The sequence below is a fragment of the Thalia democratica genome, chromosome 9 (assembly GCF_965202585.1).
Source record: "Thalia democratica chromosome 9, ktThaDemo2.hap1.1, whole genome shotgun sequence".
Taxonomy (NCBI): domain Eukaryota; kingdom Metazoa; phylum Chordata; class Thaliacea; order Salpida; family Salpidae; genus Thalia; species Thalia democratica.
In genome coordinates, this window is record NC_139173.1 from 39,631,242 (window position 1) to 39,703,330 (window position 72,089).

General features: G+C 24.2%; 2 protein-coding genes and 1 long non-coding RNA gene across 3 annotated transcripts; 2 read left to right on the forward strand and 1 right to left on the reverse strand.

Annotated features, from left to right (window-relative positions):
- The first annotated feature begins 11,512 nt into the window (after window positions 1–11,512).
- LOC145843886 (uncharacterized) lies at window positions 11,513–35,388 on the forward strand. The gene is made up of 15 exons (XM_082951149.1): window positions 11,513–11,675; window positions 13,457–13,536; window positions 15,386–15,563; window positions 18,071–18,254; window positions 22,377–22,568; window positions 26,158–26,320; window positions 27,445–27,606; window positions 28,164–28,322; window positions 28,711–28,815; window positions 32,369–32,521; window positions 32,906–33,021; window positions 33,361–33,501; window positions 33,814–34,042; window positions 34,278–34,406; window positions 34,738–35,388. The coding sequence occupies exons 1-15, from the start codon at window positions 11,530–11,532 to the stop codon at window positions 34,899–34,901; spliced, it is 2,301 nt and encodes a 766-aa protein (XP_082807275.1). The 5' UTR covers window positions 11,513–11,529; the 3' UTR covers window positions 34,902–35,388.
- A 14,895-nt stretch (window positions 35,389–50,283) lies between these two features.
- LOC145844537 (uncharacterized) lies at window positions 50,284–51,958 on the reverse strand. The gene is made up of 3 exons (XR_014370288.1): window positions 51,740–51,958; window positions 51,434–51,502; window positions 50,284–50,655 (listed from the first exon to the last, which is right to left on the reverse strand). It is a non-coding gene; the product is annotated as an uncharacterized LOC145844537 (long non-coding RNA).
- Window positions 51,959–65,932: 13,974 nt separating this feature from the next.
- Window positions 65,933–70,526, forward strand: LOC145845253 (kelch-like protein 36). The gene is made up of 3 exons (XM_082952678.1): window positions 65,933–66,059; window positions 66,136–67,190; window positions 70,359–70,526. The coding sequence occupies exons 1-3, from the start codon at window positions 65,933–65,935 to the stop codon at window positions 70,524–70,526; spliced, it is 1,350 nt and encodes a 449-aa protein (XP_082808804.1).
- The last annotated feature ends 1,563 nt before the right edge of the window (window positions 70,527–72,089 follow it).

The following is a 72,089-nucleotide window of genomic DNA, read 5'->3' on the forward strand; positions in this document are numbered from 1 at the left end:
ATACTTCTTATTCTAACTAAATGTTAGACAAACACATTTGTCAGAAAATATATTTAAGAAACAATTCTAAGCTGTTTTTTTACCACGAAATTATTAACCACAAGCGAAAATTAATTATTAAGATAAAAGTTTAAAATAACTACTTTCTATTGAAAAAGCATGCAAAATTTATTAAAGTAGCTAAAAGGTCACTAAAACTATAGTTAAAAAACGTTTCCGGATAAACAACTTTCTTAAAAACAGTGGTACTTAAAAAACAATTTAATTAAGGTTTTAAAAATAGCAGTTTATGTGAAACATTATATCCTGTTTTTGCATGGTTATTTTTAAACTACATTCAACTATTTTTCACTAACTTAAGATTCCAAAGATTGTCAATTCAAAACTAGGTTTTATAATAATAAAATATTATTTACTGAAGATGTACTTTTGAATAGATCAGTGACATTTAGTTTTTGCTGATCTTTTTTGATAAAATTAGCAATGAAACTTTATGTTTTGAAACTTTGTAATAAAAAATCTTTATAACGTATTAGGTTATTAAAAAAAAAAAGATGACTGTTTGTTATTGAACAAATTAAAACCAGTATTTTGTGTTTAAAAAGATTATTTATAACTTGGGTATGAACCAAGAATAGACAGACTTATTGAAAAATGTAGTATTTTCTTTTACTGCATACACTAAATTTCAACAAGCTTGAAGTATTTTGATTATTACAAAACAATTAGTCATAAATAAGGAATATTAAGTAAGATGTAAATAAAACAAGCTTTTTTCAATGAAAAAATTGTACAACCTTCATTAAAATAACAAAGGCCCGCTATCAGCCGAGATCGGCTATGCGTGTTGTGCACAGAGAAGAAAAAAAAAAAAAAAAACATACACAGTGATGCAATAAACAAAACACAAACACAAAAAAAAACAATTAAATTCATTCTTCTCTGCTTCTTATTTCTTCATCTTCTTCTTCGTTTTTCTAAAATATTCCTTTTCTCTTTCTTGCAGTCTTTTGTGTATAGTTGATCTCCATTTGGCACGGTCATTTGCAAGCAACTCCCAATCATCAGTTCCGATGTTCAAGCTTTTTAGGTCGCGCTTGCATACATCCTTAAAACGTAATTTTGGACGTCCTCGGTTTCGTTTGCCAACGACCAACTCGCCATACAATAGAAACTTTGGGATCCGCTCAGTATTCATTCTCAGGATATGACCGAGCCAGCGAAGCCTGCGCTGACTGAGGGTAAAGTACATAGTGGTAAGACCAGTACGTCTCAATACTTCCTCATTGGTGATCTTTTGCTGCCATGTAATTCCAAGGATGCGACGAAGGCATCGTAGGTGGAAGGTATTGATTTTCTTCTCCTGTACGCTAGGTAACGTCCATGTCTCGCTACCGTAAAGCAGAGTACTGCAGACACAGGAACGGTAAACGTTAGCCTTTGTTCGAATGCTTAGCTTTTGGTTATCCCAAACTCTTGCAGTCAAGCGAGCGAAAGTGCCTGATGCTTTGCCAATGCGACTATTTATTTCTTTGTCCAATGATGCGTTTGACGCAACATTTGAGCCAAGGTATACAAAGTTATCTACATTCTCGATATCCTTACAATTGATCTTGATTGATGGTAAAATATTTGTTCTTTGACTTAGAATTTTAGTCTTCTTAAGGCTTATAGTAAGGCCGAAATCCGAGCATGCCGAAGAAAACTGGTTCAGCAGTGTCTGCAGGTCTTGGGCAGAGTGAACCACGAGTGCAGCATCGTCAGCAAATAAAAGATCACGTATGGTGACTTTCTTCAGATTTCGCTTAGCTCTTAGATTTGAAGGGTTGAAAAGCTGTCCGTCAGTTCTTGTATGAAGCTTGATTTCAGTGGTTAATGAATTAAAAGCATGCTTTAATAGCATCGAAAAGAAGATTCCAAACAAAGTTGGAGCAAGTACGCAGCCTTGCTTTACCCCACTTTTGATTTCAAATGAATCAGATACACTACCATCATATTGAATGGTTGCCCTTGTGTTTGTATGAAAAGACTTCACAATATTGAATAATTTTGGAGGACATCCAATTTTCAGCAGTATAGCATATAGTCCTTCTCTACTTACCAAGTCAAAGGCTTTAGTGATGTCAATGAAAGCGATGTACAAAGGCATGTTCTGCTCATTACATTTCTCTTGTAACTGACGTACAGAAAAAATCATGTCGGTGGTAGATCTTTTAGACCTAAATCCACATTGAGACTCAGGATATACTCTTTCAGCCAGCTTCTGAATACGAGGAAGAACCACTCTTGCAAAAACTTTACCAGCAATCGCAAGAAGAGAAATTCCCCTGTAACTATTGCAGTCCGATCTGGAACCCTTGGTATTAAAATAAATTAATAGTATATTTATAAAAAGCTAGTTAAACTCTTAAAAATATTAAATTATACATCTTACAATTAAAATTATAATCTGATACTATGTGATTATTCAAACTGACATTTAGTTAATTACAACAACTTAAGACTTAGAACCGATTTCAATATAAAGCAGTTAAAAAATAGAAAACTAGCATATTGAAACACAAAATAAATTAAAATAACGCTTTGTTTCTGGTATTAAACTAAATTCTGTTGATGACATTAGTAATGAAACTTTTAAGCAAATATCTTTATGACGTAATGTAGTAGTAAAAATAATAGATGACTGCTTATTATCTAATAAATAACAATCAGTTTTTAACATCGTTAGCGAGTCTTTCTTGGTTCGTAATTTTGAACCAAGAATCAGACTGATCAAGAAGCAATAAATCTATTTGGTAGTCTAACTACATATAAATTAGTTTTGGCAGCAAAATACTTTGTATATATCTTCTATTATAAACCAAGAAACTTGAATGAAATATAATGAGAGGATTTAAACCGATGATAAGGAGTCTGATCTCGTGACCAGGATCATTTTACAAATTATTTAACCACCCCCTCCCACCCTATATGTCTCAATTTGAATTGTATTTTTCTTACAAGCTTGCTGTTGTTGTGTATTACTGTTTACGTCATAAAGCAATCATTATTAGTTCAAACAATGAAAAGTAGTTCATGAGTAAAATATGACCATTTTAAGTGAAAAGTCTGGAGTTTCAACCTTACAGAACTTTAGGGTGTAACTTGATACATAGACCAGTTATGCCCATGTTAAGCGCCATTTTGATAAATCAGAACAGCAGCTTCTATTAAATAATAATCAAGCTATTTCTTATACTACACTGAGAAAACATTGTTTGTTTTTGTTATATGGTTACGTCACATAGATAGAAGTATTTTATTTATCATTTATTCAATTTTTTTTTTAAATTGTAAATTTTTAATTGTAAATATGCTTATAATATACATACAGAATACTGTATAACTAAACCTAGTTTATAATAAAAAGTATACAAAATGTTTATAACCTTAACTTATTTCTTTTATTAAAAAAAATGGTAGAGGAAATTTTTTTGTTGTTATTATTATTCATTGTTATCGTGTTTTTTTCTCATTAAGTGCCCAATGTATAAATTCTACAGTACATATTTTTATATTATTATCGATAAAAGTTAAAATATATTTTATGGTTAAATTCACTTCTTTGATACTTATATGATACTTTTATTTATTCATTTAAATATAAATTTCTTTAAGTGTTCCAATCAATTATTAAAAATAAAGTTGACTTTGAGCATACAATACTGATAAAATTCAACGTAAAAGTATTTTAGCTATTACAATTTTACTTTATTTAAAAAGTTGTGACCTGTTTTTCAAGTATTTTCATGACTGCTATTAGTATTTTTTATCTTGTTTTACAAATTAAGTTAAAGTTAATTTTATAAGTCAAAAATATTCTCTACTTCTATGTTTATTATTTTAAGTTTTAGGGTTAGACTGTATATTCATTTTTATGTTATTAGATAAGTTTTAAAGTAAATCATGTATAAAACTTTCTTAAGTAAACACAAAACTTAGCTGATTTTTGTTTAAATTTCCTTTCTATTCTTTTATTGACTGTTTTATTTCTTAAGTTTTAAATGTTTAGATTAAATTATTTAACTTTTAGCTCGTAAGAAATTGTAAAAGTATGTGGTGTGTAGTGTGTACATCTCGAAAAGCGGAAGGTTTTTTTTTACACCAGGTCCTTAGACCAAACTTTCCAAGAGCCTTTTTTATCGTTCAATAAACAACACATATGTTTTTGATTTTTTAATAAGTAAACACATCTTTGTTAACCAATTGTTTCTGTTAACTTTATAAGTCTACAATAAAGTATGAATTTATCAAGTTATTGTATATTAAAAGACATAAATTCTAAGAATAAACTATAATTTTGTAATATTCTCTAGCACATAACTATTTGAGATTGTCTAGATTTATTTCGTATTCTTTCAAATGCATTGTATATTTAAATCATTATGTTTAATATTATAATAATAATGAACAAAACATTCAGACTACAGTTTATGAATTAAGTGCAAAAATGTACAAAATACAGTAAATTTAAGGATTTTTTTTTTAAACAAATTTAACTTTTGGCAACAAAATTTATGCCAAAAATGCTAACTAAACTATGAGAATGCTTCATCTATGAAAAGTATGTTTTAAAACATAGTTGCCATAAATAGAATCTTATAAATTAGCTGTTTAAATGATATAGTTTCTACGCTTAGGTCGACATTATATTTCGAAAATTACAAAATGAATATTTAGGAAGTTTTATGGTATCCATTACATTTGTTTTATTTTAAGCTGTCTAAAAACAGAACTTGTCTTCAAGACTTTATAAAAGTTAAATGTTTAGTTTGCTTTTTTTTTAATATTATGGTGGTTACTCTTGCGAGCTTACTCTTATAATACTAATAATTCTACTGTTACAATTTAATAAGCCATAAAAAAATTAAATAATAGGGTATTATAAAACTTTTTTTTTTTATAATTAGTAATTTTATAACATTATTTCAGCAAAATTTTGATTATAAAAGTTGTACAGTAAATTACTAAGCTAAGTAATGAAATTTTTAATTTATTTTTACTCCTAAAACAAGTTGTAAAATAGATGTATTTGAAAAAACATAATTGTACAACTACATTTTTTTAGATAAAAAACACTTAACAAAAAACTTAAATAATTGTAGCGTAAACTCTATGTAATTGCTTTTTTCCATTAATTTATATTTTTTACCTCTTTTTATGTTCAGTTAACTTATAGAATGCATTTTGAAAACAAATAACTAAATATTTAAATGTATATTTTTGGGTAATATGTAAATGGAACTTAAACCTATGTATTTTATTACAATATACAAAAAAAAAAACTATGTTAAAAAACATCACAAGAAAACTTATACTAAATGACTTAGTTTTACTTCATTTTTTTTGTATAAGAAAAATACTGTTTAGTTACAACAATAACTTTTTTTATAAGCTACTTTATTTTTACAAAACTTGAACTTCTAAATTTACAAAGTTTAACAATTATTTAAAAAATCTAAAAAGTAGCTTAATTGGTTGAAAAGTTAAATCGTAACATCATAAAAATAAGAAAAATACACCAATTGTAAAATTTGAGGATTAATGTTTAAAGCAGTTAAAAGCTAAAAATAAAAATACAGAAAAAAAAGTAAAAAATTGCAGATAAAGTTAATAATAAAACACAGAATGTTATCAAAAGCAGTAAAGTAAAAGTTCATAATACGTATTTAACTTTTAATACAAAATAAATCATTAGCAGAAAATACTTTTGATAAAAATACATAAATGAAATCACAATCTCAAAACATTAAATTAAAAATTATTGAATTTTAAAATAGATTAACTTCTGCAAAGCTGTTATTTAAAGTTTTAAAGAAAAAATACATACTATTAGTTAAAATGATTTTAACTCATAAAGTTTTGAAGCTTTTATTGATTTTATTTTAATATTAAGCAGCATTTTAAGTACACATAAAAATAAAGTACATTTTTATTAATAATGCATAGAGTTTCTTCTATGGAAAGTTGATTAAAAACAAAGAAAAACCTCATTTGAAACTTGATTCAAAAAAAAAATTGTTTTTAATTTTCATTGTACAAAGCGTAATGTTAAAATAATATCTGACAAGATTTTTTATAATGACAAGTGTATTCAAAAAAATAAAAAGTAATTTAAAACACCACAACAAAATTATTACATAATAGTACAAAAATTATGTACTTATTAGTTAAAACAACATAGTTTGAATTTAAAAAATAATTTTTTTCTATTAAAAAATGTGGATATAATATTTGTTGTAAATTTTAATTCTTTTGTTTTACTTATTTTTTTTATAATTTGTCTAATTTAAAAAACTTTAGTTCCTATGATAAATTTTCATGTACAAAATTGAATGTAGACAAAATAAAAGTTGATGTTTCTGCTCACATGTAAATACCTGGAAAAAAATTAAATTCTTATAAAAATATTGTCACAAATTATGACTTTGAATACCATAAAAATAATGTTAACAGTTTAACTATCAACTCAAATTTTAATCAATTTTTTAAATTGATTTAGTAAAAAGGTTTAAATTAGTAATAGATAAACTAATATGCTTTGAAAAAAAAAAAAAAAAAATTCGTTTAGACTTACTTGCAAAATGTAATTAATTTTGCTTTAATTTTAAACTAATATTATTAATATTTGACTATACTGTTTGAAAATTGATTTAAAAATTACAAATAAGAACAAGTAAACACTGCTGATTTTTTTTTAATTTGTAAAAAATAGTTTTTTTGTAATAACTATATATTACATGTATATACAAAAAGTTTGATCAATAATAAAACCTTTTGTAGTATTTTTCCATTTTCACAGTTAAAATCAAATTTAATTAAATTTCCATCATCAAATGAATTTGCTAATTGGTTGAAACTAAAACTCCATAACTGTTTTAAGTTTTATTAATATAATACAAGTTTGTTTTTATGAAAATAAATTAAACAAACTAAAATATATTATATTAGGTATTTTCATTAAAAATGATTTAGTAAAAATCTCTTTAAAAAAAATTCTAAGTTGATAAAACTTTATATAACTAAACTTGTAATAAATAAAGTCTGTATTTATGAAATAAGAAAAACGTTACATATGTTTTAGAGCTAGTCTGTTTTAGAGCTAGTCTTTTAATGCTTAAAACTTTATAGTTGAGAGATATTCTGAAAAGTTACTTAAATTTCACAAAAAGGTTTAAAAAAATGGAATGAAATTTTTCTGAAGTTAGATAGTTTTATAAATTAAAAGCTTAAACGTATCCAATACTTGCGCAAAATAATATAAAGCATGTTTTACAAAACTTGGGCTTCGCATAAACAAAAACAAAAGTATTTTTTTTAAATTCTACAAAACAAGTTGTTTACATAACAAACAAAATGTTGTTTTATAAAACGGAAAACTTTTACAAACCTGTTTATTTTGAATTTTGTTTTTCATAGATATTCCATTTTTATCGTCTAATATTAAAATTAGATCTTCGCCATTCGATTTACAGGCGTAAGTAAAAACCTGAAAATAATTTTGAATTTTTATATTGTTATAGCAATAATTAATTTCTATAAACAGCAAAAATAAGTTGTAGTTACTTATTAAAAGAATACTTGATGTACTAATTTGAAAAACTTAAATAAACATACGTCAAACAAAAATTCTACTAGTAAAATTTTTTAGTTGTAAGTATCAGACAAACTATGTCATTACAATTATCAAATAGCTGGAATAAATATGTAATTTATTCGTATTACAAGTTGAAAAGAGAAAATTTACAACAAAACAGTTACTAAATGAAATTTCCACTATTTTTTTCAACATCTTTTTCAAAACACCAGAATATAAAGATTTTTAAAATTAAAACTAAAGAATAATGAAAATAGAAAAAAAGTAAAAAAAAATGCAAACAGGGCTATGCCAACACTAGACGTAAACATTTTTTCGGATAAATAACTTTGAAGATAAAATATCAGATTCACTTATATTGTTACGTCATAGTAATTGCAGTATTAAGTAAATTTTTATGAATGCAGTTTCTGTTTAGGTTTTGGGAAAAGTAAGCAATTTACTTTGAAGTTAAAAAAAATATTTCAACAAACTTTCAATTTAATAAAAACTTATACTATTTTTGATGTATTTTTTGTTTTGTGTAAAAAAATAAAAAAATATTAACGCAAAACTATTCATACAATGTATTTAAAAATAACTATAATAAATTTTTTTTCTAAATTCACTATAGTTTTACTAAAGACTAATACAAACAATTTTTTAATTAAACCACAGATAAATAAAAGTGTAGAGGTATATTTAGTGATACTACCATAAAAGTTTTTAAAAGTTGTTAGCAACGCAATAATAATCATTGAATTTAAACATTCGTAAAACATCAATTAGTAAACTACTACTAAGTCTAGTGCAAAAACTTTCACAAAATATTTTACGACAAAATTTCACAAAAAATAGTTTGTTTATTTATTTATTAAGACGATTAAACATCAAAGATATTTTGCCGGGCGCCGTAAATAAAATAAAAGCCAATTATTTTATTTACTATAAAATATTACCATCATTTTGAAAAACATTTACTCACAATTACTAAACCCACCCTTATTTTATCACAAATATAAACATGGTATGCTAATCTTTATTTTCAAGTCAAAAATATTAAACAACTAAAAATTGTAAACAAGCTTTAAGACAACCATTAAACTTACATCAATTAAACAATCAATTAAAACTATTTCCAAAAAATAAATAATAAATAAAAAACTTTTAAATATAAACTAAATATAAAAAAAAAAGAGTAGAATAAGAATTAAAGTCTTTTTTTTTCTTAGCGTTTACAACTATCCACATTTTTGACAAAAACAACTTAAATTTCCAAAAACAAGTTTGTTTTTAAAAACGTATTATACTCCAATACTTATGAAGAAATTTCTAGATTAACATCAAAAAATTTAAATGGGTTACAAAAGTTGTTATTTTGATTAAATTTTGACATTCATTTACAAAATTACTTTGAAAAAACAACTACATATATTTCAGAGTAAAATACTTGTTATTTGTCAATTGAAATGTCACTTTAACAAATTTTTTCGAACAAAAATAAACTTAACGCACATTAGTTTGACAATTTGAAACGTTTTATATTTTTTAATACAGTTTTTAAATACCAACAATTTTAATTAAAATACCAAAAATAATTAATAGTTTGAAAGTGAAATTTTTAGAAATTAAATTAAAAGCATAAAAAACTAAGCTGTAAATTTAAGAAAAATAATTTTCAGTTACTAAAAACCTATTTTTAATAAGTGTTTGTCATTCAACTACTTTAGAAAAAGTTTTTATTTAAAATATTTTAAAATTATATTTAAAAAGTAGGCTTTAAAAACAAAATAATTAAGCAATACAACATACTTACGCAGGCAAATCAGAAAAGCGTAAGAATACTGTCATACTAGTACAAGAAATAGTAATACTTTTCAAAAATGTTCTTATAAGTGAGGTACATAATAGATTTTACATTTTTTAAAATAATTATTTTTTAAAAGTATTTTGAATAAGCTCATAAATAACTAGTTTATAGAGCTCTTAAAAAATTAGAAAGTTGTCAGTAAAAAGTACTAACATAAAGGAAATTAGTCACAAAATCAAAGCATTTAATTTGTTCAAGAATTTACTAACTTTTCGACAAATAAATACTTCCACGATTTTTCCCATATTAGTTATAAATGGTTACAAATGGTTTTGCGAGCATTTTGCTAAGTTAGATATCGAATTTCATCAGTTTTTATCAGCCAAACACGTGAATTCAATATGACGTGTTCTATTTAGCCTAAGGGTTTAGTAATACTACATTTTGTAAAATTTATTTCATTTGTCATTTTACAGTAGTTCACTTTTGTTTAGCGATTTTTTATAAGCTAGTTGTGTATTTTTAAAGTTTTTAGAGTAATGATTTTAAAAACTTGTTTTTATTTCTAATACATTTTGTGAGATTTAACTAATTTTTTGTTATAAGGAATTTTACTTTTTGTGTTTCCTAAAATTTATGTTATGAGTTTTGTTAATTGTTTTATAATATTTTGATATTTCATTTGTTATAAGCAGCTTTGCAGTAGTTCATTTTTGTGTTTTCAAATTTTCTGTTTTGAAATTTATAATTGTTTTTAATTTATTTATTGATAGCTCAATTTTGCTTGGTAAATTTGTGTACTGCAGTAGCTTTAAACAGTAGCACATCTTTTTACTTTTAAAATTAACATTTTTCTATTTCAAATATTACTGTGTTTTACTTTAATTAATTTAGTAGTTGTTTAAAATTAAGAACTTTATTAACATAAACAAAATGGTTGCTAATAAGACTCTTTAAAACGGTCGGTTTCTAATGGTTTCTAAACAGAATACTATCAGAATCTAAAAACATGAATACAATTTAGAAAAACATTATGATCGTGTTGATTTCTAAGTTTATCTTAAAACTTTTATTCAAAAACATTCTTTGAACTCTCAGATTAGAAAGTTTAAGAGTTTTTAAAACTCAACAGTTTTATTTTTTTAACAACTTAAAGTTTTTACACTTTTAGGAACTATTTAGTTTTTGTCGAATTAATTTCAGAAATATGAAAAGTAATATTAACAAACTTTAATCTTTCTGATTTAAAAATATGTTTAAACACTTTTGAAGAAATTAAATAACTTACAGTTTTTAAAACTTTACCACTAATACTAAAATTTAACACTAGTATCAAAAACATATATTTATACCTTAAATTAACTCATTAAATTGATATATTTTAAACATTATGTTTAGCTCAAATAAAAAATATAAGTAGTTTCAGTTCTTAAAAGTTGAGTTCAATAATTAATCAAATACTTAACGTTTGCATCACTACATTAAGACTTTAATCTTTACATTAGTATCTTAATCTGATTTAGGTCAATTAATTAATTAAAAATCTGACATAAATATTTAAAAATCTAATTTGAATATATTATAAATTATCAATGTTGCTGTAATTTTTTTTTAGTTTTTAAACAGGTTTTAAAATGTAAATAACTATATATTATTTTTCCTATTTGTATCTATCGCAATAAGGACCCAACTCAATTACTAACTTCATCAAATATATTATTGTAAATGAAATATCAAGTTTTAAGATAATGTTTTAATTGCATTAACACAGCAAGATATTTTCATTCAATGAATCTTTTAAACGGTATAAAACTTAACGTTTTTTATTTATCAAAATATAAACTTAAATTTTTTTTAAAGAAATAATTGTAGACTTAAAAAGTATAAAACACAAACAAGTAATTAAACTGTTGTTAGAAATCTGAGTTGTTTTGAACCATTGTATAGAGATAATACTCTCCAAAAGGATAACTAAAAATAAACGTATTTAAGTGCAAAAAAAAAAAAGAATATTTAAACTAAATACTCAATATATTAAATTTTTAACCAATATAGAACATACTTATAAAGATAATTATTTCAGGGTTTTATACTCAATATAACTATGAAATCTCGAAACAAAACGATATTTTTGTTATTAATTAATTTATTAATTATTAACACAAACCAACAAAGTACTTCTAATGTACCACCTGGGTATTGTGCTAATTATTTGAACAGATATACGAAAGAAAATCAGTGTATTTACAGGTAAGTTCATATTAATAAATATTATATTTCAATTATCAAGTATAAACATACTGACAAATTATAAAATAAACTTTATATGTAATTACTTTAAACATGTTCATGAAAACTGTTAGTTTAATGTTATAAACTAAAACAATGTTTCACTTTTATGAACTTTTTTTTAATAATTTTTATTAAATAATTTAATGTGTATTAAAACTATTTAAAGAGAAAGAAACTAAATTAGGAATAATTTAAAAATATAACACCATTTTTTCTACAACTATCAATGCAAAGCTTTTTGATCTTTACCTATATATAAAAAAGACAAGTATTTAAATATACGGTATTTATAAAAAACCCACTACAAAATATTGAAAACGAGTATTAATACATTAAAAATGTTATATGTTTACTTAATAAACTAGACAAGTTTTTATAATGTTTTTTTTTGCTTGTAAACTATAAAAGCGTATAATTTTTGTGTAGCAAAAACAAAAACAATCATGTTTTACATAAATCTATATTGATATTAAAATTTATAAGCAAAACGTTAAAAGAATTGTAAATCAAAATAATTATAAGCAAAAATTTTAAAACATTTTAGTTTATTGATAGTAAACCATATAACAATATAAAAAACTTACACAAGTTAATATCAGTTGAAAAAAAGTGTCTTAGTTGCATAAAAAAAACCACAATAAATGGAAAATCATTTATTTAGTTTATAATTACTAAATGCTTTTAAGAAAAATATACATTATTATCATTTTTTATCTGTGTGTTAACTAATTAGTGTAAACCACAATATAATTACTTCTTAAACTTAAACAACTTTATTTCCAAAACTTAAAAAGTAGTAAAACCAGAATAGAATAAATCAGGAAATACCACAAACAGATTTGAGGATTAGAATAAATGTAAACAAATTCAAGTTTGGGAAAATTTACAGTAAACTTATACGCGTTTGTTTATGATAAGCAATACTTAATCCCATAAATCCGTACTAAACTATTTCGGTATCTATAAGGTCAAGTTTAAAAATAAATTTGAAGTTTTTGTACTTGAAAAAAACTACACATAAAACGTAAATTTCATTTTATTCTGGTTTTTTGATTAATAGTCATTTACCCCAGAAAATTAATTTAAGTTATACTTTTTAACATAGTATTAAATTGATCTTATCTTTTTAAAGGTAAAACAAGATTTTATCTGCAAATTTAATTGAGTATTAACAATAAAACACGACTTTTACGATTTTTATTGTAATTTGGAAATGTAAATATTCCCACAAATTGATACTTGAATTAATTTAAATACGTTTTATATCATTTAAAATATTATCATACATAATTACAAACACATAAATAACTATAATATTTAATATGGAACTGTCATTAAGTTAAACAAAATAAATTTAAATTATATTAAATGAGTCAATGTAGAACAAATATTTCTAAACAGTATTAAAACAAAATAGTCCTTTTTTGTAGTTAAACTGTTAAGTTTAATTTTATTCTACTCTTGGTAAAGTATTTTTTAAATACTTTTATCTATGTATTTATTATATATTTTATCACAACATTATTTCTATTCAAAAGATAAACACAAGCTCAAGGTATCTTACTAATTTAAATTTACTTTTATTATAAACTACAGTGTGCTATTTACATTTGTAAAATAGCTTACTCTAAAAAACTATAACTAATGTATTTTAATAACAAACATTTTTAAAATAAAAATATTATAATATTCATTTTAATAACTTTATTCTATATTAATTGTAAAAAACATTAAAACAGTTTCATTGTTCCAAAAGTGGACAGAAATGAATGCCCAAGTATGAAAACTGATATTGAAGATTTGAAAAAATTAGTGCTAGGTTAGCATGTTTGTAACATGTATTATAAAATAATTAATTAGTTTCAGTAGTACTTTTAATAAAAATCATGAAAACTTATTTTGAAAAAAATATACAAACAATATAATTTAAGTGCAACTAATCTAATGAGTGTCAAAAAAAAAAACCTCAAAATATCCAAAAAATTGGGTTGTTTTAATAAATTTGATTTAAACAAATTTACCAAAATTTTCAACGAAAAAGATTACAGAAGTATACCTAACTCTTCACTAAGTATAATTGAAATTTTCTTTAAAAAAAATTAAAAATAAAAATTAAAACCCAGCTGTAGGCAGTAAAAAAAAAATAAAATAAAATTTTTTTGACCACAATGTTAGAACGGATTAAAAAGTCAAAAAAAAAGATTAATTTCATAGATAATTATAAAAACTTTTTCAATGTAAACTTTTATAAATATTCTGTTTACAATAAATGTTATCTAGTTTATTTTCGCATGCTTGTTAAGAATATATCTCTTTGAAAAAAAAAATTCAAGTAAATATTATGGTATAAACAAAAATTGTTTTCTTATTAAAACTAAACGGAATTTAATGCATAACTCCATACTAAAAAAATCAATATGATTTTAGTTTAAAGTGCTTAAAAAGACAATTCTACTTTCTTAAAAGTACAAAATTTAACAAAAAATTTAATAGACAAAATATGATTACTACAATCTATATAAGTTTAAAATTAAATTATGTTTGTTTTATTTTTGTTTTCCAATATTTTTTGTGGTGTAGCGTGAAATTATTAAGGTGTGCTGAAAAACTTGTTAATTTAAAAACCATGAATATTTACATAAAAAAAAATACTATAAGTTCTCAAAAACAGCAGATTTTTCTATTAAATCTTGGATAAAAGAACAATTTACAAAATAAGTTCTTATCTGCTTAAAACTTTTTACAATTTGGTTTAAAACTAAAAATTAAATTTTTTGTACTATCTTACTTGACAAGCAAAAAAAAAAGCAAAGGTAAAACTTTAAAATATATTAGTTTTATGTCATAAATAAAAATCAAAAATTTTACATCGAACATTAAAAAACTTCAACTTTTTCTCAATTATTTTTTTTTAATAATTTTTATAAAAAATGTTAACAAAAAAAAAAAACAGAAACTAAAATGTAAGCAAAACTTGACAGTGATCTGTATACATAAAACTAAAACTTCATTAACTTGTATATTCAGTTTCCTTAACATTTTTTTGAAAGTTTATTGTGGTTATTTGTCATATTTTTTAAGGTGTGCCACATATTAGCAAAACCATAATTTCACACATCAATACAAAATTACCTGTATTTTAGGAAGCATAAAAACTTAATTTTATCAAACTTTTACTGATGTATTTTTGAAAGGCAGCTAGCTTTTTACTTCAATTTAGAGTAGAAAGTTCTTGCGTTAAAAAGAACCATCTACAATGTTAAGTAGTTGTTGTATTTTTGTATTAAAATTCATTAAAGCAGTTAGGACAATTCGAACAATAAAGGTCAACTGTGCTAATAATAACTATATTTCAACTTTTATTTTCACTGAACTTCAAGCACGTTTAAGAGGCCTAACTACTAAGTTCTGCTTGTATTACAATGCTTGTTTAGTTTTTTAAGACAACTTCAAGCAATTCAATACATTTTATGACTACTTTGTATCAATTACACAGTGCTACTTTTGTTTTTAATTAGGCCATGCAGAAGAAAATTTCCATCATACTTGTATTTACCATTTTTAATATCTTCTTACGGATTAAGAGGCAAACCAGTAGCTAGTAGAAGAAGACATATTCTATTATAGGACTATTCTTATTTCATTGTAATTGTTTAAGTTTCTAACAGAACTCCAGGCACGTCAAGATTCAGCAGAGGAAGACAGACACGAACTGAAGGAGAAGATGACAAATCAGCAGCAGTATGGAAGATGCCAGGCAGAGAAGGAGGCTTGTCAGACTCAAAAGAACTGGTTGCAATCGGAGAATGAGAGATTGAAAGCTGAGAATATTAGGAAAGATGAAGAGTTAGTATATAGTTGTATTGCATATTGATAGTAGATGTATAATCATGGTTTTTAACTAAAAGCGTGATATAATTTTGTCTTCTTTTATATTTTTATAACTAGTATTGAACTTAAAGCTTGTAGTTGAAAATCCAGTTAGTATTGTTAAAAACCTAATTCATTATAGACATATTTTTAAAATAAAATCATGTATTTAAGACAAGTGTACATACAACATTGTCTAAATGAATTTGTAAGTTTTGAGACATAAATATATTGGTCTTGTCACGAAGCAAGAATGATTTTGATGTAAGAAGTATAAAAAACAAAAAAAAAGTAAGAAACTTGAGTATCCTATACCATTAAAACAAAATCTAGTTTGTTTACTTTTTACAATAATTTTAAATTGTATAATAATACTTGTTGTAGATTTTTTAAATCTCTATTTTGTATTTATATCATATATTTTAATAATTAGTAACTGTTGCTAATAAAAATTTTTTTTGAAAAGTAATTTTTTTGCTAAATAAGAGATAAAATAACTTTATATCGATGTATAAAAAAAACTTCCTTTATTGGTAGTCTTTTAAATTAGCAGAAAAGCTCTAATAAACAAACTATAACATCAGTAAATATAAAGCTATAAAAATAGTATAAAAGTGAAAATTTAAAAATATTTGAGTGCATAAAACCAAGACAAAATCAATATTTTCTGACAAAAACCTATTTTAAAATAAACAGTTTTATTTTTTTAACTAATCATTTATACATTATAACGAAATAGGAGAAACAAATTCATTTTTATTTCTACCTGAGGCTATTTGTTATATTTTTGATTCGTATCAATTCAAATACAAGTTCAATGTTAAGTGTCCATTAGGTTCATATTTGGCAGATATGTTGTGTATTGATATTATTATTTATTATGATATATTGCCGACATTTGTTGAAAAGTTATTGAAAAAAAATGAGAAGTTTAGATTGTTAGTTACCTAGTTTAAAGTAGATATACTAGAAGATTCAACAGAATAAAACTAGTTTGAACCTAAATACACTTAATATTTATGTCAAATAAACTTTATTTAATTGAGATGGTTAAGTGATATCTAAAACTTAAGTGAAAAAGTCAATTAGAAACTTATTTGAGTTAAATAGTGCAACAGTTTAAAACTCGTATTTATATTCAAAACACTTTTAACGCTCTATACTTCAAAGTTTATCAAATGATTTTTACATTGTTATTAGTAAACAAAATATGGTGTGAAGCTTAAGTAATTAATAGACAGTCTAATTATCATTTTTAAATAAAAGCATGAAAATTAAGACACATAAACGTTGTATTTGAAACTAAAAAGGTACGAGTTTACACAATAATATTTATACACAACAAAAAACTAGTTTCTAGATATGTACCAAAAATATGTTTATTATCAAAACACTAATGTAAAACTTTTTTTAATAAAGTTTTTAAACAAAACTTCATAATGTTTGTCTAAAATGAATGTAAAACTTAAAAATAAAGCAAAACACATTTATAACTTTAAAAATTTTAGTACATAATTCCTGTTTTAAATATATTAATTTGTTATTACAAAGTCATTAAAGCAAAGGTTATAGCACTGATTTGAGATAATTGTTTAGATATTTTTATACAAATTATAGCGTTAAATTGAGAATAAACTTGATATTTTTATTTACCATGAGTCAAATAATGTGGCAACTTTGCATTAAATTGTTTATATGAAACACAACAGTATTATAAACATTAAACTAATCGTACCATTTTGCCAAAAATTATCTCTAAATTGTTTATTTTAACTCAATGTTTCCTTAATTGTCATATTAGTAAAGTAATTACAGTTTATGAAATTAAATATATTATTAATATTTCTAAGTTAAAAATACTAACTCATTTATTTTTACCGAAGATCTAAAATGCTTTAGTTGGAATTGTGATAATAAAAAAGGTTTGAGTACAGATTTAATTTAAAGCATGTAGTTGGTACAAAACTATTTATGTACAACTAAATGTTGTTTATAATAACATGAAAAACATATAAATAACTTGTATATAATGTTTATTATAAAATTTTATTTTATTGACATAATTTACAGCTTAATTAATTTATTCAAGAGTATTTTTAAAGTATTGTTGAGTTTTTTTTTTGTTTTTTAATTGAAAGAAAATTTGGAAAATATTTAAACTGTCTCTGTTTGAAATTGTATTATTAAAAACTGTTTATATTATATGTTTAAATAAATTATAAGTAAAGCTAATAAGAAAACAACATCTAAATTTTTACACACTTTATTCAATGTTAAACTGTAACAGTTAAAGGTTTAAGTTTATAAAAAGTTTTAAGCTTTAAAATTCAAAGCTTATTATAAAGTTCTAAATCTATTTTTACAAATGAAACAGAGCATATAATTTTACAACCTAACAAATGCTTCATAAATATATTTTTACAGTTTAAGCTGAACAATATTATAGTTAAAAAAAAAATTAAAGTATTGTTTATTTTTTACAGTTTAAGCCGAACAATATTAGAACTGGAAACAAAAACCAGAGATTTCGATGAGTTGTCAGTCTTACACGAACCCACCAAGAGAAATTACACCAAGTTATCACAAGAATACAATCAGCTGGTCACTGAGATGAATAACTTGAAAGAAGCTCATAAGAAAGTACAAGAAGATTTCAAACAACTTAAGGTTGGTTCACTTACATTATATATTCTTTTTATTTAATTTTATCTAAAAAATTGAAACAAGACTTCAAACAACTTAATATTTGTTGAGTTTTAAGTAATATCTATTTAACTATATCTTACAAAGTTATCATAATAAGTCTTCATAAAAAAGTTCAAAGTGTTTATGAGCAACTTAAGAATATGTAAAATATTTTTGAAAAAATAAAGTTGTTTATGACTAAACAGAACTAAGTATTAGATGTATATAAGTTGCTTGAAATATTAAATGCATTTAACAACATTCACATTAACACAACAAAACAAAGTAAGTTAAATTAGGAATTCTTTTATGTATACTGTCTGTAAAACTTAAAAAAGCTGCTAAATTATTTCACTTGAATAAGAATTTTATTATAACTGAGGATCTAATTAATCTCATTGATTAAATGAGTAAATATTGTTTTATAAATAAATTAGTAAACCTTTAAGTAAACCTTTAGTAAAGTATACTTTTAAAAATCATAAAAACAGTATAATTAACAATTTCATCAAAAATTTTCAATAAATTTATATTAATATAAAACTACTTGACTTTTCACACCTTAAATTTAAAACACAAAATGTATATCAAGAAACACAATCAAAAAATAAACTCTATAAAATTGGTGTAATAATTACAAAAAATTATAAACCACAATAATTCATTTTATTAAAAATACCCAGGAATAACAAATTAATCTTTACAGAACTAAATCACGTTTTTGAAAAAATTACGTAAAAATTATTAGTTATTACAAATGCTTTAGACTCAAAAGTTTAAATATTTTATTTTACGAAATTGTAATGATAGTTTGTAAGTATAATGACTTCAATTAGCTCATACATGTAATAAAAGTTAACCTTTTTAACATAAAAAACATCAATTAGGTATCAAACTATAACGGACACGTAAAAATTACTTATTTTATCACAAAAAATATCTTGCAATTTAGAGATTACAATAATTGATAGTAAATATTCGCAAACTCGCTTAAAGTTTAGATAAAAGTACTGAATGTCATACTAAAAAGCACAACATAATATTTTAGACAAGACTTTAAGTCTTATTTAAGCTGATTAGATGACCACAACACATTTAAAAACAAATTTTGTTGATAAAGTATTACTTTTAACTTAAATAAACCAAGATTTTTTGTTTTATCAACAAGATTTGATTTTATATTTCGTGCTTGGCGAATTATAAGTGGATTTAGTTTATAAGTAAAAGTTTTATAAACTAACCGCTAATTTACAACTTTCTGAAATATAAGTCGAGTTTAAACCTACGAGGACTAATTAAATGCTTAAATTTAAAAATAATTTTTCATTAGATAAAATATCTATTTTCTAAATAGTTTAAAAGCACTTGAAATGTGTTGAAGTCATTTAATTTAGATTACTTTTATAATTTAACCTTTAATTACTTCTTGTCTCAATTCAAACCAAAACATAAATTAAAATACTTCACTAAAATATTACTGTTTAAAACTATCAGATCTAAATTAGACAACTAAATTAAAAATTCTAAATAACAATGATTCAGATTGTTAAAAAAATAAAAAGTATTTTCAACATCAATCATAAAATAATAAGACAATAAACACAAAAAACAGAAATAATTTATAGAAATTGTGAAATTATACCTCTAGGCCATATTTATTACTTGTAAGTTTATACAAAAAACATACGTAAAACTATTTCTTAATTGTTTATTGAATATATATTTCAAGCGCCTGGTACAGATACATCAGTAACTTACTTTTATCTAATAAAAAACGCTATAAAAAAAACATCAAAACTTTTTATTAATCATGAAATGATTTTAGTAAAACATTAAGACATACTTTCTTAAAGTACTTCTTGTTTAAGGAATGTTTATTGAGTTTTTTCCATGTAGTAGCAACTAGTATGAAAATAATTTATCAACTAGTTTGAATTTTACTTTTTATATTTTCAATTACAAGCATTATTCATCAAGTAAAACTTTTAATGAATAAAATTTTCTTATTTTTTGATTATTATACTAGTACAATTAAATTAATTACTAAAATAGTTTAAAAATTTGAGATTGTTATGAAAAATTAATACTCCCTCAACAGTACTTTAACTAATATTTCAAAAAAAATTAACTTTACATATACATTATACATATAAAGTAACTGAAAATCTTTGTGTAGTTAAACCACTTTATGTAATTTACATTTGATTATGTGTATTTCTACTTTAAGATAAAAATACTTTTTGAAACAGCTGTCAGTTTTTACACGCTTTAAAATAGTAACAATCAAAAAAACATTTAAACTCAAAAGTGACAAAAATAATTTTCAGATACTGAATTGACTAGCAAAAAACAAGTAATTTTGTCATAAAAAAGTAATTTTCACAAAAAAAAAAGCTTTTAAAAAGCACTTGTATATTCGAACACCATAAAATGGTAAAAATACAATTTTTTGGTTGTTCAAATTTCAAATAAGCTTAAGGTTTTTTTATTTATTAACGTTATTTTTCTAAATAAATAGAATTTATAAATAGAGAAACTATAAAAAAAACTATCTACTACAAACTTCACAGTTCTTAAAACAGAGGAAAATTTCCAATAAACTACTTAAAAATAAAAATCTTCAAATAAAATATTAAGTATAGCTTAGTAATCTTTAAAATCAATTTAAAAAATGATAAACAGATTAGAAAATAATAGTATATTTAACAACTTTGTTTTGGTAACGTTCTCACAGATTAAGTGTGAAAATACTGATTTTTAATAAAGATAAAATTCAGACAATCTCAACTAGGCTCCGGAACTAAATGTTTGTTGAAATAAAATACTTTTAAGTTTTTAATAATTTTACTTAATATTCAAAATTTTTTATGAAATGTAAACATTTATCAACTTTTTAATTTAAACTTAAGTATCTAACTTGTGCATTACTATGAATAAGTTAAGATGAAGTTATTTAGTATACTAAAACTGCACTTTTTAAATGCATACTGAAAAAAAAGTTTTTGAATAAAACTATAATATCTCTATTATAATTAAGGTCAGTTATAAAGATTTAATCTCAATTAATAAAAAATACTATTTTGAGTTACGTATTTGTAAAAAAATATAATGTAATTGATTTGGCTTATAAGGTGAATAATGTGTCAAAAAATAAATACTTTGTAAAAAAATGTGAAGAAATTTTAATCCTCAATTACAAAACAGTTTGTTGAATAGACAACTTTATACATACTTATTATTATACATGTATATAGAAAAAAAAATTTACATATCTTAATAAAAAGTATTTGTATTAAAAAATTAAAACTTACTGGTTAATATTAAAAAATTAACTGGTGAACTGATAAGCAAATAAAATATAAAATACAAGTGTATTTAATCTAGTAAAACCATTTTTTTTTTTTGTTTTGTAACTAATTTCAAAGCATGTTTTTGTAAACCAACTATTAATTATGACTATATAAACAAAATTATTTTTTCAATATTGTTATCACGAACTTAAAATATAACTAGTACTTGTTAAACGAAAAAAATGGTAATTATAGTTTTCAAGGTGGAAAGTTTTAACAGATAATTTTGAACTTTAACTACATTTATGAATTTGGTACTTAAAAATAAATAAAAAAATATTACAATTTTGTACTTTGACAAAATTTAGAACTTTTATTTAGTTCAAAGTACTTAAACTGGCATTAAAAGACAAATATTTTGTAATTTACATCTAACAAAAATTTAATCTCCAATTACTGAATAAATTATTGTATATAACTCATATAACATACATATATTTTACCATACAAACTTTAAAATTCCATGGTTTTTGTAATGATGTAATTACAGCGGAATCTTTTATTTTAAACACCATGATAAAAAAGTTATGATTTAAACTATACAGTTGGAATGTACTTTAATGGTATTTGAATAATCATAAATAAATCAATGGAAACTTAGGACACAAAGTTAATAGCTTATTGTTATAAATATTTGGCAATACATAACGTTTTAAAATTTTAACTTTAATTAACCTAGAATAAGAAAATGTCATCATAATATTCTTGAACTATATTAATACTTTAATATATACAAAATATATAAACCCTACAGGCCGAACGTGATTGTAGCGAGTTCAACAAACACCTCCCTTCATGCGCAGTTATCAAGCAGTGGGGTTACACCAAATCAGGTTACGCCATGATAGACCCGGATGGAGAAGGTGGTCAGAAACCATTTAAGGTTTGGTGCGATATGGACAGTGACCAGTCAACTGGTATCACAGTTGTTGAACACCAATATGAGGTTAGTTTTAATGGTTAACTATACTTTAAATGGTTGTTTTAAGGGTAGTTATTGTATTCATGACTATTGCTCCAAATATATTTTTAATACTTAATTAGATTGTTAAAAGCTGTTTTAAAACATTGACAGGTTCAATAGTTTATATGTTGTAAAACACCAAACTTGATTTAGTTGAAATGGTTTATATTGGTTTGTGATCAGTAAAATAGTTGTTGTGCAATTTGCAACCATAAGTTAGTTGACGAAATATCTTTTGTGAAACTTTATTAATATGACTGCAGCATTACACAAACTAAAGGTCCACTATATTATTGTTATAGAATGTTTTATTACTTTAATGATATAATAAAACTATTTTAAACTATTAATAACATGTGTTATAAGTAAATTACTTTAAAAACAATAATGACAAATTTTAATCTTTTAATATTTAGTTTGTTGACAGCTTAAAAAAATAACTGCCTTTCTATTGTAAATTTCTTGTAGTTATATCTTAAAATATTTAAATTTAATCAAAAGTAACTTAATATAACAATTGTGCATTAGTCTGTCATTTTATCTAAAAACACTTTGGAAACTTATTTAAAAGTATATTTTGCATGTAATTTGAAACTTTAAAGAAAAAAAAAGCAAATATTGTTCTAAATTCTATTATTATTTTTGAAAACACAAGTTTGAAAACTTATCACTTGGTAGAAATTCAAACACAGTATTTTTATTAAAACTTTCAAACTCAGAAATTTGCTTTTTGTGGTTTAAATAAAAACTACTTTAAAATATCAATTTCTAAACTTCAAAAACTTTTATCAAATACTGGTTGGTCGCTTTGAAAAACTACCAAATTCTTTACTATTGCCAAATTTAAAATGTTTGAAAGTTGTGGTATAAATGGCTTTTCAAACACTTAATGTAATATTAAAAGTGTTAAAGAATATTCCACAAAACAATGGATTCTATTCAGCATTCACAAATTATAAGTTGGATACAATAATTTCCGTATTTTCATTATTTTGTAAATTGTACCTCAACAATTGTGATTGTTTTTTAATAAAAGCCACACAAGTGTTATACCACAAAACATCTTGACATTAATTTGATAATCATTTTGCATTTCACACGTTATTGTAATTGTTCGACTTCCCAGAATTGTAAATTTTGCTCATTTTTGACAAAACTACGTGATTGTAAACTTCTAAAACACGTTTTTTAAATATTTTTGTAATTTGTAGACATTTCTTTAGATAAATTTAACGTTATTTCATGGTATAATAAGTTACTGCGCAAGTTATTAAAATAAATATTATTCAAATTTAAACTTCAATTACATTTAGTTCGTTTAAACTGCTCGTAAATATTAACTTTAACCTTCTAAATGAAACGCTGTATATTAAAATTATATGAATATTTTTGCTAATGACAATTTAAAAATACAACTAAAGAGATACAACATAACATTTTTTATTTCTAAACAGAACATTTTGTAGAACATTTTTATTAACTTATGTTCAGCAATACCCAATATTGTACATACAAAACTAAAATTTTAAAAAGTTTCTAATAAGAAGTAAAACTTATAAAAACATATAAAAATGAAATGCTGTAACTGAAAGTTAGTTGATGTTTAAGTTTACTTTAAAAATTATCTACTAACAAAAATGAATTTATTTTTAAACAACTTTTAAACAAACAAACTTTTGCCAAGGTTTAGCAACCCACATTAAAGAAAACTTATTGCTCATTTTTGTCTTTTTCTTAATTTTAAAGTACGTCAAAAATTATCATTAATCATTTCAATATAAACATTAACTTATGACCTTTTGCATGTAATTAAAATAAACACATTTAAATTTTTTTTTGTAAACATAATGTCTAAGTATGTGCAGTGCGCAAATTAATCTTAATGTGTTTTTAATAACTTTATTTCAACTAATATATATATTAATAAATTTTTTACCAAAAGTCATTACACAAAACCATTTTATGGTATCAAGATTAGTTTAATATTGTTAAACTATTTTAAACTTACGTAAAAAAGAGACTAATTAATGATAATTACAAGTTTTTTATACCAAGTTTTTAAAATATTTTTGTAATTTAGAGATATTTTATGAGATAAATTTAAATTTATTTCATGCTTTTACTAAATTACCACGCAGGTTATAAAAATTAATATTATTCCGGTAATTTAAATGATGTATATAAATATTTAAAATATTCTATGATAAATAAAATACACTGAACTTTTTTTTAAGCAACAGCAACACTTTAAGTAATTGTTAATTTGAACTATACCTCTTTTTTTGGTAAAATAATAAACATACTAAAAAGTTTATTAAATAAAGTTTTTTATTCTCAAAAAACTTAATTTTGCTTGCAAATGTTGCTGCTAAGTAATACAAAAATATAACTTCTAGTGATTTACATTAAGATTATGTGTTTATTTAAACGAAAAAAAGGATTATCAAAGATAATTTTGACTTCCAATATCACAAAAAACTGTAGATAAGTTTCAAACTTACAATATTTACTGTAAACATTTTGACTAAAAACAAAAATAGACAGCTACTGATATGCATCTTTTGACTAATTTATTAAAAAATTAATTTAACTTTGACAAGCTTTAAAAACCTACACTAAGTAGATTTATTTATCAAAAATATTAGTTTCAAAACAATTTAGTAACTTAAGTATGATGAAAAATAAGGTTTTATATATGAAAAAGACTTATTTTATTTCTAATTACCTTGTAAAACTTAACTTTAAGTAAAAAATGTTCTAGGATAGAATTGAGAAAATATTTTAGTCGGTAGGTAAAATTTACAAGAACATTTTTTGAGCGGACTGATTAAAAAAAACTTAAAGGGGGTAGCGTAATTTTGAAAAATAATTATAAAAAAATCCCTTAGATAAGTTATAATGAAATAATCGTTTTATTAACACTAATGTGTACTAATAGTAGAATTGAGAGCACACTTCAAAATATTTGTTATAAAAAAGATCTTTTATTGTTTAAAACTAGTTTCACCAACAACTCAGTCAAAAGTATACAACATGTTTAATAATTTACTGCAAACAATTTGACCATGAAAAATGTAAACAACTGTCAAACTTAATCTCGAAACTAATTTATCAGATATATATCATCACGTTTCATAAAATTTTTAACAAAAAAAGAATTTTCATCAGTAAATTTCTAAATATACTTCTACAAACAGTTTCTCAAAAACATTAACGTAAATAAAGTTTTTTTTTTCTTGACAAACCTTTATATAACTACATGAAAATATTAATCAATCATTTTTTGTAACTTGTATCATTTTAAGTTTTTGTTCAATCCAAATATGTGGAGTTAGATTTTCAAAAACAAATTGAAAAATAATTTTTTGAAAGTTCTTAATACAACTTTTAAAAACTAAAACTAAAGTAATAAATCTGTTGAATGTTTTACAGTAGAAATAAACTGTAGCAACTTTGATAATAGTATTTAATTAACAGCATTAATCAACTATCGTTTTCATTTACATAAAGAAAAAGTATAAATCTTGATATAAAAATTAAAAACTCTAATATATTTATTTCAATTCAACAGAAAGAGACAGTAGTTGAAGGGTGCGATCCAGCAGGCTGTAAAGTGATGAAAGTAAATTACACAGGAGCTTCTATGAGTCAACTATTAGCACTTACTAACATATCGTTATCTTGTGAACAATATATCAGATACGGGTGTTTCGATTCAAAACTACTCAAACAAAGTTTGTATTTTATTATACATATATGCAATAACTGATGTTTTATATTTTTTGTAACAAATAAATAAAATATTAATGTTTATAGTGCAAACTGCTACAATTTTTTTATGATTTACATTTAAATACATACTTGCTTACAATATACTAAATACTATGACTCATCATACCCAAGACTGAACTTTTTAATATGTAAATTAGCTCGGTTAATAAAACACGATTTTGTGACGTAATAATGTATAAATATACTTAGTAGTTATTATTATATGTATACAAACAATAACCTCAGATAATTTATATTTGATAAGTACTGTTACGAAGGAGAAAATTTTTGATGGTATGTTAGACAAAAAGTTTATTGTGAATTGAAAAAAATGTATTTAGAATATTTATGTTCCTTTTTTCTCGGAATTACTTTTATTGTTTCTACAAACTTGTACATTTCCAGACAGAAATAATTATATTTAAATAAACAAGACAACACATATTGATAATTTTCAATTTTTTCAATTAATTTCAATTTTTAATTAAGTTTTCAAATTAGTTGAATTTAAAAAATTATTTTATCAAAACTTTAACAAGTTTGTTATAGTTTTAAAAATCTATATTTTACCTATCATATTGTTTTATATATTTATCAATAAATAAATCATAATGGTTTTTACGCTAATTTCTCTTTTCTAACAGAATATCTCCATAAGAGATTGTTCGACAATAATGTATAAATCCAATATTCAAGAAAACTTATTAATCTTCTTTGACTTATTAATAATCCTAACCCTCAATCAATCACAGAATATTATCATTCAATAATGTATTTATAACATTTTACTCTCATAGTACATTAAGAATTTGCATTGAACAAGACTGTTTTCGTTTATACATTAAAGACTTTTTCATTAAACATCATTTCTTTAAAACAGATTGTGAATACACGAAATTAATATAAATTATATGTAAAACCATTATAAATATTGCTTTACATAACTTTATCAGTTTTTTATTTATTTATCAGCTTTTTATCACAGACACAGGATGGTTGGTAGACGATATTTTTTATAATCCTTTATTCTCCTAACAGAAAGTGTTTTAGGTATCAGGCATTTATTAATTAATTAATTTCAATACAGACACGGGTTGGTGGGTGGATGGAAAAGGTCAACCTCAACGATACTGGGGAGGAGCTCCACCTGGGAGCAACATGTGTCAGTGTGGCATCACGAAAACCTGCTACGACCCCAACGAGAATTGTCACTGCGACGCCGACGTTGAATCGTGGTTGTACGATGAAGGTAAGATTGTCATCAGTGTTATTAGCAGTTTGTTTGTAGTTGAAACGTCATTAGCATGTTTGTAGTTGTAGTTGAAATGACAAAGTGTGTTTGTGTGAATTCAAAATGTCATTATTGCGTTGTGTCTAGTTGAAATGACATTAGTGTGTAGTTAAAATGACGTTGGTGTGTTTGTGTGCAATTGAAAGGTTATAAAACGTTCTTAGTCGAAATGTTACTTCCAGATTTCAATTTTTTTTTTATAAAAGTTTGTGCTGTTCTACATAAATTAATGATAATGGCTTTTAGCTAATTATTTTCTCAATAGTGTTGTATGTTTCTTGGAGAATACTTATTTAGGCTTAAGATAAATGCAGTTAAATATGGTCAGTATATTCCAACTGTATGTAGTTGTTCTGACATACTTAATCACAAAAAAATCGCTGCAATAACCTTAATATACTTTTGAAGATTAATAAAAGAGTGATAAAGTACTTGTGCTGTTAATAAATAGAAACTTATGATTCAAGTACAAATAAATATATTGTCAGTTTGTTTATGACGTCACAAAACCACAGGGTTCCTGAGAGACGTGAACACTCTCCCGGTGTCGGAACTCCGCTTTGGAGATGTCAACAGCAACAGTGGGGAGAGGGGTAACTTCACTTTGGGGTCACTCAGGTGCAAGTGGACCCCAGATGCTGTTGTGCCAAGCTGCGAGGCGCTTGCTGATGCAGGTTTGATGTTTTATACTGTTTCTATGCTGATGCAGGTTTGATGTTTTATACTGTTTCTATGCTGATGCAGGTTTGATGTTTTATGCTGTTTCTATGCAGATGCAGGTTAGATCCCGGATATGAATTTGTTTTATACTGTTTCTGTTAATGATATTAACCTGACTATTCTTCATTAACTGTGCAAATATTTTTTATGCAAATTTTATTTAAACTATTGCTTTATATTACTTGGTTGTCAATTATATTTTTATTTACTGATCAAAAAATGGTATCAATAAAGTTTCTTGCAAGAGTAATCCTGATATAAATTTTAATAATTATATGACATATTTGCTTTTTTTACAAATGGAGATAGACACATATCAAAAATTTGTTACCTTATTAACAGGAGTAAGAAAGACAGGAAATTACAGAATAAATATGAAAGACGGAGTTAAAGTTGATCCGTATGAAGTTAAATGTGATTTCTCTGGCGCTTCAGGCATTAGTACAGGTTTGTTGACGAATAATAATATATTGAAGTATTTCAGCACAGGTTTGTATACAAATAATATATTGGTCTACATAGCATGATACTGTATAACACTATATAATAAAACCACTGTATATCTTTGTTTTCTATATTTTTGCCATATACAAAATTCATAGAACTATTGATTTACACTCTTCATATAAACATTATGTATTGAGTGATAATATGATCCTTACGAAGTTGGGTGTGATACGGTTGGCGAAATCTTTATACAAACAATTATATTTGTTCAGACAATAATCATTCTAAATACTAGTAAAATTACTGAATTATGCAAAATTTAGCTAACAAATACCATATTTTTTTACTGAAATATAAAACTTAAGCTATATATACTGAGGAATATGTACAAAACTTAAGTATTCAAACATAAGCAAGAATAAATAAATAAGTTTAGACAGTTATCTTAAATTCAAACTGCAAAAACATATGTACCACAAACATATCAAAACATAATGGTTTTTGTACTTCATGTGATTTAACTGAAATCAAAGTTGTTGAAAAAAACATTAGTAACAGTTTTCAACAAGCTCATAACTTTAAAAGGATACTAATAATACCTTATATAAAAGTAAAAGGCACATTCAAGAGTAAATAGTCAAAACTGGTTTATTTTAAACTTTAATACTGATTTTACTTTATATTGAAGTTCAAAATTTGACACATAAGTTTTGTAAACAAATTTAGCATGCCAAAGTTTTACTGGTTTCTCAAAAAAAATAAGCTTAATGTACCAGTAACTAGATAACTAGTTTAGCATGCTTCTATGTTTACATAAGTTTATAAAAAACTATAAAGTGCTTTGAAATTGTATAGAACGTTAATTTATATGTAAAAAACTTACTCATTAAAATAGTCTTATTTAAAAGCTAAAAAGAATATTCTTAGATAATCTTTACAAGAAAAAAACAATGATAAACAAAACAAGTAATAGTATCTAAATTCGTTTATTTGAAATAATATTTCACAATGTAAAAACTAAATACGTTATTTTGTTGTATTCAAAACAAAAAAAAATATACTTCATTAGTTTATAAAATAAACTTTAAAAAATAATATTAAAAAATAACGCTTTTATTTAATAACTGTAAAAAGTGTATAAAATTAATTACAACCGATTAAAAACAAAATTTATCTGAGTTTATCAAAAACAATTAAAAGCAAGATTTAAAAAAGGCTTTAAAGGTGTTTATTTTTACTATTAATGCAAGCTTGTTGTTGTAAAAGTTTAAGAAACAACTATACAACTAATGTTATTCTGCAAAATATATTTACATTTCAAAGTAAAAAGTACCCACGTTTAAATATGTTTTGAGAAGATGATACTACTAGTCACACATCTGTCTCTTAATATTCAATGCTTTAAACTTTAAAATTTTATCGAATTGACAAACCATGAAATTAAATCTTCGGTCAATAATAAACATGTTTGAAAATAATTCAAAAGTAAATCGAATTTCAAGCTTCAAATAAATTTTTAATTTGTCTGCGCAAAAAATTATCATTTTTATCTGAATACACTGTACTCATTGATTGAGACAATATGTATTAATATTTCAACCGTATAAACTATAGCGTATAATTAAATTATTTTTTTCTGGTTCAGTTTACCTTTTTTAACATCACCAAAGTTATATCACTTGTACCGAGTAATTTTTTTTGTTTATACTTTAAAATACAATGAAGCTATTGATAACTTTTAGTGTCAGCAAAAATTATGCTAGCATTTTTAGAATATACATACCAATTCAAGTTTGTTATAATTCTAATTTAATTGTTTTACTTAAACCAGATTACCTTTTTAATACAAAAATTTTATCTATCTTTGTGTTATTAACTCAAGACTAAACAGCTACAGAGAATAACATGAGTATACTTAGATATTTCAAAGTTATTATTAAATATAACATACATTAACATTAACTTTCTAACATTTAAACTACTATAAATATTGTTCTTATATTTTTCAAAAATTTTAAAATTTTACTAGTATTTTAAATTTTATCTATACTTTTAAAAAATCAAGTGTTATCTATAAGTTATCTTTCTTATTATTAAAAAAAGAAGGTTATTAGTTTAATATACATTAACGTTGTTAATAATAGTTTTTATTTTTTTCAAATTTTTTTTATTTGTTACTTGTTTTTAAGCTTTACTTACACTTCTCAAAAATATAATACTAAATAACAACAAACTTTTTATACAATTTACTTTTTTTTCAAGAGTAGTATCTACAAATAGTGTAAAATAAACTATTAAAAACTATCAGAGTCCAAAATATCTTATTATTTTAAAAACTTAGCAATAAGATGACAACATTTTTATAAACATTTTGACTTTATAGTTCATAAAATAAAATGAATAAAAAATAGAAAATGACTTAGATAAAAACTAATTTTTCATTTAAATTCACGTAAAATTCAATGACCTTATTCATCATTTTTGAAAATAGTTCTGTAAAAAAGTCACGAATAGAAGATAAGTTTCTATAATGCGATTATCAGTTTTTTATTTCAAAAAAAAAGCATACAAACAATTTCCAGAAAACATTAAGTTTATTTAGTGAAACATTTTTGAAAATTTTATAAAAAATACTTATAAAAAGTTTTAACATATGGTTTTTTTAAATTAAACTTTATTCTAATCTATTAGTCTAAAAAAAAATACATTTTTTAAATATACTAAACAGATATAGACTTTTTTATGTTCTACTTTTTATTGTAATTTTGGTTAAAACAATTGACAGTTTTTTGTCATTTGAAAACTTAAACCAATAAAAACATATTATGTAAGTTTTTACTTAAATGTGGATTTACTTTCTTAAGTAAAACTAACTTTAAACTTCCTGTTACTTGTATGGTAAACCTCAAACCAAGAAGTTTTTTATAAAAATTAATTCTATGTGTTCTAAACTTTAATTAATTTATTGTAACTTTTTTGATGTTTAATATTCAACTTGGTTAAATTTTTTGTATTAAGTTTTAACAAAATTAAATTAAATAATATTTTTGGTTTGTAACACTTCTATATTATATTTTTAACAACATCATTTACTAGTCTTCTTTATAAATATTAGCTAATACAAACTTAACTTCAAGAGATTTTAACTATATGAAAGTAAATATATATATATTCATAAAGTATTAATTAAATAATATTTTTACTTTACTCTTAAATTAAGTCCTGGACAAGACATTAAAGGTTATCCGTGGTGTGCGACTCGATGACCGAAAGGTCCTTGTGCACCAGGTCCTAGGACCAAATATTTTGAAAGTCTTTTTTTTGTCGTGTAATAAACGATTTAATAAATAACTAAGATTGCTCCTAATGGAAAAGCAAAATAAGATATAAGTGTCTCAAAGTTCATCAAACACAAAAAAAATATGCTTGTTAATAAATTCATTAATAGATTTATGTTAAGCAAATAAGTTTGAGTCTACAAGTTGCTGAAATATAAACAAAATAATGAAGTACAACAAAAATGTTTCAAAATTGCAAACAACATTATTCACAGAAATCCAGCAAGCAAACAAGTTTGAGTTCACTTCGTGTGGTAAAACTGGAAGATTTGGACCAACATTCGAGGAATGTGCCCAGCACTACAGAGAGAAAAATGTTAAAGTTGGTGTCAAGAATGGAACTCAATTGTGGCAGTGTAAAAGGGCAGGTTTGTATTTGAAAATATTTATTGTGTTTTGTATTTTCAACAGACAATTTTGTGCTTACAATTTACATAATTAGGGCTCGATTTGAATATTTATAATGTTTTAAAACTTTATTTTTGAAAACTTTTTTCTAAATTTTCTTATATTTCAAAACTTAAACTTGTTTAAGTTACTTTAAATGACTATTTCCATAATTAAATAAAAATTCAAACTTTTCTCTTTTTTTAAGAAGCTGTTAAAAAATATTTTTGTACAATGCTGAATATTTTATTCAGTCTTACTAAAACATGGTTTATATACTATTATTCATAGAAGTATACAATATAACAGCATATGGATAAACTCCAAATCAATTATTATTTTATTATATTTTTATCTTTTTACAGGTGTATACAAGATAACAGCATACGGACCAAGTGGTTACACTCCAAATAAACTATCACCTGGAAAAGGTGCTGTCGTTTCAGCTAGGTTCGAAATTCCTGCGGACACTGAAATTAGAGTAAGTTTAGTTTTTAAAGTTTTATATTTCACAATAGCTTCATTCTGATTGGTAAATCTTGATTATCACACTAGCTTTCATCATATTTTTTTCTTCAACAAATTACTTTCTATAAACTTTGAAATCTTAGAAAACGTGTTGTAATATTTTGTACATTTTTGTTGAAAGTCAATCATCAACAATATTAATTGTTTAGACTTTTTTAATATAATTTCTAAACAGGATAAAAGCAACACAATTTAAATTTTTATTGAAAGTTTAAGATAATTTGTACACTGCTATCTTAAGTTTCCTACTAATAAATAAAATGAATAGTAATTGAAATATATTTCAAAACAGATCCTAGTAGGACAGAAGGGATACAAGCATTCTGGATCTGGAGGAACTTTTGTTGTGATGATGTTTGAAAAATACACAAAAAATTTGTTGTTAGTAGCTGGAGCTGGTGGCAGTTCCAACTCACCTATCCCTAACCTTAGTGTAAGTTTGATAAATTTTATACATAATATTATGTTCAGTTACAATAAAATTTATAATTCATCAAATTCTAATCTTGATGTAAGTTTGATTATTAGTTTATACACATATTATCAAGTTCAAATGAAATAAAGATTCCAATACTTTCATCACAAATCTTGGTGTAAGTTGAAAAACCTTCACAAAGAATTTTGTTGAACAAATGGAAATTTTCAGACCTGTCTTTGTTAGAACTTTAAAGGAAATTTTCAATTTTATAAGAATATTTTCAAAGTGTATTTAAGTTTTAGTTTCATGAGTTTTACCCCTATACAGGTGACTGACGCGTCTCGCAGCAAGATGGGTAAGGACGGGTCGACCACGGGCACCAACTTCGGCAAGGGAGGGGAAAATGGACAGGGTGGAGAGATGGGAGGGGCCAACAGCGGTCCCAACACTTCAGGGGGAGGGGCCGGTTACCACGGTAACGGAATCGCTTCCAGTGATCAGAGGTTCACTCCGAAGCCTTCATCAGCTATGAAATACCTCACACACACCAGGGAAGGTTTGAAACTTTAATGTTGTTTTTTTTTCGAAGAGCTGTTATTTTTAACTTTTTCTGAATTCACATATATGATGATGATACAATCAGTTTACTAAAATAATATTTAAACTACTGATTATTTATTTTAGAGGATGCTATTTTTTTGGTAGTAAATGAGCTTGAAAAGAACATCTGCTTTTTACTCAACAAGTTTTATTACAAACCCCTTTAAAAGCTTAATATTTATCCAATTTAGGTGAAGCCCCGGGATTGGGAGGAAGTTACACTTACAACATGAACAACGTGAGAACGGTTTACGAGGGAGGATTCGGAGGGGGAGGTTCCGGAGCGAAGGAGGCACCAGGTGGAGCTGGTGGTTACTCAGGTATGACGTCATAATTAATATTGATGAGAGTTTTATTTGTTGCAAGGTAAATTATTGAAGTTTTATTAGCAAACGCTTTGTGTGTTCTATATTAGTAGTGCAACTCAGGCTGGTACTCGGCTTAAAGGCACTATGACGTAATTGACATTACATTTTAACAGCTTTTATGACGTCGCGAAACCAATAAGTGAGTAAAACTGAAAAATAAAATTTTATGCTTTCTTTAATTTTTTTTTTTGAAATTTTCAGGACTTTCATTGTGTTAATAAAAAGCTCTAATTTTCCCTTATTAAAAAAAAAAACGTTTTTTAAATTCAATTTTCAACTCTAGGCGGTGGAGGAGGTCCATCACAAGGATACTCTGGCGGAGGAGGAACTTACTGGAGCCCTGAGCACGCGGAAGACGCCAAGATACAGATCAGCAATCAGGGTGAGGGCAAGGTGGTTGTTGAGTGGATCAGCGATCTGAAGGAGGCGGTGGCTAGTGAGAGGTAGGATACAAGGTGAACAAGAGACAATTTCGTGGGCAATTGAGACTGGTGCTAAGTGTGAAAATTTATATCAGTTAATAAATTACTTGTATTTAAGAACCTATACAGAGATAAACATCTGTTAGTTGTAATAAAAATATGGAAACTGTAATGAAAACCTAAAAAAGTATTAAATATTTTTTGAACATTTGTTTTGATTTAGTTGAATGAATTGAAATTGAAGACTTTGAAAATTTTGGTTTTTTGAACAAACCTTTTTCTAAAAGCATAATTGAATGTATGATAAGAAAATAATATTTAAACAAAAAAAATTAACGGGTTGATATATAGCAGTTATTTAAAAATTATTATAAATATAAAACATTTTTATTATTTACATGTTAAAATTTACACACTTAGTTATACTATTTTAAATAAATGATTTAAAAATGTTTTTTCATACCAAAATTAACTTTTAAAAATTTTTAATGATGTTTAACTTGAATGTTTGATTCAAGTAAAAACTACCAAACTTTTGTTAATAAAAAACTATGTAAAATTTCTTCTTGATTTTTGTTTTGTTTTACAGTCTTGATTAAAACTTTAATTTTCTTATTGTATTTTTTATTAACAATTTATACCAAATATTAACAAATAAAAATTCAAAAAATATTAGGTCACTTTTTGTTATTCTGTGCAGCTTTTTAAAACTAAATATGCACAGAAAATAGTATTTCAAACTTTTAAACATTCTTTATTGTTTTATTTTTAAACTTTACAATATTATTAACGTTTTTATTAGTATCTGTTTTTAAAGTTTTTTACTAAACTACAGCATACATTTTAATATTTTTCCAAGCTTCTATATTACGCATATAAAAATTATATATTAAAAACATTTTGTTCCAAGTGGGCAATTATTTCTATGGAATTTGATACCGAAATTCGTGTTTAATTCGTTACATAACATTTATTTCTAAAAATTCTACTTTGATATTTTTTCAGAACATTATAATACTGTTTTTATATACTCTCTTTTCTTTTAAATCAATTCAACATTTTTAAATAGATATTAACATTGTAATTTTTCAACTTTGAAAAGTATTTTTAATTTACTACATTAATACTTAAACTTCAAGTAATAACTGGTCACTAAACTAAATGAGTTCTAATTAAAAATTGCTAATAAAAGTTATCTAATATTTACTTTTAGTTAATTTGTTTTCCGTTTCGATATTGTTTGATTTTTTATGTACAATAAATTATATTGTGCCAAACTTAGCAGTTAATAAGCTAAATGTATTCATAAAAAAGATATCTATTTAGTAATATTTTACTATGGTACAAACTTTTTTTTAGTATGTTAATGTAACTTGAAGTAAGATTAAAATAATACTCGAAATTTATACAACTGACTTACTTATTAAAAACTTAAGTATATGTGTATAATTAAATCTGATACTTTTAAACTATAGTTTTGACTTAAAACAATAACGAAAGGTCTCTATTTTATAAAAGAAAAACAAATATTTTTTTTTACTTTAGCCACAACATTTTCAAACTTCCTTTGGTATTAACCTTTTTTAATAATTTACAAGAGTGTTAAAATTAAGTAAATATATATGTAATTTTCCCATACTTAAAATACTTTTGTAAATAAATATCAATTTTAAATTTCAAACACAATAAAATAACTTGATAAAAAACAAAGTTAGAATTAAGTTTATATATTAGTTATTTGACAACTACACACACTTTAGATAAGTTTTCAATCTTATAATCAAGATTTTATCAACTCTTTATGACAAAAAGTTTATTAAAATTGGTATTAAAATAAAAAGAAATAAATTTTGTTTAAATAATGTGACATACTCACATACTGTGTGGATATTAATAAAACAAATGTTAATATTTTAATTTATATGATATCTAAATAAAAATCAATAAACAACTTGACAATTAAATAATTACAACCAACTATTACAAATAACATCATTACAATTTATTACAAACCACTTTCTTAAATTTTATTCTAACCATTTTTCTTAAATTCCCTTAGGTGAAATCAGAACAACTGCTTAAAAATATTTTCTTGTGTAAAACAATATGTTTAACTAAGCTTTAAATTTATATTTGAGGTATTGTTTTATAACTTTCTTTAAGGCAATATATGTAGACATACAATTTTTTAATAAATAATTTTTAGATACTTTACTATTTACCAAAACTTTCTTAAAAATCTAGATCTAATTTTTATACTACTCTTCTATGACTAAATTTTTGATTTATTATTCCTTTGCAATAACAAAACTTTTACAGAGAAAACATTTAAACTTCAACAAAGAGTTTTTGTAGCCAAACTCTTTCTTTTTATATAAACTAGGTTATGATTAATTTTAAATTATAGTATGAACTCCAAATAAAAACCAAAGAAAACAACTTTCTAACATTTTTGTGAAAGTTGATTTTAAAGATACAAGTTTTTTTTTTTTTTGTTTTTTAACTTCGCTTAAAGTCTAATAGATAATCTATGATTTAAAGCAATAAATTTCTAAAATATAAATTCAAAATTTCTGAACATTTTAAATAATAAAACAATATTTTTTCATATTTAAAAAAAAAATTGTGAAACTGTAAAAAACTTAATATAAATTTATTAAATTGAATTATTATAACTAGTTGTGAGAACCATCCTCAAAATAAAAAACAACTGTTTTAATAGTTAGCACTGTTTTGTTAAAAAATTAACTGTTTTTAATCAAAAAAAATAGCTATTTTAAAAATAAAACTTTATAACTTTTAGTTTTTTGAATATGTAGTATACATACACAACACTAGTTTAAAATTGCATATTGAAAAACATATAATCTAAATAAAAAATAAGATGTGTAAAATTGCGACAAAACCAACTATTTTGTGAAACAATTAAAAAATTTTATGTGGTTTTACTTGGTATTAATCTACCAGTAATCAAAAACAAGTTAACAGTTCTTATAATTGTTAACATTATCACAATTTCGTGATTAATTAATGAAAGCGTAATTATATGTAAACAATTTTTGGAAAATAATTACAAGTATTTTAAAACCAATATTTTTTAAACTCACTAGCTCTACCAAACGGTAACAATATATCAGATGTCTGTTTAAATTGTTTCAACAAAAAGTAATACAAGTTTTTACAAACTAACAACAAACATTATTAACAATATTTTGAACGTTTTGATAACTTTTATTAAGAACTTTTGTAAAACCAAATCAATAAACTGTTTAGCTTATTAAAGCTCTAATAGCTTACATTCATATCAATTGCTTGATTTGGTATTTTTGTTTGCTGTTTAAGCATAAAGATTTTTAAAAACGATACCAATTGTTGTAGTTGCAGAAAACTTTAATTAGTATAAATTAGACTGCAAATCATCTTTTGAAATAATAAAATCCATTAGTTTGTCTAAGATCGCATTATAAAACATATACGTGTTTTCAACAATATAAACTTTATTTTGTATAACAAACTAACAAAAAAAGTAATGTAATCTAGACTGTTACTTAGAATTAAGTTAAATTGAAATTTAAATAAAATTTAAATTTTAAGTGTATAAATAAAATTTAATAACACAAAAATAATTAACACTTAAAACTTTGTGCAGCTATAGGAGCTATAAGTTAAAACGCAGTGCATTTTCAAAAATATTACAAATAAATATACTTAAAACCAACTTTGAAAATGTTGCTGAACATTGTAAAAAGTGTGAACGTTGCTTTCTTTATGTAATTCAATATAATAATTGAAAATTTTAAAAGCAAGTTATTTAAACTAACATTAAGTTTTACAATTATTTAGCTGTCTACATATTTAAATAGATCAAAGTTTTAATTAGTCTCAAATTGAACACTTAGCTACACTAACTTACTTTTTGAAACTTTAATATTGTATCAACAACTTATTTATTTTTTATTTAACAACATTATGCAGTTTTTTATATTACATCAACAAACTTAAAAAGTTAATTATAAAAAACAACTTTATTTTAAACATACTGTCATATTTTTTTGTTAACAAACTTTTATTTGTTTACAACATTTAAATTGCAGAAAATTATTTGCTTTATTACATATATATTGTCAATACAAACAAAATTCTGTATGTATTTACGGAATTTTTGTCAATAATAAAATAAGTAAGATATTCAAAAACCTTTATATTGTTTCACATATAAAAGTTATCAATTTGTTAATCTATAAACAAAAGTTTTCAAATTAAATTGAATTTTTATTTTTTTTATTACTGTTTATCAGAAAAAAAACTACTTTAAAATAAAAACTCATGACTAATAAAATTGAACAATGGCATTCTAACAGTTAGACATCTTATAATCGTTTTTTTTTTTACATTAACATATAAACATAAATACTTTAATAGTCTAAGCTAATAACTATTACAATTTAAATAAAATAAACACGAACCTTTTCACGATCAATGATTTGTTTTGTGAATTTGAAGAATTTCTCAGTAAATAAACACTGCTGGGCTGTGAATAAAAAACATTTTTTTAAAAAGTTCAATCATAAATTAAATCAAACATTATATGTTTTGGTTTTAAGAAAACAAATAGAGAGATCTCAACTGCTGGTGGAGAAGTAATATATTTATTCTTTCAAAAATTTATTTTACAAACTAAGTTTCGGTCAAAGACCTCTTCAGTGCTTAAATAAATCTAAAAAAAAAAAAAAAAAAAAAATTAGATTTATTTAAGCACTGAAGAGGTCTTTGACCGAAACTTAGTTTGTAAAATAAATTTTTGAAAGAATAAATATATTAGTTCAAACATGATGATAACTATAAAACATCAACATTTTATTAAGCATAAAAACTGTTAAAATATTTTTTTTGAGTGTCTTTTCATAGCTTTAAAACTTGTCTAAAAAAGTATGTCTTATTTATTTAAAAAATTAAGTTACTTTATAATTTTAAATGTGGTGACAGTTATATAATAAAGTTTTTTGCAAAAAAATATTTTATAATATAAAATTTACTTAATGATAAACTTTTTTCACACTAAAAATGATATCATAATTGTATATAACTGTTTAAAATAATAAACTAGTTCACGAAATTCAAAAAGTCACTTTAAACTTTTTAATCAACTTTTGTTAACCTTTCATAATGAACTTTGGCGTATATATTTAGAAATAATTACAGAAAACATGTCCCTATTTTTTTTAAATAAAATATATATACATACACAATAAAAACAAATGTTACACTTTTAAAGAAAATTTTGGTCGAGTAAAGAATTTTTACCACCTTTTTGTACAGACATGGTAACGGATTGGAGTATAGTTAGTAAACTTGGTTAGCAAAAAAAAAAACATTTCATTTGATTTTGAACATTTCAACGCTTAATATTATACAAAAGTCATGATTTATAAAAACAGTTTTTAAGTTTTGATAATAATATGTAGCATAAACCTTTAAACATTTAAATAAGTTTTTGTAAATTAAAGCTATAAATATTTCATTTTTCACAAAGTATATATAAATATTTTTAAAATTAATTTCTTTAACAAAACTTAGTGCATTTAGAAAGAATTTTTAAGCAGTTTTCATTTGAATATTTTTCTAACTTAAAGCTAATCAAACAAAAATATATATATTATGTATAATTAAAAAAGAATATAATTTAAAATGGGAAATACTCTGCAGAACCAAAACAAAACCGAAAAACAACAAAACATGCCATTTATGTTGCTTGGAAAAGTACGAGATTAAAAAAATTAAAAACAATTTATCATTAAATAAAAGAAAGGCAGCAACCCTGCCTCCATAATCAAAACATGTATTCTAAAAGAACAAAAACCACTTATTAATAACAAAAAATAACAACAGAATAAAACCAAAACAAGAACAAGAACAAACAAAGCAAAAATAAGTTGACTTGTACGTAAGTTGTTTTTAAAATAGGCTAACTAAAATTATTCAATTTTATTTGAAACGTCACAATGTGTTTTTTTGTGTGATTCTTTAAAAATTTTGCTTTGTTCTTTATTTCGTTTTGAGGATATGTACAAAGCATTGAAACAAGTAAACGATTCGAAAATTAGTCGTTTTTTCTATATTTTAAATATGTTATATATTAAATATCAATAAATATGTAAAATTTTACATTGCAAATAAATACTTTGTAAATGATTTACTCGTTTGATAATTTACATTGTTTTAGTTAATTTGAATTTTATTTGAACATTTAACAAGCCTTTTGTTATTATGTTTTTTACTTATTTACACTTTGAAGAGCTGTTTTTACAGCGAAACATTGTAGGTTGAATAAAAAACACTATTAGAAACTATAAATATGTTTTTTCTACCTAAAAATAAATAAAAATAATCCGAAATGATACCAATTACATATCAACAATTTATTTTGAATACTAAATGAACCATTCTGATCATAAATAGTATTGAATTTTATATTGTAGTAACACTATTATCAATATTTAGTATCAAATATTATATGAAATATTTTATTATAACAAATCATTTACAAATACATCAACCTTTTGTATTGAATTTTAGATTAAATATCTTATTTTAAAAATCAATAACCAACATTTAGTATCAAATGTTATATGATACAGATTATTTTAACAAATCAATTACAAATATAACAACCTTTTGTATTGAATTTTAGAAGGAACATCTTACTTGCCAACTGTAAACTGCAATTATTTGTATTTCGTACCTCGTGCAATAAACTTTCGTGTATAAAACAGCCATTGTCTAACTGTTTTGTTAACTCCTACAAATAATAAAACACTTTTTTATCTTTTAACAAAGAACGTGTTATGCTTAAAATAACATAAATAAAATTTGATGAAATGGTATATTTAAATTTTCTCAAGCATATTTTAATAGTTTCTTAACATTAAAAATAATTGGGTTAATAAAGTTTTTCATTATAATTCATTATTTTCTTATTTAATTTAGTAAAATAAATAGTGAATTACTACTTTATATTTAATTTAATAATTTCATATTATTGATTGTTACAATTAGTTAGTTAACTTTAGACTTAAAACAAGATGAGTATTTTGTAAGTAATTTAATATGTGTTTTTATTAAGTATAATTTATTCAACAATTGTCAATTCAAGCTAACACCATTTCACCTAGAAGGTTCTTCAGAGCTTTTTTAAATTGATAATAAAATAAAATGAAGCACACAAATATATATAATGAGATTAAGCAATGAGAAATTAATTAGTTATTAAGCTTGAATTGACAATTGTTGAATAAATTCTACTTTATAATTAAGCTCTGTATATAGAGCACTGTACTTCATATAGTTTTTTAGTTTATGTGTATGTGTTTTTTAAAATTTTCTAATATTGGTTTACTAATAAACTAAATCATTGTTAAGTGATAAATATTACTTTAGAATTTTTGTTTGTGTACATTAGTAATAAAAATAAATAAAACTAACCGGTGGATTTATTAGAACTGAAACTTTGGTATTTGATAAAACAACAAATAAATAATTTTCATCAGAATTTATCCAATCTGCATATTCTATATCACTTCTATTCAGCTGTAATAAAATGTTTATTTTTATTTAAATTGCATTAAAACAGCAATTAAAAAAACATAGGTGTGAATTAAAAAAAGTATTTTTAATTTGAAATTATTAAAAACTATAAATTTAAATAAAAACTTCACTTTTGTAACCATGCTAATTGAACTTTTGATAAAGTATCAAACATGATAGAAATAAATCACTCATATTTCTTTACAAAATCTAATTAAAATTCATTTTGGACAAGTAAACTTACGTTTCTGATATTAATAAAACTTCTTATTCTACTCAAACTATTTTCAAATTTAATTAGTTCATCTTTTGATAGAAATTTTAAGTTTCCTCTAGATTTCCCACCACTATCTATTAATTCTGTTTCAAATGATCTGAAAAATACAGTTCATTAATTGTAGCAATAAATATCAAATATACACCATTATTAGAGTGACTAAGTTTTATAACTAATTTTTTATGAAAGAAAAAACATTGTAGAATATTTTTTTTAGTTTTTTAATTTCTTTAAATTTATAATAGTTAATGCCAACTTATAGAACAAAAATAACTAATGAGAAACTTTTTTTGTTTAAAAGCTTTAACTGTGCAAGAAACATTTATAAATCACCACAGTCTAATGAAAAAAAAAAAATTTGACGAAACTATAAACTGTGAGTGTATTTTTTGCATGAAAACAAAAAGGTACAAAAATGTTTTCAACCAAAAGTTTTGAAAAAAACTTACTTGTTATTATCACAGAAATTAATTCTTGAAAATAATAAAGGAAATGAAAGAGAATTGTCTACTGATTCAGGTGGACCTAAAAACAATTTAAACATAAATTTATATATGTTTATTTATATATAAAAATCATTAAATATTAATAATATTGAAACTAAATTATATAACATAGTATTATGTTATGTTATAACACAAAAAAGTTTTACACTACAGACGAAAGTAATATGTAAGCTTGTATATATTGTAAAATTTAAGCTACTTTGGTAGTTTTGCATTCAACTTTAGACAATATTAAATTAAATTAAAATAAATAGCCATATAAAACTTAAATTTAATTTACAAATGTTTAATTAACAGCCAAATGAACAATTATTTATTTAAACCAAAATAAACAAACATGTAACATACACTTTTTTAAATATTCATTAAAAATAAAACCATGTAATATTTGATGAGCATGTTCAAATGTTTTAACAGTCAAATGAACAATTGGTCCACAACTTCTGAGTTCTTGTACTACTTGGTCATGTGTGAAACCGACAACTGATTTTCCATTTACTTCTACTATGGCATCTCCCGGTTCTAATATTTCACCTGACAATTTAATATTGTTATGTTAAAAGCAATATTTTTACTCATATCAATAAGTATGTAAATTCAGCAGCCATTCTTAATAAAATTTTCAACTAGAAGTTAAAATAAAAATCACAGTTTATTTTGTTATGTAGAAAATTTTATGTTATGTATACAAAACAGAACACTGATTGTGAACACACCTGTTATACTCATAATTTCTAGACACATTCAATGTTTTAAATTTCAAAAAAAATAATTATAACACTTTTATTCTTAAAAGTTTTATTCTTTTATCTTTAAAGCATTATTAACAAACTATAAAACTTAACTTATGAAATATCTTAGATGAAAACTTAAGATGATGTTGTAAATTTAAAACAACAAGAAACAAACAGTAAAAAATGTTATTTAATTGAAATTTTAAATATATTAACAAGCAGTAATAACAACAAATAGCTGAGTGAAAACTTCTTATATACCAACAAAATAAACGGTTCACCATTAAGTTATTATTATTACAATAAGAAGTAGTAAGCATTTTAACAAACAATTTTTTATAGGTTTATTATAAGTTTTCAACTTATTTTTTAAGTAATAGTTATTGAGTTAATAACTGGAACTTATATCATAACTAAAACAAATTAGTTTTAAACCATGTTAGTATTAATTTTATAATAACAAGCAATAAGAGCATACCATTAATGGGCTGTGTGAATACTCTTGAAATAATAACAGGAATGTTGTGTTCTGAACCTCCTTTCACGCTGATTCCAAGACCCCCTTTTGGATTCCTATCTATTCTGACTTTTCTCTCCGTCTGTTAATAAAATTTTAATATGAACATCTGAATCCTTATAAAACTTAAATAGTAAACATGACACATTTTGTACATGTTTTTACAAAAACCATAATTAAATGAAAATATTTTCAATTTTTGAATAAGAAATTCATTTAAAATAAAAACCTTATAGTAAAGAAATGTTTTAAGAACACAATTAAAAATTCAAATTAAAATGTATTAACCAAGATATGTAATTCTTTATTACAATTGGTTAGTTTTAAAACATGGTTTTTTTCAATCCTTATTTTACACCAATGTAGACTCAAACAAAACTAAAAATCTGGTCATTATTTTAGTGAGAAACCTTAACAATAAAAAAAATAATAAATCAACTACAAAACAGTAAAATTTTAGAGTAAAAACTCTATAAGCATTTTACTTTAAAAGTCATATTTAGCAAAAGAAATATTTACTTGAAAGAAAATATTTACACAATGACAAATAAGGAAGTAATTTCATTTTTTCCAAAGCAAATTTAAAATGGTGTATATTGAAACTAAATATTAGTAAAATAACTTATCACATTCAATATTTGTAGCTTGATAGTAAACAATATTGTAGAAGTCAATTTTAAGTTGAGAGAGAATTTGAATGTTACTTAAGTTTCAAATCTGATAAAAACTTTACAAATTCTACACACAAATTTACTTTCACAACTTTATGAAACACAATATGATTTCCAGACAGTTGAGGTTTATAAATTGAAAAGTCTTTAGTTGCTGAACTTCTAAACAACACACTTGTAAATTCTTCTTCTGTCATATTTATATGGTTATGTATATCTAGTAAAATTTTTAATACATTATATAGTTTAAAAAAGTTTCCTTATGCCTTATATAAGTAAACAAAAAAATATCGAGTTTAAATAATTACTTTTAGTTAAAATACAAATAGTTTGATATATACATCATACCTCTATAAACCCTAGTAATAAAACAACTTAATTAAATTTTGGTTGCCAGTAATAATTTTTTTATACATTTTTTAAAGTATTGAACTAAATAAAAATGTACAAATTAAATAATTTATTTACTACTTGGTTTCGGTAGCAAAACTATTGAACTACAAACCAACTCTCAAAATGTTCAAAAAAATCAATAATTCATTACTTGAACAAAGTCAAAAGGATTTTTTGTTAACAGATCAAAGTTTTGTTTGATAAAGTCAGGGGTTGGCAAACTGCGGCCCGCGGGCCACATTAAAATTTTTATTAAACTAGTTTAATATACTAATATTTTCAAAAACACAAGAATAAAATTTTAGTGTTATATTTAAAGGATATTCTATCGCCTAAAGTTTTTTTGTTTAAAAAAATTGTCTTCTAATATGTTTTTTAAAGCACATAAAAAAACGTTCCTTTTTGACCTGCCGACCCCTGGATAAAGTAAAAGAAGTCTGTATATGATTGCCACTATTTGTGGCAAAAAGCCAATCTGAGTCGTGTAGAAATAGCCTTTGTGGATCTAAGTTTATAAAAATTTTTAAGAAATTTTGAAGAACAATTGAAAGATGTAAAAAGTTATTTATAAAAAGTATCCAAACTGATCTGCTTTTAAATAAAAAAAATTAAATAAGCTTAAGTCAGCTGAAGTTTTCAAAAAGTTTAGATTAGCTTGAGTTATGCTAAGTAGCCTAGGTACAGGGTTGCCAGTTGCTTTTTCAAATTTTTTTCCAGGTTTTTCAAAGTACACATTTTTGGGTCTATTTTTAGTTTTAAGTTAATTTCAATTCAAGAAACTGTAAAAAATAGTATAAAAATATTGAAAAGTTACTGTAAAGTTACTATAAATGTGTTTTTTAATAAGAAAAATTTTTAATGATGACAAAAAATGGTAATTATATGATAGATTTTTTGTGTCAAATTAAAATTTTACAACTGAAAATGTTAAAATTATCAAAAATTCTAGGTTTTTCCAGATTTTTTGATCAAAATTCTAGGTTTTTCCAGGTTTTTTTTTTCAAAATTTCTCAAATATCAGGTTTTTCCAGGTTATTTTAGCCTAAATTGTCAAGTTCCAGGTTTTTCCAGGTTTCCAGATAAAGTGGAAACCCTGTAGGTAGCCTGAAAGTGTGGTAACTCTGTTTTAATGGTTTTAGTTTTAAAAATGTTTTGTCTTTTTTATGTAAAATAAGTTTTATAGGCATAAAATCAAGTATAAACTATTCTTTTATTATTAACTTGTGAAATTTCTAATTAAAATTATAAATTTCTTTTTAAATGACACCCACTATTTACATTATTTCTAAATTAAAAACTTGTGGTGTTTTTAACATTTTTTTTTATTGTACAAAATTTTCACTACTTCATTCTTTTTTATCAGTGTTTAAAAACTTTTTATAGCAAGATTCTATTCTATATTATCTAGCCTAAAAATATAAGTCTTTTGTATTTTTTTCAAAATGTTCCAAGAAGCTTACACTGTAAATTTTATTTATACTAAAAATAAGCTTAAAATCTCTTTTGAAATCGAGTGTGAAATTTTAAATATGTGCAATAACTTTTTCTTCGTTTAAAAACAACTTGTTTTCATTGTAAAATTGTTTTCAAAAACAAAATTGGTAAAAAAACAAATTTCATTCAAAAAATCAATTTTGCAAGTTCAATTGTTAGGTAATGCTCTTTAGCGCCACACAAACTTCAGTGGCCACTATTAACTTGACTTTAAAACTTTCACTAAAAACTTTTATGACCTTTTCACAATTTGATAACTAGTATATTTTAGTAGCCCAACGAAGTAATAACTATTGAAAAAGTTTAAAGTGTGTATCTAATTTTTAGCTTGGTTTTATTTTGTTAAGTCTAGCATTATTTTTCGATTAAAGCTATTAGTGTCATTTATTAAAACGGTACCAAAAATATCTGATTTCATTCAGATACAACAAAAATCATTATTTAAAATATAGAGTTAGAAAAAAATTCCTGAAAGGCTTACAAATTTTGTTGTTTTAGTTCTTCCGTGGGATTCGTTTTGATTAGGATTTAACTTATTATGTATCTAATAATTTCCATATGGCAAAGTATGCATGTTCTAGACCAGGGGTCGGCACGGCAGCCTTTTGTCACTCGCAGGCCGCACTTTTTACAAAAAAATATTCAAGGGCCGCAATTATTTAAAAATAATCTTAGTAATTAGTAGAAAATACAATTTTAAACCAAAATATTACAAAGAAGCAGTAAAATAGTATTAGTTAAGAGTAATTATTAAGTTACGAGCCTAGTTTTAAGTTATTATATATTTATAAAAAAGTGAGTTTTTAGCTAAAAAGTACGTCTTTGGCCGCAGATTTTGGCTTTGAGGGCCGCATTTTGCCCGCGGGTTGCAGTTTGCCGACCCCCATTTTAATCTTTGAATTAAATTTTATTTATTTTTATTTTGATGTGCTAGTTATAAAAAATTAAACAAAATGTAGTTGTTGTTTTAATAAAACACATTAATAAAATAATATAGATTACGGTTGTTAATGTGAACAGCAAGCAATTGTGATAATTTATATCTACAAATTACTTATATTTTATCACTATTACTATTTTAAATTTTAGATCAAATTACACTCTTTTAAACTTTTACAAAAACGATTCAAACTATAACTGATTTGTAAAAAGTATCTCATCAAAACTAAATAGTTTTATTTTTTATTTCTGTTATTAAACTTTAGTTGTTATTAAACCAATTCTTCATATTTTATTATATTTTTACATGCTCAATAGCTCTGCATTTCTCTTATTTTAAACTTAAATTACAGTTAAAGATAAAGTTATCAAAACTTTTAACTTTAAGCTTTATAAATAAAAAAAAATAGTAAAATTTTATAATTTTTTACAGTGCATAAGATTAATGTTTTAACTTTAACATTGCAAGTTTTTTGATATTTATTGATAGCAATTAAAATACAAAAATAGATAGTATTGTTTGATTACTTGTTTTAAAACCAGCAAAAAGTCCTGTTAAAGTTAACTTTTATGGTTGGGTGGAAATTTATGTTTTAAAACTTTGTTTTAGCCTACTATATATCTGTTTACAGTGCTAAATTTTTCACTTTTTATACCACTAACACTTCTGTATACCAAAAATAACTTTTACTTAGATTTTTGTGCCTTATTTTGTAAAGTAATATATTTTTATAAAATTACAGTTTGACGAACAAGCTTAATTTTTATTTAATATAAATTAAAAACGTCTTTAAATAATTTTAAGTAATTTTTTTCTAAAACCAAATGTTTCAACTTTAAAAATGACAAATGAACTTAATGTTTGCAAATATGTTTTTCAAATTAACAAATTACTTTTATAGTTTGTAAATATTAACTTTAAACTATATAGTGTTTAAAGTACTATTTAATTTGTTAACACTTTATTAATAGAAAATAGGTACTTCATATTGATTTCTCAAAAATCACTATTATAAACTTTCAAAATAAGTTTTATTTGTTTAACTGTCTTTCAAAAACATTTGAATTTTTACTTATTAAACCCATAAATTTGAAAGTATTAAAGTTATTTTGAACATTTATCAACTAGCTATTTTGTTTCTTACTAAATAAAGTTTAAAAACACCGCTTGATGAGTATAATAATCCGAAATAATTAAAACAATTAAATTTACTATTTACTGTTTTATTTTTCAAAAACAACTTTAACGTCAAACTTGACATTTATAGCTTTAACCATCAAGTTGTAAAGTTAAAATATTATGTATGATAAATGTTGTTCTTTTTTTATTTGCACTTTTGTTAAATAAAGAGGTTACAAAACAAAATTACTTGTGTCATAGTTTTTAGTTTTACACGTTTAGAAAGCATATTTTCATTTAAAGGGTAGCTTAAACTTTTTCAATAGTAGTTTTAATGTCGTATAAGATAAAGAACTTTCGTTTTGTAACTAATTAGTTTTTCTAAACATATTTAAAAATATCTAAGTATGTTTTAAATGTCGGTTTAAGTAGCTTCAGTATAATTAGTATATTGCTTACTTATGTTTATTATTTACTTTCATAAGTTAAAGCAATTTAATTTAGAAATGTTGAATAAATGTTTTAAACTTTAATTTGCTTTAAACGTTGAAGTTTTAAAACTAAAAACACTAGTTTTCGTAGTTTTAAAACTGACTACGCGTTGGTTCAAAGCATTTAAAAATCATATATTACAAACTGTATTATATATTGGCTAGCAAAAATTAGAGAATCTCAATGTAATAAAGTGTTATATAAAGGGTTTTTAGAGTTTTAATATAACACTTTTTTGATAAATCAATGATTAAAATAAGTACAGAACTATTTTTGACCTAGTGAATTCGTTTATTATATGTAATTTTTGGTATAAAAATCCATTAAATTGCCAATTAAGCTTAGAAAAAAGAGCGCATTTTTTATTTTCAAAAAGCTCTTTTCAAAAAGCTTAAAAAACTTATTTTTTAAAAACAATGTTAAAAAGATAAAACAGTAATTAAGTATAAGTATTAAATTTTAGTTTTAAAAAACTTTAAAACCAGTTAACTGAAATTAAACAACAATTAGGAAATCAAACATACTGTTAATTATATAAATACAACTGAAACATACAGTTTATTTTATTTAAAAATATTATGCATTAACATAAACGCTGTGATTTAGGATTGTTGATAGTCTTCAATTTTCAAAGTTTTATAGCTAAAAACAAGACAAACTTGTGTGTTTTTATTATTTAGAGCAAAACAAAGAAGAACAACATTATTATATAGAAGTATTTTAAGTTGTATTTACGTTTTTAAATTGACCTTAAAAACGTTCTTATTTGAGTTTTTTTTAAGTAACTAATAAACTTTATAATTGCTAAAAAACTGCTTAACATTATATTTTCTAATGATTAAGAGAGTAATGATTATAAATAATTTTAACTAATGCTGATCAACAGTTTTTTTTAAAGTGAAAAAACAAAGATAGTAAGAACAAAAAAAAAAGTGAAAACTGCACAACATAAATTTAAATTAATCAAATTCATACTTACAAATCATAAAAATACACGTATAAAATATTTACATATATATTTTTTTCCAATTGCTGACCGTACCATCTATTTTCTGCAAAAAATAATTAATTATAAAACATTTAAAGCTAATTAAATTAGTTAATCTAGTTAGTATTGTTTATTGAACAAAAAAAAAGTGCTCAAAAAGTTTTTTTTAAGGACCTGGTGTACGATTGAAAGTTGTTTATGAAGTTTTTCAGATAAATAATGTAAAACTATTTGTTTAATCAGCTATTGTTTAAGTTAAAAAATGTATTTAAACTAAGTGCCAAATAAATCAAATTCTATTTTATTTTTAAATGTAAATAAACTGTATAATTAAGGTTTTCAAACTATTTATATAAAAAATTGTTTGTGTTATAACTTTTGAGTGAAAATTGTCGTTTTAAATAATCAAATAACAACTATAGTACACTAATAATAAAACAACTGGTTTTAGGAAAATTTTATTTTAAACAATTAAACAAAAAATGTAGACAAAATGTTCATAAAACAAATTGTTACTGTAAAAACAACTTCTTAATGAAAATTGTCAATTTTTTATTTTGCGTTTTTTCTGCTTTAAACCTATAAAAAGCTTAAAGCGGGACGAAATTACGCTTTATTTAAAAAAAGATTATTCAAAATTAATTTAAATAAAATTAACAATAAAATGTAGTTGAACAAATATAACAAATAAAAACTTCTAATATTTAAAACGCAAGTTAAGTTTTTATGTAGTTTTAACAAAAACAACTTTTGTAGCTCAAATTTAGACAACTACACTTTAAATTTACTATATATAAAAGTTGTACAAACAAAAACTTAATAGTAATAAAACTTTTGCTTACTTATTTTACTTAAGACATAACTCCAATTCAATTTTATAATCTTCAGCTTAGTGTTTTGTCCAAGTTTACCTATATTAATCATATATTTACTGTATTACAGTTTAAAATAAAACTTTTCAACATAAACTAATTGGTTTTCTAATTGTCTATTGTATAAGCTTTTGTTTAACCTCTTTTAAAAAGTTTTACTGAAGCTTAATTTGATTTTACGATTTTTACTGTCTTTAGTCCACGATATTAAAACCAAAAACTTCAGAAAATCGTTAGAATTTAAATCAACAGATATAAAAAAAAACTAAAACAAACCTGCTAAAGATAAAACTTTTCCATAACAACTTCCTATAGTTATTTTTAAGTCAAGTCATTATGTTTTGTTATTGTCATATAGTTCATTTAATTCTACCCGTTTCAATAACTTATAATTGCAGTTCTGTAAGTTTCTTAACAGCTTATAACAGTTTAGTAAGTTTTATGATACTTTTAAAAGATTCCTGGCAGTTTTATTTGTAAGTATACATACTACAAGCCGCTATACAACACTCACAACTTGTATAGAATTAAAACTTATATGTAGTTGCTAATTGTCTTGGGATTTAAACAGCTGAATATATTAGTCACCAATTAAACGTTACAAACGACAACTAGTACTCTTATGTATTAAACTGTTAATTGTGATCTTTTGACTTATAAGGACCTTATAAGTTTATATATAAAAACTTACTACGGTTTATAATACCATGTAATAGCAGGTGGTAACTGTAACATTTTAGCCGAAAAATTATAATAAAAAAATTATCGTTTATTTTTGTTTAAGGAATTCAAAACTACTGTTGATTATGTTTTTACTTTATGAATTTTAAAAATTTGTACGAGTTTTTTACAGTGCTCTATAAAACTAACGGCAAAAATAAATATGCATCAACTCTTACTCTTTCAGCCTTGTTTAAGTATTCTTATTTATAAATAATTAAAATCGAGCCAATATTTGAAATTTATATAAACTAAAAATAAACAATTTTTTTTGAAAAAATCTTTTGGTTTCAGTTTTTTATATAACGAGACAAATCCGAATACAGCAAAATACCAAGAAAAATGACGACTTTATGATTATGAACACATCAGTCTTTTTTTCACAAACAACTTTAGTTTGTTGTATCAATAACACGTCTACGTATGTAGCGTTTTTTGAGCCATTAAGTATAAAAGTAATCAAGTGTATGTGTTAAGAAATAATCTCTTTTATAAGATATTTGTACAGGTATGTTGTTTTGCTTAATAAATACATTTAAATTAAGCTTAGATTGTTTGTATAAGTACATTATTACATGTATATATAGTTGCGTATAAGTTTGACTTATTTTTGATAAATATAATAATATTAATTATTGTTTGTTGTTTGATTAATATTGATAGAAAAATTATAAACTTTTGTTTCTTAAGTATAAAAGTACAAACATAAATAGATAAAATAAGTTATATTTATTAACTTAAAAGTATCTATATAACTCAATAACCGAAAGGTTCTTTTGTAAACCAGACCCTTAGAATAATTTATTTAAGCGATTTTCTTTTATGATTCAGTAAACAATATACATACATATAAATATATGTTTCATCACATGCTTATAAGTTAAATTCCTTGTTAAGTTTAATATGTAAAGTAGAAACTTTGAATAATCAAGCATTTTCATACAGTCTTCTAAAGTTTAAAATTCTGTAAATAACTTCAAGCATGGTTGAAACAAAAAGCCTAGTTCATCAATTTAAGCGGCTAACTGCTGATAAAATCAATGCCAATAATCAAGTCCAATTTAGTAAGTATATAAACGCTAAATACGAAAAATAAATAGTAAATTTACGTTGGCCGTTGACGCAGTAGGAAGCACGTCAGTAAACTGAAGGTCATTTTAATCCTCACACGGGGCACTTTTTAATCTAGTTTATATATGAAAGTACTTTAGTTCTTATTATTCAGACGTATAAAATATGCACCATTTACAGCAGAATATACTTATTCATAATAGCTACTTCGTTATTTATGTTAAAGTAAAGTTGATTTTATGATAAAATAATTTTAAGTAACATCTAGTAGTATGTATTTCGTTTTAATTAAAAAAACTTCCGTAAAGCTTTATAAAAAAAGTTTTTTTTTAAACTAACTACGATATAAAAACTTATATTTATAAACTAACTTACAGTTTAAACACTAAAAGTTAAAATTATTAAGGTTAGAACTTTTTAAAGTCAAGTGCACAAAATTTACAATAGTTTATTCAAATATTTTTATCTAGCCTAGCGTCTGTTGAATTAAGTTTGCTAAGTAGCGTCTTTAAATATAAAAGTTCATGATGATTTTAAACTTTTGAATAAAAAACCCTAAAATGTAGTTGTAAAAAAATTCAGACTAAGCTTGTAACAGTTTAAACGACCGAGCTCAAGTTTTTAAAGAAATTATAAAAAATACAAGTTTAGTTTGTATAAAAGTAGTGATAAAACTATAATTTCATTGAAATAAGTTGAATACTTTTTAATTTTTTTTAAGTTAATCGAAGAAAATCAAATTAAGTTATCAGCAAAATGTTTTCATAACTGTTTGGATGAATCTTTACAAATCTTATTAACGTAAAATATAAGATAATTTTGTTTTGCATCTTTAATACTAGTATATTACAATTTTAACTATAAAATTTCTGAAAAAACTAAAATAAATTTTTCTGTAGAATAAAAGCGCTTTTTATTATTTTATTGTAATATTGTTATGTCTTAATAATAATTTTTAGTTTATTTAGTTATTTGACAAGCTCTTTAAGCAAAACTTAGTTTGTCAAATAAACTTTTAAAAAGCAAAAAGTTTATTAGTTTTTATTTTACAAAGAAGAGAACTCTAATTGTTATTCAAGAGTTAAATCAATAAAATAAAGTTGTATGTTTAACACTTTTTATAAGTTTTGTTCAAAACAACTACGTTTAGTTGTTAAACTTAACGAATCAACGTTAAAAGATAGTTTATTTTAAAAGACAAATTTTCTTTAAATTTGAACTTTGTTGATATACAGAGATGTTCTACTTAAGTAAATTATTATACTGAAATTTAAGACATTTTTCGTTCAAAATCATTTTTATTCAAACAAACAAACAAGGAAAATCTATTTCGGCTAACTCTTATCAACTACTTATGTTAGCAACTAATATTAAGATTAAATTTCGAGTAAATAAATAGTTAGAGGTTTCATCATTATTTATGCAATTACAATAATAATTATAAAGTTAAAAATGAAACCCTTCAAAAATCATCCAAAAAAAGTTTTTTAAACATTTTGATTAACTGTTAAAAAAAAGTATCTTTTATCAATTATTGTTGGAAAGTTTTTGCCGTAAATAAATACCATTTGCTTCTAAAAAGTGATTCAAATTTTATTTATTATTGATTCAAAGCTTTTTGTCTTACTTCCATAAAACTTTATCAAGAATAGAAGATGAGTTAGTAATTAATTTTGCAACAAGATTAATATCAAAATATTGATAATATTATTCGGCTTAATAAACGAAAAATAACATTTTGTATCAAACTATGTTCACAATGATAAAAACGAAGCAAATTTGTAACAATCGACTACGATGTAAGTCAAATAATTTTAATTTTATTATACGAAAAATGTTTACTATTAGTTTAAAAAACATATATATAAATTATAAAATTGATAATAAAACTAAAAAACAAAAATCAAAAATTTAACCCGTGCAAAATTGTCTCTGTGCAAAATTGTCTGCTTGTGCAAAATTGTCTTCTTGCAAAAGTGACCCTTCGTGCAAAAGTATCTTCGTGCAAATTTGTCTCTTTGTGCAATTTTGTACGCTTGTGCTATTTAGACGGCTACCCACAAAAAATGTTTTAAAACTGTGTGTTTATCGTAAAATTTCCTTAAAAACTAAAAAAACCATAATGTACCAAAAGCCATAATGTAAAAAGATTTTGGGGAAAATTGATCACATCCCTTTTTTTTTTGGTCTACAGCACCATTCATAGTATTCGAAAATCACAAAGATTGAAGTAGTAGTCATTTGTTAACATTATAAGTTATATTTATTAAAACTTTTATTATAATATAATATTTTAGTAGACCATAGGAAACTTTAATTGATATTTTTTAATGACAAAGTATTTTTAGCACAAAAAATATGAATTAATTTTAAGTTTATAAGATAATTTTAATCAGCGTTAAAAAATTTAATTTTTTTAGAGAATATAAGTTGCTTCTTTACAGAGTTTTGACTTAAGCTATTTTCAAAACTGACAATATAGAATTTCAAAAATATCCATTTTAGTCATTACACCATCATAATAATAAAAGCCAAAATAAACCACTAAATGGGATAAATAAGTAAAATATAAGTTTTAATAATTTATTTTTTGTTTTATTTAGACTTAGTTGTTTGTTTAAAATTTTATTTCGTACAATAGTTTCTATTTGTTTTATTTACTATAAATTAAAAAGTTAGTTCAACTTAAGAAGTATTTTAACTTTTTTATTATGATACAGTTTTTTAATGCTTAGTATTTTTATTTATAAGTGTTAATGTGTACAGTTCACTAAACACTGACTAGGACAATGACAACCCTTTTAATTACTAGACCACAACATCAGAATAGTTAATTTTTTTAATCTAGCATAGGGTTTCCCAAACTGACCCAAGTTGCCCACTTGGGGGCCATTGAAGAAATTTAGGTGGCCATGAGCAGTGAAGGGGCCACAGGTGGTCATAAGGTCAAAAATTTTAATTTACACTTGGTATTCTGGATAAAATTATTTTAGGAAATTTAGGGGCCACGAGCAAAAATAAGGGCAGCCACAAGGGGATCTTACGCTAGATATTCTGGAGTTTATGATGAACAGCAAAAAAAGGGTTTAGGCGTTTTTAATTGTAAATTTTTAGAGAAATCTTTTCGGAAGGGCCATAGCTTTTTTTATTTCTCCAAAAGGTGCCTTTAAAAAATTTACAGGGTTGCCACTTTACCTGGAAACCTGGAAAAACCTTAAAAAACCTGGAATTTGACAATTTAAGCAAAAATAACCTTGAAAAACACGGAATTTGAGAAATTTTGAAAAAAAACCTGAAATCTTGATCAAAAAACCTGGGAAAACCTGGAATTTTTAATAATTTTAACATTTTCAGGACTAAAATTTCAATTTGACACAAAAAATCTATCAAATAAATAAGATCTTTTTATCATCATAAAAATTTTTTTCATTATATACACATTCAAAGTAACTTTATAGCACCTTTTAATTTTTTTTGTACTATCTAACACAGTTTCTTTTAAAGAAATTAACTTAAAACTAAAAATAGACCCAAAAATGTTTACTTTTAAAAACCTGGAAGAAATTTGGAAAACCAGGAAAACATTTTGAAAAAACGAGTGGCAACCCTGAATTTAGGAAACCCTGACCTAGCACCTAGTATAATTTAAAGTTACTTTAATTTTAAAAAGTATTTTAATGCTAGCATCACTGAATTGTTTATTTTAAATACGACGTCATACATTTTCATTAAGTGAACTAATACTTTATTTTCAAACTGTACAAAATAATTTACCAAAAATGGCTTAATTTAAGAGAAGTTAAATAAAAAGTTCAGAGAAATAGAAGAAATAGTATTTTTACAGTTCATAAAAGTTTTTAATAAAAATAACACATTAATAAAAATACAATAAAAATAGTTAAGTTTTACAAAATATGATTTTGTTAGTTTTACCTTACTTTTTTTTTCTTTAGTTATCTGTTAAAGTTTTCGTCTATTAAATCTTAATCTCAAAGAAAATTAGATATGAATAAGTAAATAATAACTAAATTAAAATTAAAAAGAAGTTATTAAGTAAAGTATATTTAAATCTCTAATATATTTTGGAAATAAAAAAGGCACCACTTAATTCTTTCTTGTATAGACAAAAAATAAAATCCCTTAATAATGCTGAGTAGTAAAAAAACTAGAAAACTTTAGAGAGATTTTATTTATTTTAAGTATTAATATATTTTAATTCAATATTTTTGTTATACAAACATTGTAGAACGGATATGTGTTGTATCGGTTGTTTTTTTTATTAGATTTAGAACATTTATTAAAGCTTTAATGTATATTTTTGTTTGGTTACATATGTTTCTATGTTAACAAACTTAATAGCTACATTTTTATTTTATTTAACATGGTTATTTAAATTTTGCTATTTCAGTCAAAATGTTTAAAACTTGAGATGTAGTATTAAACAACTTAGTTGTAAACTTGCATGAAAAAATACCAGTATATATTTTTGATTACTGTTTGTTTCAAGGTTGTGTTAAAAGCTGTAAATATATTTAATTAAAAACTTCAGTAGATTCTTAAAATGAGAAAGTTTTAAAAAAAAAAACAGATATGTATAATATTTGTTAAATGAAAACAAGTTTTTTTTTCAATATACTTCAAGTATATCTTTGTTTTAAAATTTCATATACTTTGTATATAACTTTTATGTAAAAAATTCTCTTTATTTTATTCCTTGAAAACATGTATTATAGTTTTAAAATGTTTTTACTGTGATTTCCGTGTTTATGTTTTTTATGTTAAATTTTGTTTAAAATTATTAAAGGACTAATAAAGAATTTATTTTAGTAAAAAACAGCAGTTCTTTTTTACAGCAAAAAATTTATGTTACCAGAGCTAGAAATAACGTTTAAAAATACATGTACTTTTCGCATTTTCTCAAATAGATATTGATAAGAATGAAATAATTTAATCTGAAAAAAAAAATGTTTTGATGAAAATATTAACACTATAAATATTTAAAATTAAACAATAGTTTTATTAATAGTTTAATTTTTTATAAATAGTTTTATCAAGTTCTAAATTTCAAGCCCAGCTAAATTACTTTTAATTTTTTTTTGTTTTCTTATACTTATTCTGAAGTTTTATCATAGCTTTATACTTCTGCTTTATAAGTGTGGCCACTAAACCTGGAATCCTGGAAAAACTTAGAATTTGATAATTTAGACTAAAAAGACCTGAAATTTGATAAACATTAAAAAAAAAAGGAATTTTAAACAATTTTTACATTTTATTGATTTTACACAAAAAATCTATCACATAAATAAAAAAATTTTGTCATTATTAAATTTTTTTATTAGAAAACATATTTTAGGTACCTTTACAGTATTTTTCAATGTTGTTATACTACCTAACACAGTTAATTAGAAAATCAAGTAAGCCGTATCCGAGGTCAGAACAAAAGCCAATTTACTACCATTTTAGACGGGAACGGGTCTAAATTGCGCGAAGACAAAAGTGCACGAGGTTACTAAATTGCATGCGGGGACTAAACTGCACGAGAACAAAATTGCACGAGTGTACAAAATTGCACGAAGATACTTTTGCACGAAGACTAGTTTGCACGCGGGCACAAAATTGCACGAGGGGACAAAATTGCACGAAGACTATTTTGCACGGAAGGTCTATTTTGCACGAGTTACAATTTTGCACGGAAGGTCAATTTTGCACGACAGACAGTTTTGCACGGAGGGTCAATTTTGCACAAAAAATATCAGCTTAAAATAACTAAATAAAAAGTATGTTAAAACCTTTATATTTTATATAAAAAATAATAATATGCATGTGCTAGTGTAGTTCATTTTAATTTGATTAGGTTTGAATTAATTTTGTTTAATTTTTTTTTAATATATATAGCCTTTTTTTATTAAAATAAAATTAATGCGTTTAAAAACTAATATAAATTAAAATTTTATTTTAATAAAAATAAAACTTGAATTTTAAAATACTTAAAATAACCCTTATTTAAAAATAGACATGTAATGATGTAAACTTAAATTATATTATATGAAATAAAACAGGATTAAGAAAAAAATTAATAAAAATAATTTTACATGGGTAGGTGTTAAAATTGCGCGAGCGTACAAAATTGCACGAGGAGACAAAATTGCACGAAGATACTTTTGCACAGAAAAAAACGAGCATGCGAAATAGTGAAACAATTAAATAAATTTAGAAAGGAGAAAATCCGTCTAATGAAATTTTAATTGTGCATTATACAGAAAGTTCTGTTACGGCTTTGTACTTCCATAAATTATACTTAAAATTGTTTTTTTTTGTGTTATATAAAAGTTTTTAAACAAATTTATAAATCATATTTTCTATTTGTCTAAACTTTATCTTAGTTGCATTACTATTTGCACGCGTTTTACTCTAATTAGCTCTTAAGTTTCTCTTGCTCTGTATTTTCTCTTTATCTAACCCAGAATAGCGAAAAAGCACTGTCAGAAGCAATTTTTTTCTTACTTTTTTAAAAGAAAAAGGAGATATAAGCTTTTGACTTAAATGAAACAAACAAAATAATACAACAGCTACAATTAGTTTATTTCTATTTTTAACAAAATAAAAATACTACAAACAAAACACTTTTTGGTAGTTATATTTTAATAAGGGATAGAATCTAGTTTTATAATCTGGTTTTTATTTTTATTTATATAAATTTTTTTTATTGATTTTTGCTTATTATTTAAGTTATTCATTTTGACTTTTATAATTATTAATATTTATTTTAATATTATTTAATAATTTATTTCATTTATTTTGACTTTTTTTATTAAATTTATCAACTTTTGTTTTGGACTATTATTTAATGTATTTATTATTTAATTTATTAATTTTTATTTTTATAAATCTTAATTATTTTTTGATTTTCAAAAAAATATTTATTATTTAGTTAATTGATTTTTTTATTCTGAATTTTTTTTATTATCTATTAAAATCTAATTAACATTTAATTTTTTTTATACTTGAAATTTTTTTTTTACTTACTATATATGTATTATTTTATTTACTTATTTTTTTCATTATTTGATTTTTTATTTTTTACTTAATAGTTATTTATATTTTATGTTTTTAATTGATTTGTTATTTTTTATTTATTTTTGTAAATTAGTTATTAAGTTTTATAATTTAGATTTTTTTTATTTTTTTGAATATTATATAATTTTGTTTCGTATTTTTTATTATTAAGTTATAAATTTTTTAATTCTGATTTTTTTATTTTCGTTTTTTAGTTATTAAATTTTATAATTCAGACTTTTTTATTATTTTGAATATTTTATTATTTTGTTTCGTATTTTTTATTAAAAAGTTATAATTTTTTTAATTCTGATTTATTTATTTTTTTAAATATTAAAAAAAAAAATCGTGCAAAATAGTCTTCTCGTGCAATTTTGTCCTGTCGTGCAAAAATGTCTACGCGCAACTTTGACCCGTCCCTGGGAAGGAAACAAAACCCGTGCAAAATTGACCCTCCGTGCTAAATTGTCACTCGTGCAAAAATGACCCTTCGTGCAAAAGTGTCTGCGTGCAAAAAAGTCTGCTCGCACAAAAATATACCCTCGTGCAAAAGTGTCTTCGTGCAAAAGTGAGCCTTCGTGCAATTTTGTCTACGTGCAATTTTATTTTCGTGCAATTTTGTGCTCTCGTGCAAATTAGTCTAAGTGCAAAAGTATCTTCGTGCAATTTTGTGTTTTCGTGCAATTTTGTCCCCTCGTGCAATTTTGTACGCTCGCGCAATTTAGACACCTACCCATTTTAGACAGTTATACAGTTTTAAATATCAAATCAGAGAGGCTATAATATTGCTCATAAATAATTTCAAGTGAAATATAAACCAAGCTATCTATTTACAAAGATTTGATCAATTTATTTGACATACAGTTATATTGAAATATTCATTTATTGCATTGAATAGCCGTTTATTGCATTGAAAATGTCAAAAAAAATGATGAATGCTTTTTAATGATAGTTTGGTTTATATTTCACTTGACAGGGGCTGGCAAACTGCGGCCCGTGGGCCAAATGTGGCCCTTAAAAATTTGTGGCCCACGAGGTACTTTTTAGGTAAAATTGTAGTTTTTGAAAACAAAAAAAATTTATTTTTTGTAATAATAGTAATAATAATAAAACTTAGAATTAGACTCTTATTTTAACAAGTACTGTTTACTAGTGCTTTATTATTGCTTATTTTATTGTAATTTTTATTTAAAACACTATTTTTATACTAATTACAACAACTATTTAAAGATATATGCGGCCCCGAAAACTTTTTTGAAAAAGTGTGGCCCGCGAGCAATTTTATCAAGGAAAATTGTCCCGCGAGTTACAAAAGGCTGCCGACCCCGCATTATACTTTAAACTAGAAATAGACCCAAAAATGTGTACTTTCAAAACTCTAGAAGAAATTCAGAAAACCTAGAAAAAAAATTTCAAAACCCAGTGGCCAACCTGTATTTAGTATTTTTATAAATGTTAAATGTACTTTTATGCACTAGTATTACAGTCTAAAAGTACCTCATTTCATTATCTAAATACTAACAGGGATTTACTCATATTAGATGTAGAAAGTAAAATGTACATCCAAAATACTTGGATATAATATCGGCTTGCTAACCTTTTTCACTGACTTTAACTCGCTAAAGATGCTTTATTTAAGCAATGTATAATATGAAAATTATATTTTAGTAAATCGTAACTACAGTTTTTATAAGTTGTAATTATAAGATGGTGTTGTTAGTTTAAAAAAACATGTCAATACTTTTTTTTAATGATTATCAGTGAAAAAATTATATATGAAGGTTTACTATTCCAGTAGTAAAAAGTTTTGCACTAAATTTATATATTTTTTAGTAATCAATGTCTCTTTTTAATACTACTACATTTTAGCTGTAGATTTTATCAACATTTTAACTTTAAGCTTTTTTGGTAAGAGTCCTAATAGTATTTATAGGTTAAAAAGCTCAATGTTTTATTAGTTATAACTCACACTTTATACTGAAACTGATTTAAAAGGTTATTTTCAAGTTAGTCGTTTAGACATTGCAATAAAAGGTCTAAAAAATAGAAAACATTATACTACAAAATTAAAAAAAAAAACAGATTTATACGAATAAAATGGGCAGCATTAATAACACCTCTGAGGAAAATGGTTTCAAACCAGACTTTGTTAATCTATGTAGAGAAGGTACTATACAACTAATAAAAGATTTGAGACCAGGTTAATGCTTGTTTAAATAAAGTTTTACACTACACGTCATAGGATAGTGACATGGCAAATTTATTATATGCTTTAAGTATTAAAATAAGTTTTTATACATATATATTTAAAAAAAAAACAAAATTATTAAAATATTTATTACATACATATCAGTATCTCTCAAGTTTTTTTTTTTGATTATTAACTGATTTTCAACCATTTTTTTTTAATCGAAATAGTTATCACTAGATGGGCTTAAAATAATTTTATCTAGAGTTTCTATCAGTTTTTAATGTATATTTTAGATTTTTGAGAATTTGTTATATTTTATAATCTTATGCTCGTAGTTTTTTACGATTATTTGTAAAGTAAGTATTATTCAAATGAAAATTTTTATTAAATAATTAATTTCAAAAATTTTCTTAAGTTTCTAGTAAACTTAAAAGAACCTATCTAATAAATTTTTAAAACTAATTATACACTTAAAATCAACAATTCAAACAAAAACTCTCAAACATAAAAACTTGAAATAATGATAGATTTAGTTTCTAAAAGGTTAGGTAGAGACAACTATATGTTTAGACTTTAGCACTTTTTATAAAAATTATAGGTTATTAGACATGTTTTTCATAATAATGGAATTCTCATCTCATTTAATCATTGATTATGGAAATGAGTTTCCTTTAAATATTAAATTCTTATAATAAGTAGTTAAATCAATTGCTAAAAAATTATTATTATCGAGCACAGTAATATAATTTAATACATACAACTTGTACTATATAGACTATACATAGGTAAATTTAAATAAATACAGTCTTACGAAAGACTTAAATATTATGTTTTAGTTTATTACTTCTGCTGAGTTCCATATACAGAACTTAATTTATTTGTTCTGTAATTTAAACCTTTTTTTTTACTTAATTAAAATTAAATCGTAAACAAAAAAAAAACCACTGTCTCAGTCTTTTCACTTCGAAAAGAATTTTCGTTTATTAAAAAATAAACATTGTCAATTCTGTAGAAAACTAAAATATCTACTAGAAAAATATTCAAATAGTTTTTTTACTATCACTGTTACCTCTTACCCTCGGTCGATAACCTTTTTTTTGTAAATTGTTTAATTATTTTTCTTTTTTTCATTTTTTTGGTTGTAATAGTTATTATTAGTTAATTTTTTACTTTTACTATCACTGTTACCCATAATACTTACCCTTGGTTAGTAACTATTTTTTTTTATTGTTTTTTTATTAGTTTATCTTTTAGTTAATTTTTATGTTTATTTTATTTACATAACTTTCTCTGTTTTTTTTACTCTCATACAAAAATAACCCTCCATGCAAAATTGTGATTCGTGGAAAATTGATCCTTGGTGCAAAATTTTTGTGCAATTTAGTCTCCTTATGCAATTTTATTCCCTTGTGCAAATTTGTCTTTGTGCAAAAGTATCTTCGTGCAATTTTGACCCGTTCCCTTAAATGGAAAGCTAGATTTCTACCTTTTTAACTACCAAACTGTTAAAATAAACTAAAAAGCGTATTTTTTAAGGACAAAGAGATTAGAAGCTTTTCTTAACCTTCTATCTTATATTATTTTTTCTAACAAATCCTACTCTGTAGAGAAACATAAAACAAAAAAAATATTAAAAGAAACTTTTACGTACTGTACTGCTTGGTGTCACTTTTGCACGAAGGGCCACTTTTGCACGAGGGACACTTTTGCACAGCTACTCTTTTGCACGAGTGTCACTTTTATACGAGAGGACACTTTTGCACAGCTACTCTTTTGCACGAATGTCACTTTTATATGAGAGGACACTTTTGCACGGCGACACTTTTTCACGTAGGGTCACTCTGCACGGAGGGTCAAGACACTTTTGCACAGATTAAATAAAATTTTTTTTTTGTTTAATCTTTTATTATTTTTTGCTATCTCTGTTACCCTTAACCATTACCCTCAATCAGTAAATCTTTTTATTTTATTATTTACTTTTTATAACTTTTTTTTATTTTCCTGTTTTTTCGGTTAATAGTTTTATTAGGTACAGTATACTACCGCTTAAGTACGCACTTTTTTTGGTACGCATCACGCCTTAAGTACGCACTTATCCAGAAAGACAAAGTAAAGGATGTTATACTAGAACTTCAAGAAATTCCAGTTTTTTTGCCTAAATCATTTTAAAATCTATTAAAAAAATTTGCAAATTAGAATTATGTTTTAAATGTTTTTTAAAATAAATGACTTGTTTATTTGGCATAATTATTTGGTGGCTAGTTGTAAGAAAGAAAACAAACAACTTAATTTCATATTATACTATATTGTCAAAAAGTACGCACTACCCGTGCTAAGTACGCACTTTTTGGTCGGGTTCAATTTGCGTACTTAAGCGGTAGTGTACTGTATATATATATTTTTTTGATTACTGTTACCCCTAACCTTTACCCGCGGTCGGTAACTTTTTTTTCTTTTTATTTTTTAATTAGTTTTCTTTTTTCTAGATTTAATTTTTGTAATTTTTCTTTTTACTATCAATGTTACCATTAATCCTAACCCTCGGTCAGTAACTTTTTTTGTCCGTCGACCAATCTTTTTTATTGTTCTTGTTTTTTTTTTTGGCAATTTATTTTACTTTTTATTTTATATATTTTTTTACTCTCGTGCTAAAGTGACGCTCGTTCAAAAGAGTCGCCGTGCAAAAGTGTCCCCTCGTGCTAAAGTAACGCTCGTGCAAAAGTGACCTTTTCCCGTACCACTTGTTTGTATTGTTCCAGATAATATTTTTTAATTTTTATAGAAACGTTGTTTATTTGAAACCGAAATAAACAACTAATTTTAATTACTAGAGTTTAAAACTTTTATTATTTCTTGAATTTTCTATCTGAAATAATGACACATATTTCTATAGAAAAATTTTTATATATCGTATATGAATTTATTCCTTCAAGAAATTATTTAACAAACTAAGTTACGGTCAAAGACCTCGTCAATGCTTAAATCTTAATCAAATAGAATCTTTGACCGAAACTTAGTTTATTAAATAGTTTTATGAGAGAATAAATTCATTATTTCTCCTCCAGTAATTGAGATCTATCTATTTAATTTCTTAAAACCAAAACATATAATATACAGTATATAGTAAGACCTCTCTAAAATCTTTAGGTATAATTATGATATACAATTTAAACAATTTAATTAAAATGATGCTAAATAAATTTTACTATCGTATACGCCCTATAAACCTTAACAATTTGAATTGAAATTTTTATTTACTGCTAAATCTAATTTAGAATTTACAAAACAATACAACAAGTAAATTACCAATTTTATGTTTAATAGAACAAATATTACATTAAACTGAGATAATAATTTGAATAAAAATTCTAGAGGCACACGAATTTGAAAATTTTGTAAAAATTTTGAAAGAGACAAAAATAATGCTGAAAATGGACGCAGGAGACGGCAGGTGCTACATGAACAAAGTGAACGCGAACAACGCTGCGGCGCTGTACGCAATTTCATTTTTGTTCAATTGTCCCAACCTGTCCGAAACATGCCTGTTGTGCGTCGAGTGTTGCTTTCCGAAGATCCCCGATTCTCGCGCCTTTAAACAGTTGGACTTTTCGCTGGTCATGAAAATACTTTCTAGCGACGAGCTCAACATCGACACTTGAGGTCGTTGAAGCGGTGGTCGCGTGGACGAGCTTAAGTGAAGAACGTCAGAGGCACGCCAGAGATCTTTTGACGAATGTTCGCCTGCATTTGTTATCACCTGCCGCCCTCAACTCTGTCTTGGGAAATACCCGCATTGAAATTGACGGCTGCGCTGTTAGACTAATTTCAAAGCAAAACAAACACCTTACAGGCAGGTACTGCAGTCAGAAAAATTACGACATCATTCTTGCTGGAGGGATAAATGAAAAAGACAATGAAGTGAGCGTTGCGCACGTCGTCACACCAAACTACTCTGGCCGTTTGAAAGTCCTGCCGCGAATAAGTGCAAGTACTCGCGCTTTCCCTAAAGTGGTTTGCATAAAAGGTGAAATTTTCGTCATTGGCGGTACAGATGACAATAAAAGCGTGGTGATGTCGATTAAAAAGTTTGCTGCAAACTCTTGGGAAACAGTAAGCGAACTGTGTGATAGACAGTGTCACTTTTCCGCATGTTCTTTCATGGACAGCATTTATGTAGTAGGAGGAGCAGTAGACGGAAAATTAACGGATCGCTGCTTCGAATTCAACATGAAAAGTGGGAAACGAAAAGAAATTGCAAGATATTACCGACCTCTAAGTTATACACATTGTACAGTGTACGAAGGTAAAATTGTCGTGTCCGGTGGGTACACAGGCTCTTGTGGTACATATTATGTCTGGTGTTATGACCATGTGACAGAAACGTGGTCATTTTTGGACGTAACGAAGAAAACCAGATGCGTTCACGTGTCAATTGCGATTAGGAACAAGCTGTTTGTTATCGGAGGTATTATCACCAACTCCACTGAAGTCTTTGATTTGTTTTGTGGCACGTTTGTTTTGCTAAAAAAAGCTCCAGCCTCGTTTAAGCATTTATTCAGCCACCCCATAAACGTTATTTCAAACGGCAGCGAGTTAGTTGTGTTTTTCCAGTCAACAAACAAAATAGTATTTTATGATGTGGAAGACGAAACATGGAGGGAAGAATTGTGTGAAGCAACAAACAATCTTGTTTGTTATAACTGTGCTAAGCTACCTCAACATTAATATTGAGTAAAATATGCATTTATTTTGATCGCAAAACATAATAAATAGTTACAACTGAAATTATCTTTAGTAATTTTTTGTTTGTTGTATACACAAAAAAAAAGTTTGTTATTTTTATTTCAGTGTTATTAAAAGCCAATTCTTTTTACAACAATATGAGTTCGTAGTAATTACAGGGTTGCCACTCTTTGAGCCAAAAAATCTTCCCTGAGTGACCAAAAATTTCCCTGAGTAACCTTAAAATTCCCTGAGTTTCCCTGAGTATTTTTCAAATCTTAAAAAAAAAATTTTCTCTTCTAACACAAATTATTAATACCTCATTCTCATTTTCTTCTTTAATAATAAAAGGAAGGTTGTATGTGTATGCTTCTGCATTAAATTTATGAAAAAAAACTGCTTTCAAAAACTCAATCTTAAAATGTTTAAACCAATTAAAAATTAAAAACTAAATTTTTGCACAACTTTGTGTAAACTTGTTAGTTAACTTTCTACATAAAAGAATAAAGTTTAATTTGTTTGACATTTTAATTGACAAAATTTAATTATACTACAGTAATAATTTCACATGAAGAACTCACTTAAATGCATACATAATAACTTCATTATTTTACTTAAGTAAATATAAATTTAAAACTTAAAAAAACTACAATGTTAATACTAAGAATATTGAAGAGCTAGCCGCAAGGCTAAAAAAATTCTAAATAACCACTTAAATAATAAAAATTACTACTTTTGAACAAAATATTGAAACTGGATTAACTAAACCTCATTCTAGATCTAGAAAAAAATTTCCCTGAGATTTTCAAAAACTTCCCTGAAATTTAGAGAACAAATCAAAACTTCCCTGAGTTTCCCTGAGTTAAAAGAAAAATGCCAAAATTCCCTGAGTTTCCCTGAGATTCCCTGAGTTTCCCTGAGATTTTCTACAGTTTGAAAATTCCCTGAGATTCCCTGAGTTCCCTGAGAGTGTGGCAACCCTGTAATTAGCTTTAAATAAGTTTTTGACAAAAAGTTATATAAAGTAAGTTTTAATTTAGTCAACTTGTATTTTATAATTTTCACTTTCCGCTCGGGTTCAGCCCGAAGATTGAAGACGAACGGCTCGCCATAATATTGAAAGTTAAGTGGAATGTAATTTGCCATTACTTTAAAAGTTAAGTGGAATCTGGCTCGCCATAATATTAAAAGTTAAGTGGAACCTGACTCGCCATAATATTAAAAGTTAAGTGGAATCTGGCTCGCCATAATATTAAAAGTTAAGTGGAATCTGGCTCGCCATAATATTAAAAATTAAGTGGAATCTGGCTCGCCATAATATTAAAAGTTAAGTGGAATCTGACTTGTCATAATATTAAAAGTTAAGTGGAATCTGGCTCGCCATAATATTAAAAGTTAAGTGGAATCTGACTCGCCATAATATTAAAAGTTAAGTGGAATCTGGCTCGCCATAATATTAAAAGTTAAGTGGAATCTGACTCGCCATAATATTAAAAGTTAAGTGGAATCTGGCTCGCCATAATATTAAAAGTTAAGTGGAATCTGGCTCGCCATAATATTAAAAGTTAAGTGGAATCTGGCTCGCCATAATATTAAAAGTTAAGTGGAATCTGGCTCGCCATAATATTAAAAGTTAAGTGGAATCTGGCTCGCCATAATATTAAAAGTTAAGTGGAATCTGGCTCGCCATAATATTAAAAGTTAAGTGGAATCTGACTCGCCATAATATTAAAAGTTAAGTGGAATCTGGCTCGCCATAATATTAAAAGTTAAGTGGAATCTGGCTCGCCATAATATTAAAAGTTAAGTGGAATCTGGCTCGCCATAATATTAAAAGTAATGTGGAATGTAATTTGCCATTACTTTAAAAGTTAAGTGGAATCTGGCTCGCCATAATATTAAAAGTTAAGTGGAATCTGACTCGCCATAATATTAAAAGTTAAGTGGAATCTGGCTCGCCATAATATTAAAAGTTAAGTGGAATCTGACTCGCCATAATATTAAAAGTTAAGTGGAATCTGGCTCGCCATAATATTAAAAGTTAAGTGGAATCTGGCTCGCCATAATATTAAAAGTTAAGTGGAATCTGACTTGTCATTACTTTAAAAGTTAAATGGAATCTGGCTTGCCATTATTTTAAAAGTTAAGTGGAATCTGACACGCCAAAAGTAACTATAATATTGATTTGTATAATACTGTTAATATTATTAAGCATATTTAATGGTAAAATAAGCTTTTTAAAAACAAACTTCGGTGTGTCAAAAACATAAAAATACAGTTTTAAATATATATTTATATATATAGTTCATTATACGACAAAAAAATGCTTAAAATATTTGATCCTAGGACCTGGTGCAAAAAGAACCTTTCCGTTATCGAATTATATGTGTGTAATATACAAAAAGTTTAGTATACAAGTGTTGTTTTTCAATAGTTACTATCTAATTGTTTATAATATTTTCACTTAATGATAAAATAACGCCTAATAAATATGTACTTTGTTATCATAACTTTGAATCTTTGATCTGTTTTTCAAGGAGAGCAATACCGTAAACTTGTTTCTTCGCTTACCATCACTAAATATAAATGTAGTCAAACAGAATTTTTACTAAGATGATTAAAAAAATCGTTCCCAAACTATTTATATTAGACTATTGTTCTTGGAGTCTAGTGATAATTTTGAAACAAGGAGTCTCGAGTAATTAAAGACATATTAAAATCATCTAAGTTCGTATCATCATTGTTAACAATAAGCTATTCATTAAATAAATAGTTTGTTTAACTTTACCATTAGGGATGCTTGACTAAATCTAGCTAATTAACGTTTCTAGAATAATTTAATAAAACGATAAAAGATATTACACATAAACATACCTACATAAACACTATACATAATTATACATGCTTTTTCTGCTTTTTTTCTAATGTGTGTTAATATTTTATAGACTCCGTAGATCTGTTCTTAAATTTATTTGAGAGCAGTGAAACGCCGTTAGTTGAAATAAAGTTTTAGCACAAGAACATCTGTGGTACAACGATAAAATATATTTTTTCTTATTTTTTTTTTTAACCCTTAAAATTTTACTGCCTCTCACCAAAAAAAAGTTTAAGCTTTTAGAAAAAGATAACTTTTAGGGAAATATCATAGTTGCTGAGAGAAATGATTTTAATGGTGAGGAAACAGGAAGTGTTATTTTGTATGACCCAGTTGTAGACAACTGGTCACTCGTGGCCGACTTGATTGAAGCTAGATGCTTTCAGAAGTCGTACAACCGAAACTTAGCCTGTAAAATAAAGTCTTGAAAGAATAAATTAATGAAGGAAATATGATGAATGCTTTTTAAACTTATTAAAAAAAGTTAGAAACAAATATAAACAAACAGTAATGTTTTCTGCAGTCGAATCATCTTTCTTAATGACATCATAATCTTCAAATTGTTCAATTAGATTGATGGAGTTTGCAATAATTGTTGAATGATGAAAAGAAAATTAAAAAATGTTGATGGTTCATCGTATATTATATTTATTATATTATTATTATATTACATATTTAAAAATCATAAAAATATTAATATAGTTTTTTATTACTATTACTAAATATAAAAGTTAATTTGATGATTTTAAAGATTAATCAGAAAACAAAACTTTACAAAAAAGTGAAGAATTAAAAGAATATTAGTTACAAAATTTGTACAAAATTATTTTTTTACAAATTAAATTATAAACTTTTTATTTATATAAAGTAAACGTGCAATATCAAAACTTTATACTGTGTTAAACATTATGAAGCAATTAATTTACAAAACTCTAGCTTGTTCTACTTAGTTTGGTTAATCTTGTAACAAATAATGTTAAAAATGTTTAGGATTATTATAATTTTTATATAAAAATATGCTAATTTTATAGTAAGTTCGTTTTTTTCTTTATTACTTACTACTTATTCTTTTCTTTATTACTGCTACTATTATACTGTAATTAACAAAAAACACAGATTTGACCAATTATTTAAATAATGAAAAACTGTAAAGTAGTTAAACTTTTTGTTTCACTTTACTAAAATTACATGTTCAATGCCTGATATTGCTTTATAAATTTTCTTTTAGAAAGATAAAATAAACTTTTAAAAGAAGTTTTAAACGGTTTATCACTGGATAAAAACATTTTACAAATGAATAAAAAAAGGTCTGCAACTTTTAATGTACTTAAGTTTGTGAGTTTTAAAACAATAAGGTACAATAAAATACAAAAAACTTTAGGTGAAATTTGAAAAGATCAAATGAAGGTTTTTTTGTTGAAAGGCGTAATTTTTGTAGAAATTTTGCTGCGTTAATCTTAAACAATGAATTACGGAATTATAGGTTTGACTCGAGTATTGTTAAATACAATTTCAATTGGTTTAAAGTTGTAGTTAAGGAAATTAATTCCAAACAAACCTTTTTGTGTTTATGTTTAATTTTATTACTAGGAAATATCTTTATTGACATTGAATTCAAGCTTAACAAAAATATAATATCTTATGGAAATGTTATTCATAAGATTACAATTATTAAAAGTTGTTGTACCAATCAGCATTAACTAAATTTTTATAAATTTAGAAAATCAGGACATTTTAGTAAAGTTTTCCTTAAACAAAAATTTACAATTTTGTTTAGTTATTCTTAAGCTAAAAAACTAAATTAAAAACAATATTATCTATCCAAATTCTGCAAAATTGAATAAACACAAACAAGCTTTGGTTGTATAAACTATTGAAATAGTCACAAATAAATATTTTTAGATTTTTATCGAAAAAAAAGCAAAAAAAAATATGGTAAAAGATTATCCAAAATATTTGTTTACCTTTTACTGAAATATAATTTAGTTTAG

What these genes read in the sequence shown, in the direction of transcription:
- LOC145843886 (XM_082951149.1), top strand. Translation starts at nt 11,530, where the DNA reads ATGAAATCTCGAAACAAAACGATATTTTTGTTATTAATTAATTTATTA. An exon ending in GTGGCAGTGTAAAAGGGCAG is followed by an intron (nt 32,522 to 32,905) that starts GTTTGTATTTGA and finishes ATCTTTTTACAG; the next exon opens with GTGTATACAAGATAACAGCA. An exon ending in CCTCACACACACCAGGGAAG is followed by an intron (nt 34,043 to 34,277) that starts GTTTGAAACTTT and finishes TATCCAATTTAG; the next exon opens with GTGAAGCCCCGGGATTGGGA.
- LOC145845253 (XM_082952678.1), top strand. Translation starts at nt 65,933, where the DNA reads ATGGACGCAGGAGACGGCAGGTGCTACATGAACAAAGTGAACGCGAAC. An exon ending in ATGCCTGTTGTGCGTCGAGT is followed by an intron (nt 66,060 to 66,135) that starts GTTGCTTTCCGA and finishes AATACTTTCTAG; the next exon opens with CGACGAGCTCAACATCGACA. An exon ending in GTGAAGCAACAAACAATCTT is followed by an intron (nt 67,191 to 70,358) that starts GTTTGTTATAAC and finishes GATAACTTTTAG; the next exon opens with GGAAATATCATAGTTGCTGA.